Source organism: Abrus precatorius, unplaced genomic scaffold (genome assembly GCF_003935025.1).
Source record: "Abrus precatorius isolate BTA unplaced genomic scaffold, Abrus_2018 Scaffold8, whole genome shotgun sequence".
NCBI classification, from domain to species: domain Eukaryota; kingdom Viridiplantae; phylum Streptophyta; class Magnoliopsida; order Fabales; family Fabaceae; genus Abrus; species Abrus precatorius.
In genome coordinates this window covers 11,222,116-11,294,204 of record NW_020874428.1, presented here as the reverse complement: position 1 = coordinate 11,294,204, position 72,089 = coordinate 11,222,116, and the positions used below count along the sequence as shown (strand labels likewise).

At 34.1% G+C, this 72,089-nt stretch overlaps 3 protein-coding genes and 1 non-coding gene across 7 annotated transcripts; 2 read left to right on the top strand and 2 right to left on the bottom strand.

The window, feature by feature from the left end:
• Positions 1 to 5,805: 5,805 nt before the first annotated feature.
• On the bottom strand, positions 5,806 to 5,909 carry LOC113848637. Its single transcript, XR_003501902.1, has one exon. It is a non-coding gene; the product is annotated as a small nucleolar RNA R71 (small nucleolar RNA).
• A 16,494-nt stretch (positions 5,910 to 22,403) lies between these two features.
• On the top strand, positions 22,404 to 27,431 carry LOC113846456 (L-ascorbate oxidase homolog). Its single transcript, XM_027474756.1, has 8 exons — positions 22,404 to 22,744; positions 22,850 to 22,959; positions 24,488 to 24,758; positions 25,608 to 25,710; positions 25,935 to 26,280; positions 26,389 to 26,754; positions 26,836 to 26,914; positions 26,998 to 27,431. The coding sequence occupies exons 1-8, from the start codon at positions 22,613 to 22,615 to the stop codon at positions 27,208 to 27,210; spliced, it is 1,620 nt and encodes a 539-aa protein (XP_027330557.1). The 5' UTR covers positions 22,404 to 22,612; the 3' UTR covers positions 27,211 to 27,431.
• A 1,292-nt stretch (positions 27,432 to 28,723) lies between these two features.
• Positions 28,724 to 41,797, top strand: LOC113846457 (putative tRNA pseudouridine synthase Pus10). Of its 3 annotated transcripts, none has more exons than XM_027474757.1 (15): positions 28,724 to 28,976; positions 29,066 to 29,364; positions 29,476 to 29,596; positions 29,794 to 29,911; positions 30,676 to 30,761; positions 31,024 to 31,095; positions 32,299 to 32,367; positions 32,457 to 32,537; positions 32,617 to 32,736; positions 32,822 to 32,896; positions 33,012 to 33,092; positions 33,951 to 34,024; positions 34,126 to 34,186; positions 41,071 to 41,126; positions 41,213 to 41,797. In XM_027474757.1, exons 1-15 carry the CDS (start codon positions 28,872 to 28,874, stop codon positions 41,292 to 41,294), a joined length of 1,500 nt encoding a protein of 499 aa, XP_027330558.1. In that variant the 5' UTR covers positions 28,724 to 28,871; the 3' UTR covers positions 41,295 to 41,797. The 3 variants fall into 3 exon arrangements, with proteins under 3 accessions (XP_027330558.1, XP_027330559.1, XP_027330561.1); XM_027474758.1 differs by having other exon boundaries at positions 28,827 to 28,976; positions 41,237 to 41,582; XM_027474760.1 differs by lacking the exon at positions 34,126 to 34,186 and having other exon boundaries at positions 28,827 to 28,976; positions 41,213 to 41,582.
• Positions 41,798 to 65,494: 23,697 nt separating this feature from the next.
• LOC113846268 (prolyl endopeptidase-like) lies at positions 65,495 to 70,666 on the bottom strand. 2 transcript variants are annotated; one of them, XM_027474336.1, is made up of 11 exons: positions 70,290 to 70,666; positions 69,799 to 70,219; positions 69,648 to 69,718; positions 69,391 to 69,553; positions 68,056 to 68,649; positions 67,487 to 67,867; positions 67,274 to 67,349; positions 67,131 to 67,194; positions 66,297 to 66,432; positions 65,977 to 66,090; positions 65,495 to 65,887 (listed from the first exon to the last, which is right to left on the bottom strand). In XM_027474336.1, exons 1-11 carry the CDS (start codon positions 70,544 to 70,546, stop codon positions 65,822 to 65,824), a joined length of 2,343 nt encoding a protein of 780 aa, XP_027330137.1. In that variant the 5' UTR covers positions 70,547 to 70,666; the 3' UTR covers positions 65,495 to 65,821. The 2 variants fall into 2 exon arrangements, with proteins under 2 accessions (XP_027330137.1, XP_027330136.1); XM_027474335.1 differs by having other exon boundaries at positions 65,637 to 65,887; positions 65,977 to 66,081; positions 70,290 to 70,651.
• Positions 70,667 to 72,089: the final 1,423 nt, after the last annotated feature.

Sequence of the window (72,089 nt, the reverse complement as noted above, 5' to 3'; positions counted from 1 at the left end):
TAAGAGGTTTGTAAGGGACTTCTCCATAATAGCCGCCCCATTAAATGAATTGATTAAGAAAAATGTGGCCTTTATATGGGGAGAAAGGTAAGAAGAGGCTTTTCAAGCCTTAAAAGATAAGCTTATCCATGAACCCATTTTAGCTTTTCTTAACTTTGCTAAATCTTTTGAGCTAGAGTGTGATGCATCTAATGTAGGAATAGGAGGTGTATTATTGCAAGAGGGACACCTAATAGCTTATTTTAGTGAAAAGTTGAATGGTGCCTTCCTAAACAATCCTACATATGACAGAGCTCTACGCTCTTGTTAGGGCCTTACAAACTTGGTCCCATTATCTCCTACCTAAGAAATTTGTGACCCATAGTGATCATGAATATTTACAGTACTTAAGAGGCCAAGTGGAAGCTAAACAAAAGGCATACTAAGTGAATAGAATTTTTAGAGCAATTCCCTTACGTTATCAAACATAAACAAGGTAAAAACAAACAAGGTGGTCGATGCCCTTTCTAGGAGGCACACTCTACTTTCCACCTTAGGTTCAAAGTCTTGGGGTTTGATAATCATAGGGAATTGTACTATCTACATGAGACTTTTAGCCCGCTATATGCGTGAGGATAGGTCTCATAATGGGTACTTTAGTCATGATGGTTACCTTTATAAAAATAACAAGCTTTATATGCCTAAAGGATCCATTAGAGATCTAATACTTAGGCCATGAAGGGGGTTGATAGGGCACTTTGGTATACAAAAGACTTTAGATACTCTCCATGAACAATTCTATTGGCTACGCATAAAGCATAATGTTTATAAACTTTGAATCAGGTGCATAGTGTGTAGGCAAGTCAAATCTATAACAATTCCTCATCGATTGTACACACCATTGCCCATACAAAACTCACGTTGGGTTGACCTAAGTATGAAATTCATAGTAGGCTTGCCATGGACTCAAAGAGGATTTGATTCTATTTTTGTGGTAGTGGATCGTTTTTCAAAATGGCTCACTTTATTCCATGCCACAAAGTAGATGATGCTAGTAACATGGCAAGGCTATTCTTTAGAGAAGTGATGAGGTTACATGGTATGCCTAAGACCATAGTCTCAGATAGAGACACCAAATTCCTAAGCCACTATCAGAGAACACTTTTGAGTAGGCTAGGTACCAAAATCCTCTTCTCTACCACCTATCACTCACAAACTGATGGCCAAACTGAGGTTGTCAATAGGCCTTTCACAACTATGCTTAGGATAATCATAAAAAAGAACATTAAATCTTGGGATAAATGTATGCCTTATATGGACTTTGCTTACAACCATATTGTAGACTCTAGCACTAAATCCACACCTTTTGAAATTGGAAATGGGTTTAACCCCTTTAGACTTCTTGCCTTTACCAAATTCGTCTTCAGGAAAAAGCTAAATTTGTTAAAAAGTTGCATGAAAGGGTTAAGGTACAACTAGAAAAGAAAATGGAACATAATGCTAGAATGGCCAACAAAGGTAGGAAGGAAATAGTCTTTGAACCGGGTGATTGGGTTTGGGTTCATCTTAGGAAAGAAAGGTTTCCCTAGCTAAAAAATCTAAACTATAACCTAGGGGAGATTGATCATTTTAGGTAGTAGAAAGAATTAACAAAAATGCATACAAGTTAGACCTTCCAGGAGAATTTAATGGGAGTGCCACTTTTAATGTGACTGACTTGACTCCTTTGGATGTAAGTGATTATGATCAGGAGCGTAAGATCTTGGATAGTATAAATTCGTGGCCAAATTCTTTTCAAGAAGGAGGTGATGATGTGATCCAGTTTAAGCACCCAGCAAAGGCGAGGGAGTTAGAGGCTTTTCATGGGCCTAGACCAGGACTAGGGCCAAGAAAGCTCAGCAAGCCTTATCCACACTTGTAGCACATTTAGAGGCCCACCACATGGAGGTCATAGGATCACACATGTATACATTTTTTACTTTCATTGTTCATTTTTAGAATAGTTTATTTTGGGCCTTGTATTTTGGCCATGGGCCTGAAAAGCCCATTAGGCTTTAGGGTGGAGTCTCTTGTATTTTGTTTGGGCTTGTATTAGGTCATGTTTCAAGACATCTATTCAACCCAATCTCCATCCCCTTTCTTTTCCTTGTTTTGATGGCCCATTAAAGACCTTTTTAAGCCTTGAGTTAGCTTGCTTATATATAAGCTAATCTCCTTTGTAACTTTTCATATTAGAATCATTTGATGCATTTTTAGCATTTGTCTCTTCTTCAGCGAGTGAGTTTTTCTCTGAATTTTGTCATTGAAAATTTCATAACCACACTCTTATCATGGATTCTTCCATGTGGTGAGTTCATTGGTGATTATCTCCAATCCTTTCGAGTGGTGTGCTACATTATTCTTCTATTTTTCTTGCTTTTCGCTTACCTTTTCCTCTTCTTTGGTGCTGGATCCATGAATTGCCACACATACATGCTCAAACCTCGGCTGAAGTTCTCTTGGACGGTCCTATTTCTTAGTCATTCTTGAAGAAAGCTTGAAAGATCACATCACGTGTTATCTAAAGCCTCCTCCAAGAGGTATTGTTTCTACAAATTTTGTATTGATGTAGTTGTTATTTCCAAAATTTGATTGCATATTATACTTCTACACCTTCATTTTATTGGAAATCCTTTGGCTGAACATGTTTCAGTACTTTGTTCTTCATTTGGCACCAAATTCGGTTTGAATTTAAAACCTAGATCTATCTGTTTGGAATTTTGATGATCAGATTTAAGATCTAAAATCTCATTCCATGCGCATCAAAACCTTGTAAATTCATCCAAAATTTGAATACTTTCAAAATTATACATTCTTGGCGCGGATAAATCTAGATTTTACTATGTTTTTAGGTAGTTTTTTATGTTGTTTTGATAGAAAAATATAATTCGAAAGGTGAAAACTGCACAAAAATATATAAATATTCAATAAAGTTAATTTTTATCTTTAGTAACTCAAATTGTGTGAATTTAATATAGAATTATGATGTAATTTTGTTGATTGAACTAGTTTTGTAGGAGATTCCAAGCTAAGAAGAGTCTTGAGGATAAGGATTCAAGAAGAGAAAATAGAAAAAAAGTTGAAGAATTGGACTTAAAAAGTGAAGAATCAAATGATGAATTCTGAAAGTTATCACTCTGGACGCATATAGTGACAACTCTGGAGTGGATTCAGCAAAATAGAGTGGAAGTATTCACTTTAAATACTCAAAGTGAACACTTCAAAGCTTTAATCTAGAAGAAGAGGTGAAAGTGTACACTTTAAATATTCAAAGTGAACACTCCAGAGGTGTAAATTCAATAGAAGTCTGTGCATAATAACTTTAAGTATTCAAAGTGAACACCTCAGAGGTATAAATTAAAAGGAAACCTAAGCGGTAACACTTCAAGCATTCAAAATTAACAGGCGCAGGCTTGTTCTTCAGAAGAAGGTTGTGCGGTATCACTTCAAGCGTTCAAAGTTCACACGCGAATAAACAAGAGCTATGTGTTACCACTTTTTATACATAAAGTGTTCACTTTAGAGAAATTTTGGCTTGAAGAAGGTTGCGCGTGTACACTTCAAGTGTTTGAAGTGTAAACGTGCGTGACAAGACTTTGAAGAACCACATAAAGTGTTCACTCTAAGTGTTTAAAGCGATCACCTCAGACTGGGAATGTTTCAGAAGACCTTCTACGTGTTCACTTTAAGTGTTCAAAGTGAACACATCAAAAAGGCAAAAAAAATTTATAAAAAGCCAGAAACTCAAATCTTTTGGGATCTTTTCTCATTTTTTCATTTCTACACCCTAGGAGAGTTAGAGAGAGATTGGAGACGATTTTCAAGCTCTAGACCTTAAGGAATTAGGTTGGAGATTAGATTTTTGAAGAAATTCTATACCTCTTCTTTTTATACTCTTTCTTTATCTTTTTCTTTTAAGAACATGTTCTGATTTCTTTTTGTTAAGATAGATGGATCCGATTTTGATATTGTAAATTGATTATGGATCTAGATTTTAAGACTTTTATTGTATTGAACATTTAATTCTATCCTTAATGCAATTTTTGGATTAGCTATTCAATTGAATTAAACCTAGAGGATTTTCATCAATGGAAGTTGAGTTAATTTCTCATATCTGAATTGAATGTCAAGGTTATTGATATCTTAGCGATAAGCATTCATGATCTTGTGATCTCTTCATTTTAATGCTTAATGCAATGTTTGATTGATTTTCACCTAAGGAATTAGGGTAATTAATTGAAATTAGGATCAATGAATCAAGGAATTGAACTTTGATTAATTTAGTAAAATTGATCATCAATTAATTAAGGAACTTAAAGTTCATATCTCATTCAGTTTTGCAATTGATAAAGAAGTGAAATTCTTAAATTTATTCACATATCATTCCATTACCAAATTCGTTACTCTGTTTTGTTGTGATTTTCTTATTTCTGCACTTTATTGATTTTGTTCTCAAATGATTCAAAACATCTTTAATATTCGCTTGACTCAACCAGTTATTGATTTGTGAAATGGTAATTGAAAGAACTAATCCCTGAGGATGATACTTGGGACTCAAACAAATTCTAAATTTTATTACCTGCTATAACTACCTAGTACACTTGCTAGTTAGTGTTCTTTGAGCTTTGTGATAAGTTTTTGGCGCTGTTACCAGGGATTATTTACTTTCAATATCATTAGTAGCAGGGAGATAGCTAAATTGAGCATTTCTTTTTGTTGCTTTGCTTTCTAATTTTTTTTGCATAAATTTTTTATGCATTTTTGTAGTTTTCTGCATTATTTTCTGCTGCTTTCTTCATAATTTTGTTTCTTTTTCTTTTTTTTGCATAATTGTAGATTTCATTCTACATGAGTTGTTTTGTATTTTTCTGCATAGCTGTTTAATTTTTATTTTTTTTTGCATAATACATTTTTGTTTTTGCATTTTGTTGTTCTCTGCATAGATTCTGCATTATTTTCTATTATTTGTTGCATAATTTTTTTGTATTCTTCTGCATATTTTTGTTTTTCATTTTTCTGTATAATTGTAATTTTCATTCTACATAATTTCTGTATCATTTTCTATCAAATTCTATATGATTCTGTTTTGTATTTTTTTTGCATAACTGTCTAATTTCTTTGCATAATTCATTGTTGTTTTTGCATTTAGTTGTATTTTGCTGCAATGTTATGCAATAATTTTCTACATAATTCATTTTTACTTCTCTATAATTCTCTAATTTTATTTAAATTTTTTTTACTTTTATTTTGTATACAAGGAAAAACAAAAAATAAAGTTGTTTTATGGTTTGATCTGGATATAGAAAAGACTCTTAAGCAAAGGTAAAGAAGTTGCAAAAGAAAGTGTAGAAGATAACATCCACTTTTGAAGAACTAAGTGTGAACCAAACACTATCAAAAAGAATAATATGGCTTAAAACAACAAGACAAGGACTTTGGCAAATTATGTCATTCCATCTATGTGGGGTTACAATTCGAGTATTGTTAGACCAATAATTCAAGCCAACAATTTTGAGACTTGCATTGGTGAAATTGATACAGCAAGATCAGTCTTCTGGAAATGTTTTAGATGATCCCAATTTGCATCTTTATAATTTTCTATAGCTATGTGATACCATTCGTATCAATGGTGTAAGTGAAGATGCTATCCGCTTGAGATTATTTCCCTTCTCTCTTAGGGACAAGGCTAAATATTGGCTTCAAGCTCAACCACAAAGAAGTATCACTACTTGGACTCACTTAGTGAACAGATTTCTAACTAAGTATCTTTTACCATCAAAATCTACCAAGTTGCAAAGTGAAATCACCTCTTTTGTTCAATAAGATGGTGAATCTCTTTATAATGCATAGGAAAGATATAAGGATCTACTAAGATGTCCTCATCATTGCATTCCAAAGTGGATGCAACTGGAAACTTTATATAATAGGATGAATGTTGTTACAAGAACCATGGTAGATGCAACAGCAGAAAGTTCATTAAATACTAAAATTATACAGAAAGCTTAGCAATTAATTGACATGCTGGCAACCAGCATGTATCAGAATTTTAATAAGAGACATGTTACAAGTAAGGGAGCATTTGAAGCAAAGGCACTTGAGACTTTGATCACCCAAAATCAGATGTAAAATCAATTGCTTTCTGAACAACTTGCAGTCTTGACTCAACAAATCAATACTTTTCAAGTTGAAGCTATAAAAACAAACTATTTGATATGTGATTTTTGTGCAGAAAATCATATGAATGGAGGATGTAATATATTTACACCAAAACCTCAAGAGCAAATTAATTACATGGGTGATTTTCAAAGGTCTCAACCTCCATTTCTTCTAATTTTCAACATCAAGCCAATGAGTCAACCACATTATAAATAGAATCAACAAAGTCCTACATCAAAAAGTAATATCGCAGTAGCACCATTGTTCAATGCCAATTTTCAACCTCCACAATTATATTGTCAAACTTCTTCATCTCAACCTCCAAGAAGGCCACAATTTTCAAAACCTCTATCTGAGAAAATGAATGAAATAGAAGAAACACTGCTACAATTTATGAAAGTTACATAATTTAGCTTCAAAAATCAAGAGGAATCTATGAAGAAGTTGGAAACTCAAATAGGACAACTTTCAGAGTAGTTGGCACAAAGGGATAAGGATAGATTCTCTAGCAATACTATTGTGAATCCAATGGAGCAATACTATACTATCATAGTAAGAAGTGGAGTTGAGGTTCCTAATCCTAAAGATGAGGAGAAAAAGATAGTTACAAAGAATGTTGAAGAAAAAGAAGCACAAGACAACTTGTAAAGAGGTAAATTCACTCTTTTAAAAAAGGAAAATTTAGAGGATAACAATTGCACTAAACCAAAAGGAAGAACCAATAAGCAGGAAAAACAAAATGATGATTTTATCATAATAGAAGTCCTTGCTGCAGTGACATATCAAGATGATGAAGTGGAGGGAAAGAAGCTTAGTGAGTATATCAAGCAGCTAGAAGTCCCTCTATATTTATTTCTTTCAGGTTCTCAATTAAATGAAGAGTTGTAAATTGGTAAAAAAGAAGGAGAAATGTTTGAAGATAGAGCAAAAGCTGTTATCATCAAAATCATCTCCTAGAGCCAAAGATCAATAGGTGTCAAACTAGTGAGGTTAAAAGAGCGCTTTGTGAGAGGCAACTCACATTTCTTTCCTTTTCCTTCTTAACTAAACTAAGAAAACATAAAAATATGTATATGTTCATAATTATTTGTGTATTAGGTTCCTTTTTTCATTTTGTGATGAATAATTCAGAATCCTTCTTTCATTTCTGTATTTTTGAGTAAATGAATTGTTTGTGTACTTCTTCATATGAATATTTTTGATGATGGATTGAATCTGCCTTGGTGTGCTCTGGTTGAAGTGAGATGCTTTTGTACGTGCCTAAGAGCTTCATTTTGGCCCGTATTCTTACGAGAACCACCAAGCTACCTTTTTTAAGCTTTGCCAAGTGGGGTCGTTGTTCACTATCAAACTTCTTTTGAGTTGATTTCAAATTGCATCATTAGCGGTCCTCAAAAACTCTACTCAACTAATTTATTTTAAGGTTACGACATGATATTCAACGAGAATTAGCCATTTTGCTACCTCACTGTCTTTCTCAAGCATTGGGATTGGCTAAACTTATTAAAGCTAAAATATGTGACACCCACTCCTTGTCACATGATGGTAAGCAAGTGTAGCCGTCAAAAAGTAATAAATGGTTCTAAAACTAAGTTCTTGATATATCATCCCACAAAGATTATTTCCAATTACTAAGAATTTTTCAGTTTAATTAAAGGATATGAAATTAAATAAAACAAGAATTCAAATATGAAAGTGATTAAAATAGAACTAAAAATAGCACAACATCTCACAAAGATTATTTCCAATTACTAAGAATTTTTCAGTTTAATTAAAGGATATGAAATTAAATAGAACAAGAATTCAAATATAAAAGTGATTAAAATAGAACTAAAAATAGCACAACATCTGATAATAAACTAATTAAGAAGAACTTAGAGTGTATGGTTTCATCTTTACAAATCTTTATGTTCTTTTTTAGATTAAATCCAATTTCAGTTTCCCTGTGATTGTCAATCATTCATACTAAAGTTATTAAAACCCAATGGTCATGCAATGTTAACTGTCTTTTTCTTAAGCTATTACCCCTAATAATCATGTAAGGTAAAAGGAAGATAAAGCATAAAGAATCTATGAGCTGTTAATTTAATAATGATTAAAAGAAAAAGATTGATTTAGTCCACCTAATCCTTTATCTTGTTTTATCCTATAGATTCATTAACTATATGTGATATGATTACCTACAATATAATTAATTATGATATATTTAAAAGTTGTCAATTTCAAGCATACAAATATAATGCACTAGGGTAAACACCAATCAAGAAAAGAAATGTGAAATTATTATAAATAAAAAATATCCCATAAAGTCATTCAAAGAATTCACCATAACCCTAACTATGGATTTAGTCAGATATAATATAAAAGAAAATTAAAACAATACTAAACAAATCCATAGAACTCGAAAAGTAAATATAAATTAGAGAAGTCTCCAATGGAGAAGAGACGAGGAGAGCTCTTGATCTAATCTGCTCCTGAAACTCCAATAGTCACCAACGACTGGCCAATATCAAGGTTGGGGATGTGTGGAAGGGATGAGATGGAAACCAGATAGAAAAACATGATGTATAAAGTGTAAAAACAGGGTGCCCAATCACTGCCCCCAAGGTCTCTTTTAATAGGTTTGAAAACCCTAAAATTTCTTGATAGTTGAGCTTCTCGCAGGTGAGCATGACCGTGCAGGTATATAAGCATGGTCGTGCATGTTCTTGAAGCACCCTCATGTTGGATGTAAGGGAATAGGCGTACTTACTACTGCAAAACTCTATTTTCCAATCAATTTGGATTTAAAATGCACAAAAAAACTTAATTATGGCTTTCTTATATTAATCTGCATAATAATAATAGAAATTAGTGTAAAAACATGATAAAATAATGGGCACAAATAAATATATAAGTTATAAAAACATGTTAAATTACAAACTTATTATCGCATCACTTTTACCAACACTTCTTCATTGTTGTCATTACTACCTAACCTTCCTGCCCAAACACCTCTTTGATACGCTGATTAACCCCTACATAAATGCAAGATCAACATGCTAATGACTTGTACTTCAACTTTGATGATAAGTTTCACCCTAGTCACAAATTTGACACCAAACTATTTTCTCTTGTGACTCAATAATAAAGATGACATTAACCTTATGTCTGCTTCAGTTACCGTTAACGTGTTAGATGTTGACCCTTCCCCTATTCCAACCACCCTTTTTTATCACCAAATGAAGGCTTTAATTCAATTTTATTCCAATTATCTAGCGCTATTGTAATGGGAGTTTCCACACCACAAACCCTTCGCATTGTGGGTATCATTCATGGCCATTTGGTAATTTGTCTAATTAACATTGGTAGTTCCCACAATATTTTACAACCTACCATTATGTCTTTTTTGCGATTACTAATTTCTCTATCCCCTATTTCTTATGTCATAGTGGGGAATAGTGAGTATATTAAATGTACAGGCGTGCTATTATACCTTTAGTTCTTAAATATCATCAGTTTGACATTCCTCTTTATTTGCTACCTATACAAGGGGCAATGTTGTACTTGGAATGGCTTAGTGGGTCCTTGGGCCATTGACTGGACAATTCTCATCCCAATATTATTCCCTCACGTATCACCAACTTTCTCACACCCTCTCCACTCACTCCCTTGCTTTGTCTTATACCATTCTCTTTCTTCCTACTCACCATTTCAAGTCTTCCTATCTTGTTATCTTTACCTTCGCTAATTATGACCACCTATCATATTACCCTAATCCCAAGCTCCACCAGATACTCACCGAATTTGCCTCAGTCTTTGATGTTCCTCAAGGTCTTTCCCCTCCACGTGCCCATGACCATCACATACATATCCTCCCTAACTCTTCACCGCTACCCCCACTGCCTAAAAAAGACTATAAATAACATGATTTCCGAAATGTTGCAAGATGAAAATATCCAACCCAATACAAGCCCTTTCTTTTTCCTTTTTTTTTATCAAGAAGAAGAATGACACATAGCAATTTTGTGTAGATTATCAAACTCTCAATGCCATTACAGTTAAAGATCGTTATCCTATTCCTACAGTGGATGGACTTATGGATGAATTGTTCTAGGTATCACCAAATTCGAATCGCTGTAAGGGATGAGTTCAAGACAGTTATTTGCACCATTAATAAGAATTATGAATTTCTTGTCATGTCATTTGGCCTAACTAATGCCCTTTCATCATTTATGGCAGCCATGAATGACCTCTTTTACCTTTTTCTTTGCCAATTTGTAGTAATTTTCTTTGATGACATTCTTATTTATAGTCACACATGAGATGAACACTTAAGTCACTTATGCCAATCTAAATTTTTTGCTAAGTTATCCAAGTGCATTTTTGGGGTAGATTCCATTGATTATTTGGGTCACATTATCTTTGCTCAAGGTGTGGGTACTGGCCCCTCCAAAATTCAAACCATCTTGGATTAGCCAAAACCCTAGTAGAGCATTGCACTTTGAGGATTTGGGGCCTCACAGGATACTACTGACGATTTGTGCGCCATTATGCCACTATTACTAGCCTTCTTACTGACTTACTCAAACAATGTCCTTATTCATGGAACTCGGCAACATCAACAGCATTTCATCGATTAAAAATTGTAATGACAACCTTTCTAATTTTATAGTTGCCTAATTATAATTTTCCCTTTCATGTTGATAGTGATGCTTCAACCATTGTTATGGGTGTTGTTCTCTTCCAAAACTCACACCTTGTGGCATTCTTCAATGAAAGATGTCACCCTGACTTCAGTCTCCCTCGACCTATGTGCACAAGATATATGTCATCATTGAAGCTATTAAGAAATGGAGACAATACTTGTTATGCCACAAGTTTCATATATACACTTATCAAAAAAGTTTGTGCAACTTACTCCATCAAACTATACAAACGCCTGAACAACAAAAATGGTTGATAAGTTATTAAACTTTCATTACAAGATACACTACAAAGCAGGCTCGTCCAATAAAGTTGTTGATGCTCTCTCTCAATAATTTGACTCTTCAGGCCCTATGTTCTTTGCAATTTCTTCACTAGTTCTACAAGTGATAGACCAACTTCGCCACTTTTACACTAACCACACAAAAGGATGAACTCTCATCAACAATTAAAACACTAATTCACACATGCGTTTGCAATTCACATTTCGCGATAACTTGCTCTATTTTAAGATAGACTTTTCATTCCCACTTTACATATGTAGTTATTTTAGCAATTGTGAAATTTTTGCTTAGGAATTAAGTTTTTAATCTTGTTTTTGTAGGAATAAATTGAGCAAGGATCATATTCATGGAAGTTTGATGACAAGGAAGAGGAAAGAAGTAAGTCTGGACTCCAAAAACTCAAGAATAAGAAATTGCAGACTGGGCGTGATCACTATTGTCAGTGAAAGTGATCACTTCAGAGCTCAAAGAAGAAGTGAAGCCTGGGCGTAACCACTATTGTCATCAAAAGTGATCGTTCTAGAGAGTCTTCAACTTGGCGAGCTGCGCGTAGTCACTTTTATCAGAAAAAGTGATAACGCGCAACTACCTTGGCTCTGCGTTGTCACTTTTATCATCAAGAGTGATAGTTCCAGAGAGCTCTCAATATCAGGAAAATGCGCGTGGCCACTATTTCTGGGAAAAGTGTTAACGCGCAACCAAAAACTCTCTGCGTAACTACTATTTCTCATAAAAGTGATAACGTGAAGATCTGGGAAATTTTATAAATACCAGAAGCGATCCGGAAAAGAGGGATTCTGTTCATTTTCAGTTTTTTTTAGTTAGTTTCTGGTTAGAGGAAGTGAGAGAGAGGAGTGGGGATTCGGATCTTGGAGCTTCACGAAGAGGAATTGGAGTGGAGCAAGCTTCCATGGCGTTTCTGAGTTTCTTCTTCTCTTCTTCTCTTTCTTTTTCTTCTTCTGCTGCCATGGCTGTGTAATTCGTTCATAGTTAGGGATTGTAGATCTGAAATGAACATGTTGAATTGATTTGGATCTGGATTTCAAGCTTTGGAATAGATTGAGTGATTGATTCTGAACTTCACGTGTGAATTGAATGGAAATTTGATTAACTAAATTCAGAGGAACCTTTGTCAATGGAAATTGAATTTGTTCTTCAGATCTGAACCAATCACCGAGATTTTAGTTTTCTTAGGGATAAGGAACTTTGATCTTGCAATCTTTTGGTTTCTTACACTTAAAGCAACATTGAATTGAATTAGATCTAAGGAATTAGAATGGTTTAATTGAATGTTAGGTTCACTGAGTTAAGGAATTAACCTCTGAATAATATAAAGTGAAACTGATTGTCATTCTTTCCAATTGCTTGTTAATTCAGAACTTTATTGATTAAACATTGGAGTTTTGGTGAATCAATTCCCTAGCTATGGTTTCTCCCTCTGTTATCACATAATTGTGTGTTCATTGTTTTGTCTTCTGCAAGTTCATTTTACTTTTAATTGTTCCAGTTTGCTGTTATTAGATGTTACCACTCTCCTTACAATTTCGAAAAAGCTTAAATGGTTATAATTCTATGAAGTGATACTTGAATCTAAATTCTCTGTGGAGACGATATTTGGATCTTAATTTTACTCATCACTTGCTGCAATCCTAGTGCACTTGCTAGTGTAGATTGCTAACAACACCTACCTCCTTCCCATGGAAAAGCAGCAATTTGGGTCATTGTCAACTACCTTACTAAATATGCTTATTTTTTGTTCCTTCCTACTAGTTTCAGTTTCACATCTCATACCTTAGCAGTGTTGTTTACTATTGAGATTTATCGCCTTCATGGAGTTCCTAAGTCCATTGTTAGTGATCGTGACCCACTTTTTTTCAGTCAATTTTGGTTTGAAGGTTATAGAATGTGGTGCGGGTTCATCTCTCTCGACCAGTTCAGGTTCAAGGGAAGGGTGATCGAGGGACCCAGACTTTAGATCGCTTTCTTCTCTATTCTATGGCGAGAGGTTTATTTTGTATCAAGAGTGTGGTGGGGAGGCCAGGGAAAGACGGATTGGATTGAGAGGCGATGCCTACTCTACTCGTTACCACTAAACGACGAAGCCAAGAGTGGAAGGAGGGACTTGAACCCTCAACCCATTTTTTTCATCTTCAAGGAAATACTTTTTCCTATTCTAGCACTTATCACCCTCAAAGCAATTGTCAAACTGAAGTTCTCAATAGATCTCTCAAAGCTTATCTTCGATGCTTTGTAAGTAAGGAACTGCAAAAGTGGCCACAATTTTTACACCTCACTGAGTTATGGTACAATTCTTCCTTTCATTCTTCCATTGCTATGACTCCCTTTACAGCTCTCTATGGTCGATCGCTCCCAACAATACCATCCTACCTCAATGGCAACACAAACGTAGATACGTTAGATGAATTTTTTACTCAAGCAAATTGTTTTGTTGAAACTCAAGGAGCATCTCCGTTATTTGCGGCATCGCATGAAACAAATTGGAGACAAACATCAGAGAGAGGTCATCTTTAATGTTGGTGATTAGGAATTCCTTTAGCTACAGCCTTACTACCAATCTTTTGTTGCCTTACGTTGCTCTTAAGAACTTGCTCAATGATATTATGGCCCCTTTCAAATTTTACAACGCATTGGTCCTGTGGCATATGAACTTGATATGCCCTCTATAACAAAGATTCACTCTACTTTTTACGTTTTCATGTTGTGACAATGTTATGGACACCCTCATGTACAGACACTTCCCTTACCAACCCAAATTGATGGATTTTGGGACATAGGACCATCTCAAGCAGACAAGGCTTTGAAGATCATATATTGGTCCAATGAATTATTCAACTTGAGTATGAAGCCACATGGGAGGACTTCAACTCCTTTGCTTAGACTTATTCTAATTTAGACCTTGTGGACAAGGTCAATCTTCATGGGATCTTGATTCAGGATAAATTCATGAGGAAGTAGAATCTCTTTGGGATCTACTTCAGCGTTTAGATCCAAAAGAATTATGGTGAAATTAAATTGGATAAAAGATTATTATGTTTAATATATGTTTGCTTGTTATTGAATTAAAAAAAGTAGCTAGTAACTCATTGATTATTAGTAGACAAGTGAATGGTGATCTACTTTTCATGTAACGACCTACCTTTTTATATAAAGACGTGTGAATTGAAATATAAGAGGATAAATGATTATTTAGTTATAACTTTTTTTCTTGTTTTTCTCTCTTTTGAAGAGCTTTCCTATCTTGATCCAAAAAAACTTTAAAATTGTAACTTTTTGTCATCTAGAGTCTACATGTTTAAACAATTTACTTCTATTGATATAAAGTGGGTCAGGAAATATTCTTAGTTAGATATAATCTTGACTGAAAAAGAAATCATATCAATTAAGTTGAATCAAATATTGAAGCGTACTCCTCCATGATATGGATATACTTGAGTTTTTTGACGGCCTTTTCTCATTCTCCATATTTTGATTATTTACTCCTTTTTTTTATTATTATTAATAGGGTATGATTTTACTATTAAGATACAGAGTCGTTGGCAAAAGAAAATATAATAAATCTTATGGCAAATTATGATATGCTTTCACACGATTAAAAAAAAAATTCTTTTAACAAAACGAAAAAAATTCCAATTTGGAGAGAAAATAGGTTTAAAACAGATTATTGGCTAATAATAGATTCATGTTGTTTGGAGATAGCTGGATCTAGGATGGCGCACACCAATTAATGGGCGTGATTTGACAGAATTTGGATTAAGCAAAAGCTTGAGATGATTAATTAGTGGTAGATACATTATTTCCTTGACTTTTTTTCATGTGCATCAATTAAAAATGGAGCCAAGCCAGTACATTCGAGCTTAATATGCTCCCTGATTGCGTTGCCTTGGAAGGTTCTTTCCATTCAGTAAACCAAATGGTTGGGTCCCATTAGAAAAGCGCTTCGGCCACGACCTGTATTTTTTGGGTACAGCTTCAATCCACCAAAGGTTAGGAGTGCCACTTATAAAAAGTTTAAAAAACAAAAATAAGTTGAGAGTGCTATCTTTCTTATACTTTTTTTTTCACGTCCAATTTAGAGCAATGGCAGTTAAATTTTAAAATATAATCAAGTATCAAATATCTCTTATGTTAATGTTACGCAACTGAAGTAATAAATTTTATGATAAAAATTATTTTATTTTTTAATAAATATGTTCATCTTATTTGAGATAATAAAAAATGGTTAAAAAAATTATACAAATTTTAATTGATGAAATATTAATAAAAAATAAATTTACTGTCAAAGATAATAATTTCATATATAATTGTCAAAATAAGCTTTTACCTAAATTCATATTAGTTTGCTTATAGTTTTAAGCATCGTCCAGCAAATCAAAAGAGTTTCTTTTTTATTTAGGCTATTAATAAAAGTCTAAAGCTAGTCCGAATTTATATTTTATATTTAAATGGATGGATTTAAATTTAATCAAAGAAAAATTTGACTATATCAAGTAAAAAAATATAAAATTAATTCAACTTTATAACTCATACCTTATGTTTATGTTTAACAGACTTAATTAGCCAATTAAAATACACATCATATTTTTTTTAATAGCTTTGTTAACACCAATCTAGATATATTAGTTTATAAAAAAATTGTTATGATAATTGAAAAATTAAAATACACTTTGTTTCTTTAATTATAAGCTAACCCTCTTAAAGTTTTTATTTTTGATTTTTTCTTGTCACTAAATTTCATAGAAAAAGTTCTCACAACTCTTTTTTTTTCGAAACAAATATGCATATATTTTGCGTGTTATTCTCTCTCTCACGCGCTTGTTTGGCTCATTTGGCATGGTAACTAAAGGTAAAGTCCATGCAACCATATCTTATGTTATTTCCTGTTCCACATGTTTTTAATCTTAACTTATCTTAAAATCCAGAAATATCATTCCCTTGTACTCATCGTTAACATACTTCAAATTTAACATGTATGTGACAGATTAAGAGGGGGTCACTTACACTGATTCCTAATTGTTTCCACTTAAGAGATTTTATGAGAGCAAAAAGTTGATTATCAAAGAAATAGAAGGAAGATTTGTAATATATATATATATATATATATATATATATATATATATATATATAGTATATTAAATTTTTTATTTTATTATTTTATAATTTTTTATAAGATTTTAGTTTTGAATAGAATATGATTTTTATTTAAATAATTTCTATTTATTATAAATAAAAAAATTATAATATAATAAATTAATATAATATTATTATTTTATTTTAAAATTTTAGTTTATTTAGTTTTAATTGCATCTTGTTCTTATTTAAAGATTTAATCACTCTTTAACTTATTTAAATGTAATAAATATAACAATTTATTATTAAATAAATTTATTATTTAAATATGTGTCTAAATATTATTGGGTAAAAATTTTTAGTTCATTTAGTGATGATAGTGTCTTGTCCTTATTAAACTTAACTACTTTTCAGTTTGTTCAAATATAATAAATATAATAATTTATTATTAAATAAATTTATTATTTAAACACGTGTCTAAGTATTATTAGTTAAATTTTTTCATGTACGGTATCCTAGAATATTTTTAGGTTACTACATAATTTACTTTATTTTTATTAATATTTTAATAATATTACTTAATAAGTATTTGTATTTTATTAATAATTTATATAAATTTACATTTAATTTTTATGTTTTTAAAATATTTTTAGTTTTCAAAATTATTTTTTGAGAATTATTACGGTTCCTTAACAAATATGATATTTAAAATATGCGGTTATGTCTCTATTCAACATTATTATGTTTAAATATTTAAATTATAGTATAAATAGTATAACACCGATAACATATATTTTATATATAAAAAAGTAAGAGTAGTGTTTAGTATTTTAAATATAATTAAGTGAATAGTTTAATTATGTATTTATTTAATACAATTTATGCTTGATTCAATTACAAAATTTATAATAAATTTTCAATTACAAAATTTATTAAAAAATTTAAAACATATTTGATTAAATTATATTAAAAACTTTTAAAAATAAATTAAAAATTCATTTTACATGATTATAAATTAAAATATTTTATAATTTTTAATAGTTTGACATTATTATAACATTAATCAATTTATTTACTTGATTATAGACCTGCGTATTTTTTTTTATTATAATTTTTATCATTGTTTTAAAAATTCAAATGTTAAATTTAATTTACTTTTTTTTATTATTAAACTCTAAAATTATCTAATAAGTTATTTAAAATTAAATAAAATTTAAAAAAATGGCAAAAAATTTAACAAATTATTTTACTTAATTAAAAATATTTAAGAAAATGTGTATATTTTATTTTTAATAAATTTTATTATTTGTACGAGTTTAGAATCATAAATTAATTTAAACTCTTTTAATATTACTAACTTACTATATTTTTATTTTCATAAGATTATTAAATATTTAATTTTTTAATATATTTTTAAATATTGATTTTTTTTATTTTATGGATCCTTTTTTTAAAAAAAATTAAAATTAAAAATTAAAAATCTTTTAATTAGATTGTCTTATCAACGTCACTAAATAACATATTTTTACATTATCTCGACGTCCAATATCGTAACTATGATATGAACCATTAGCACTTTTTGATATCTTAGCAATCTTTTTATATATTTTTCTCATACTCGTACTTATTTAACATATCAAAGCTATAATAAGGAGGACTGTAGCAATCAGATCATAACTAAGAAGTTTTCTGATACACAGGATCTTCATTAAAAAGCAAGTATAGAGTATACTTACTTCTAGTCATAGACTAGAGGATAATCATTATTAATAAAGCTTTCAGAAAGAAACTTAGAAAAAACACATGATATTATATAAACAAAAAGATTTTATTGATCTGTTCTGCCTTCTATAAACTCTAAAGAACTCAAGATCAAATAATTATTAGACTCTGATACCATTATTAGCTGGAGCCTCCAATATGATAGTTATGATATTGGAGATTCTCGGCCAATAATAGTAACAATTATAAATAATAACTTTAAATTTTAATATTTATATAAGTTACTAATATTTTATAGTATGCAAGATTTATGATATGTATATAAAATTTTATATTATTTAAACATTTATAAATATGTTATTTAAATTTTAATATTTATTTATATTTTAAAATATATTATATGTTAAAATAAAATAATGTAATAATGTATTTATTAATTTTATTATTATATAAAATTTTATTAAATTAATACATCTTATAATAATATTTAAAGTTAATTTTATATTTTATAAAAAGTTGTTAAATAATAATATAAATATTAAAATTTGATACATGATATTAATAAATCTTAATATATATATATATATATAATTTAAAATATATTAAAAATAATCATTGTAATTTTTAGACTTTTTTATATAAGATATATTTTAGAACAGTTTTTTTAATTTGTTTTTATGTGTAACTATAAAATAATAATCCTATTACAACCTCGTGTATTTGGAAATTTATTAAGCTTTAACATTTTATATCTATAAATTTAGATTTAGAATGAAGATTTGGAAACTTTTAGAGTTTTAGGATCTTCCAGTTGATTAATTAATATTTTAAGGCTCAATCAAGAATCAAGGGTAACTAATGTATGAAACAATTCAATAAACTTAGCATAATGCAAATGATTTTCCTTAAGAATGATACGACTGTGACTGAGAAGATTATGCGGTTATAATGCAACGAATTATTAAAATATATCTTATGAGATAGGTTATTTATGTTTCTATTTGTCTTATAATATCGATAAAAAGTACTTTTAAAAGCATTTATTATATTAAAAAATATTTATTTTTTTAAGATAATCATTAATGACGCTTAAAAAAGTATGCCAATTAATATCTTCAAAAAATTAACTAAAATATTTTAATATACTTTATTAAATAGTTGAAATTTGTTAAAATACAAGTATTAAATTTTTTTTATTCTGTATATAATAAATAGCTTTTCCCAATAAGAGAAATGATACCAAATTGGCAATACCCTTTGTCCTGTTTTTTTTATTCACGTCTAATTAATAGATAAAATTCACGCGTTTCATTCTTTCCTTAATGGATTTTAACATCTATTTAGTGAACTTCATGCAGACTTAGTTTAATAATGAAAAATGTATTAGAATAGTATATAGCTAATCTTTTTGTTTTCATAATTTTTTATCTTCACAATTAATATTTTTAAAATATTATTAAGTACGTATTTTCCAAATAAAAATTGATTATGTTAATTAGTAGTTATTAATAAAATGATCATTTATTTAATGTTAATCAGTCTTTATTAGTATTTTTATAAAAAAATAAATTATTAACATAAATATTGCGAATATATACTAATAATATGATACATTATGTGCTAATTGATGGTTTTAGTAGTATAAAATATTAATGTACACGATTGATATAATAAATTTTAGATAGTATCTATAAGTGTAACAATTTACTTTTGTTAAATAAGAATGATAGTAATAAAAATTATTCGAACAATTGAGTATTTAATAATTTTTATTTTTATAATAACTTTTTTATACAATGCACGTAAAAAGGAAATTTTCAAAGAATACGGAAAAATAAGCAACGAAACCTAAAGAAAAAAATTATACACAAACACTAATATTATTTTTTAAATTATTTTATTTTTTAATCCCTTCATAATAAAATAATTAATTTCTTCCAATTGTGCTGAAATTTTTTGTACGATTTAACACTACTCGTACAACCAAACAACACATTCTTATTGAGGGTTTCTTCTGTGGTCTTAAAATGAACTGCACTTCCTATTCTTAGAAATTTAAGGGTGGAAAGTTATTTAAGTAAATTTAATATTGATAAATAATAATCAAAAACTGTTTTAAGAAGGCAAGAGTTTTTCTAATTTAAAAAACTATAGAAATCGTGTTTCCTTGTTACAGTGAACTTTCACATATTATTATGATACTAGTTATGGCAGTCCGTTCATTCCATCCCTGTTTCTCAACACATTAATGTCAACATTTATAAGAGAAGATGATAAAATTAATTACGAATATTTTAAAATTAATTTATGTAATTTAATATTTTAAAATCTAAATTATGATTATCAACTTCTGAAAGCAGTGGCATTTTTTATTTTCTTAACAACTAATTTGTTTTTCAAAAACAAGTTTGGGCATACTAAATTGTAAACAAAAAAAAAAAATTATAAACAAAATTAAAATTCCCTTTCTAGTGAATCACTTTTGCACTGCCATAGTGCCAAGTGAACTTTCACCGCACCATACAGTGAATATTCATTTCCCGATGCATTACCAACTCGCGAAAGGACAGATTTAGCTATAGATAATTCCTGATAACATGAGCCTCTTCTTGTATTATTTGGCTCACACAAACCAGACATGTGCATTCAAAACTTCAATCCACACACAACTGTACGGGAGAAAGGATAAAAAGTAACAATTTTTATAAATTATTACAATTTTCCCTCTTCCTCTTTCAACGCCCGTGAATAGTCACCGTTATTACCTACAACCCCATCCCAATCGGAAAGGGGAAGGAAAATGGCTGACCATTGGCTACTATTCAAGTTAGTGGAACATCTGGCAACACATTGTATTGCTAGATGAAGAAGCCAGGAATTATAATAGGAAAATGAGTATCTTTGACTTTAGAGGGTATACTTATTTAATTCATATATGCCAAGCGAAAATTAAATAAATATATCTTAAAAATAGGTTTGCCTAGCATTATACTACATTGTACAAACAAGGTTGGTTGATGAAAGAGTTATAGTTGTGCTTTGTCTTGTTTTTTCCCCCTCTAAGTAGCTAATGTGAAGAGTAGACACACGATTTCTTCTTTCTTTTCTCTCTTGTAATTGAGAATTTTATTTTATATTCATAAATCTCAGCATCCCCTTTGTAGCATGAGGATTTTGTTCCGTAATTACATATGTGTAGAGTTGATGGAGGAGCAAGATGGGATAATGGAAGGGCCGCAAATGAATGGGGAAAGTGTGTGTGTGAATGCATCCGAATAGAAAACGATTGAAAATCCAAGGCGCATAAATTCGTCACATGTGCTCTGCCTTAGACGTCAAAACAAAACCACCCACAGTTGTGAGCACAAACACGACATGTGAGCTGTGAGACAAAAACGCACAATTCAAATACTCGGCTCATCCGAGGACCCCGCCACCGACACTTATTTTATTTTTCCCCTTTTCTAACCAGGAATTTTTTTTACTGTAGATAAGCGCATTTTAAGAAATGTTGGATATTTTTAATCAATTGATTTTCACAATTATCTAAGTAAAAATAAATAAATTTCCCTTTTGAAATAAAAATCACATGTATTTAAATTTTGAATGAAAATTAACAACTTTTATATTTGTTTTGGTATAAAAAAAATTATGATACAGAGTTGTGACTTGATCTTAATGATGGTTTATCAATTATGATTGTTAAGTTTAATAAATGAAAAGATTACAGTCAAGACTAAGTTCAACAAACGAAAATTTTAATTTCAAATTTAAAAATATGATTTTGTTATTCATTGGATTCATTAACTTTAAATATTATACTATATATCATAATAATTTAAAATACTCCATATATGAATTTTAAAAGCTAAATGTATGGAAAAAATTAAAGCACTTGAAAATAACTTTCAAATAAAAAAAACTTTAATAGCACACACATAACTGAATTATTTTATAATTATTTATTATAAAATAAAAATATATTTTATTGGACATAAGTTGACTCATTTTGGTAGAAAGGTTAAATAATATAATTACACATGCATACTGTGTTCAAATGAATATCTTATTATTTTTAATGAAAAACTTCGTATACGAAATGTGTTTATAAATAATTTGATCATTAAAGTTTATAATATAGTTGATAATAAGAACATATTAAACTTCTTACTATTTGAACCAACATTGATGAAATTGTTTTCATTAACACTCAATTTAAGAATTTTCTATTTTTGTTAAAATTAACATATATCTTTACATTTTTAAAAATTTAGTAGTTTTCAAATTATTAAAAAAACACTCAAAATTAAATTGTTTGATAAAATAAATTATACGAAATAAAATGTAAAGTTGCTGGCTTATTTATTTTAAAGATAAATTTAAATTCGGTTACTCGACCTGAAAAGGGAACAATTATCGTTGCCTACCAACTTTCCCTCTGTTTTATTTTACCCTTTACGGCTGTATGGAATATGGATCCCCTCATGCGCTGCTCTCTCTGTACCGCACATAAATTTAAATCTGTATCCATCCCTACCCATTTCTCAAATCTTTCTCTTCTCCCTCTCTCTTCACTTCATTCCTTCATTCACCATTCACCAAAACTAATAGTGTTATAGTACTAGTGCACCACTGAACAGAGTGTGTGTCGAACGAAAATGACGCTCAGCTTATTAGCGGGTGTGGTGTGTATATCTCTGATTGCCATCGCTGTCGCTGAAGATCCCTACAGGTTCTTCAACTGGAATGTTACATACGGCGACATTTACCCACTTGGCGTTCGCCAACAGGTTCCTTTTTTCAGTTTCATCGTTACCGCTTACCGGATCTCATTCACACACCAAACATAACATTATTTGCTTTGCTCTCACTAATTTGTTCACCCACACACACAGGGAATACTTATCAATGGTCAGTTCCCAGGTCCAGACATTCATTCTGTTACCAACGACAACCTCATCATCAATGTCTTCAACAGCTTGGACCAGCCTTTTCTCCTTTCCTGGTACTCTCTCTCTCTCTCTAGCTTTCTCCACCTCCCTTCACCTCCCTTTCTCCACCGTTACTTTCTAACTTGTACGCATAACATAAGCAAAAAGATAGTGTGTACGGAAGCGTGTCACGAGAGTATCTTCTTCCCGAATGAATAATTAAAACTTTTCGTTTTCCTGAAGATTGCTTGAGATGAACATGTCACTATGTCTGATGTTCCGGTCTGTTGCACGCTTCGTAGTACATTTTGGATGTTTGTTGAGTCACATGTCTGGAAAGTGCAAACAAACTATCAAATATTCCTATCCTACCCCTTCTGCGGGGCCGTGGGTCAACCCGCCATTTCTGCGGACATGGATCCAGATCTGGTTCCCTCCTTTTAGAATTTATTATTTGATATTAAAGAATTTTTAATTTTAATTATTTACCTATAATTGTGCTGCTAAAAATTGTTATTTTCATTTTTACATTAGATGTATATATCTCCTGTGAATATGAACTTTTTTCAACCTTTATTCACACCGAAAGGGCAAACATAAGCGATTATGATTTATGAGACATGAAGTTTCGTGATTGTATTAGATCAGGAGTGATATACATGGAGATAAAAACCATTATGAAAAGTCATTTTTTCGTAAAAGTATTTAGCCAGGCCAGCGGTGCAGTTTGGCTTTCTATACTAACAAGGGCAAAATTACAAATTAAATAATGTCGTCGGATTGCTTGTGCAAATAAAAAGAAAAAAGTGTAAGAAGAGGAAATATTGTATGATTATCAGGTTTTTTTAGGTTTTGTTTAAGTATCTATAAATAGTAAAATTTTATTAAAAAATATTTATTATACTTTTATAACTTTAATACGATAAATTTACATTTTTTTCTATAATTTTTTATTTATAAAAATACTTAAAAAAATTTGGGTCCACGATTATCAATTTGATTTTCTGTTATTGCTTAGCCTCAACAATTTATGTTGGGGGCCCGTTTACTTTATTTACGCTTGGCTGTCCTCCGCTGGAGATCGAGATTGATTATCCCCTTGATTTTTAATGAAAATAACGTCCTTAACTTTTCAATTATTATTATTATTATTATAACAAGACATCTAACCTATCCATTATTCATTGAGAAGCCTTGAAACTTCACTTGCAAAGGTTTGGAATAAAATGGCAAGTGTTTTGATTTCTTTGATCTAGAAGAATTGAAAGAACTAAGTGCGGACGTGCACCTTAAAATTATTCGGAATTATACTTAAGTGAACTTTTTGACTCGGTTGATGCACAAGCTACGCCGATAATCAAACGGAGAATGTTTATCAACGATTATTTTTGCAAAATGATTTTGAAAAGTTTCGTTCTGTTTTTCGTGTAAAATAAATTTTGACTGCATGACAACAGGAAGTTACATAGCATCTCTCTCACTTTTCCATTTTCGTGTATTTAATATGATATATGGTTGAAGCGGTAGGGAATAAAAGTTTAGGGTAAAATACAATGAACATTTTGAGAGGAAATATGATATTGGTTTGCACGGAAAACACAGGAACGGGGTCCAGCAGAGAAGGAACTCATACGAAGATGGGGTTTTCGGGACAACATGCCCCATCCCACCAGGGAAGAACTTCACTTACATACTTCAAGTGAAGGATCAAATTGGAAGCTTCTACTACTTCCCATCCCTTGCATTCCACAAAGCCGCAGGTGGTTTTGGCGGCATTAGGATCCTGAGTAGACCAAGAATTCCAGTCCCCTTCGATGATCCTGCCGGTGATTACACCGTCCTCATTGGAGATTGGTACAAGTCCAATCACACGGTAATTAATCCCTTGTTATTCCATTCCCACCTTTATATTCTTATTTTCGCTTACTTTTCTTTGCTTATATGGGTATGAGGAACAACTAACATTTGACTTCCTGCGTGCCATGACTATAATGTGTTCGACAAGTAGCTCAAATCCCAACTAATTTTCCCCATACCCATCCACACATATGAAGACATTTTTTCCTTTTTAATCCCATCAGACCATGATTTTCAACAAAAGCGATGGACATTTCATAACTTGTTTCGCGGTTGCATTACTTTGAGCTTTTTAAAAATGCTATTTTCACTTTTTAGAGGGTTTTTTTGGAAATAATATTTTATTATAGTTAATTTAATAATATTTCATATATTGTACAAGTCTTTCTAGATTTAAGAAAAATATTATCTATTATAAAATAATATATGTCAAATAAGTTGAGTATAATTAAATTAGTATTCTGCATAGTGAAAATGAATGATTTTTTTTGGGTGACAATTGAATTGACTTAAGCATTTAACAATTAAAATGAAGCCACCACATGTAAATTTTGTTTTAAAATATTTTAAAAAGAAATTAGACTGATCCTTGCCAATTTTAGATGAATCAATTTTTTGTTTAAAATTTGTCTCTCTTAAACAAATCAATCTCTTATTTAAATTTTTACTGGAGATTTGTTTCTACACAGCCTTTAAATAATATATATATTTTTTTCCTGGTCATTAATTATTGGATTTCTTGTCTACAACGTTTCATAGCGTTTCATTTTTGTCATGTACTAAACACTGAAAAAATAGTAAAAGCAAAGGCCCGATAGGCCCAGAAGAAGCAAGACATCATAACGATTTGTTTGTACTGTTACAGGATTTGAAGGCCCAACTTGATAATGGTAAGATGCTGCCATTCCCCGATGGAATCCTGATCAATGGTCGTGGCCCTAACGGTGCATCTTTCAATGTGGAACAAGGTGTGCGGAAATCATTTACAGTCCAACTACTCTTATTAATAGCTACTTCCCTTTGTCCTTAATTAATTGATGAGTCAAAAACTAATAACCCAATCGAAAAATCTAGATAAATACAAGCTTTGTTATCACTATTGAAGGAAAATCAAAGTTGTATATATAACAACCAAGAGTAACTTCGACGCATACACTTTTTTGAATTTTCACCCTTACCATTTCCGCCACAGGAAAGACTTACCGGCTTAGAATATCAAATGTGGGGTTGCAACATTCTCTTAACTTTCGCATACAGAACCACAAGTTAAAGCTGGTGGAAGTGGAAGGAACACACACACTGCAAACTACTTACTCATCCCTAGACGTCCACGTGGGCCAATCTTACTCCGTTCTAGTAACTGCGGATCAACCTGCTCATGACTATTCCATTGTGGTCAATACTCGATTTACCTCCACGGTTCTCACCACCACTGGAGTTCTTCGATATAGCATCTCTGCAGGCCCAGCATCAGGCCCACTCCCTGGTGGACCCACCATCCAAGTTGACTGGTCCTTGAACCAGGCGCGCTCCATCAGGTTTTTTATTTTTTTTAAAATCGCTAAACAAGGTTTTTCAATCATTGCATTTGCATGCTTTTCTCGTTTAAAATTAGGAACATGTTTATAAATGATGCATAATTTCAGGACGAACCTGACAGCAAGTGGACCGAGACCCAACCCGCAAGGGTCGTACCATTATGGTATGATAAACACAACGAGGACTATCGTGCTGTCGAGTTCAGCTGGTCCAGTGAATGGGAAGCAAAGATACGCAATTAACAGCGTGTCTTATGTTGATCCAGACACTCCTCTTAAGGTCGCCGACTTCTTCAAAATCTCGGGTGTTTACCGTGTCGGAAGCATTTCTGACAGACCCACTGGCGGAGGCATATACCTTGACACATCTGTATTGCAAACTGACTACAGAACTTTTGTGGAGGTTGTCTTCCAAAACGACGAAGACATCATTCAGAGCTATCATTTTGATGGCTACTCTTTCTTTGTGGTTGGGTGAGCACTCACCACATATCACTTTTCAAACAATGCTTTCCATTTCACATACCAATATTAATTAGTTTTTATTATATATAGTATGGATGGAGGAGAGTGGACAGCAGCTAGCAGGAACCAATACAATCTTCGAGACGCAGTTTCGCGTTGCACCACTCAGGTGATAATCAATTGGCATTAATTGTCTCTTGGCCTAACATATAAGATTTTGGAACTGATGCAAATCTTTGATAATTCCTGCAGGTGTATCCCAAGTCATGGACTGCTATATATGTTGCTCTTGACAACGTGGGAATGTGGAACTTGAGGTCTGAATTTTGGGCACGGCAATACCTTGGTCAACAGTGTTATATTCGCGTTTTTACAACGTCAACCTCACTCAGAGATGAATATCCTATTCCTAAGAATGCACTACTTTGTGGTAGGGCAAGTGGGAGGCACACTCGACCCCTTTGAGCTCGCAAGCGCCTCAAGGATCTCACAGTTCGGTACATGGAAGCTATTCTAGCCTTATATATGAAAAGCAGTTAACTTATCTGCTTCTGATTTTGAATTTTATTTTATTGTTTCGGTAATTTGTGCTATGCTCCGATGATTTTATGGACATGTATGATTTAAATTATAAATGACCCCAGCTCGAGGTCACATTCTTTCCCAGAAAAACAAACAATATTCTATTCCAATTGTAATTTCCATAAATTATTATTAAAGATTAAGATCATGAGGAAGTTGGCATTGGGCACTTGGCAGAGGAGCGTGTCATTCATTTAGCGTTGATAGTCTCTTCTTTGCTTGGTCTGAAAACTAGTAGAATACAATGCTCAGTGCAATTTAGCTGTGGAAACGCAAAATTTTAATTTCAATGGCTAATTTTTCCTTTTGTATGACAATGGAAACCTGATGTTGGCAGCAGAGAATACATAAGGTCACAGTTCATATATTTATTACCATGAAATTGAAGCATTTTCTGCACAAGAGTAAGCCAAACTAGCATGAGTAAACAATAATCACAAAGCCAATATATTGATGCCTGAAGAAATTATTGGTAAAGTCCTTCACAATCCACCAAATTTCTTTCACCAAAATGGCACTTTAATATTTGAGAATCCACACTTGTTTTGTCTCCAATATTCTACCTGATGATTATTTTAACTCTTGTTATAAAATTCATAATTTACGTAATATATTGGTCTTTTTCTATTTTTTTCTTTTAAGGATTAAACATGCAATAAAAATTATCTTTAGATATAATCAACCTAAGGATAACTCTTCTTCTTGTGCTAATAGATGACTGAATGGGTAAACCCGTCTCGGGAGTTGTTTCGACCCACTCTAATTTTCAAACGGATTGAAAATATCAACACACTCCATTTTATCAGTTAGTTAACAGGCTGACGTACTTAAATATTAAAAAATAATAAATAAATAAATAAATATATATAATATAAAATTTTAACCTACATAAATAAATAATTTATTAATATTAATATTTTTCTTTCAATATTTATTAAATATATATAATAAAAATATATGTACAAAAAGATTTTTTTAATTTTGTTATTTTTAAATATTTAACCTTAAACCCTAAACTTTAAACAAGTTAACTAATTTCATCACGTCTATAAACTAAGCCAGTTGACTTATTTTAAATTTAACTTGTGAAAATTAACGAATTATGCAAATCAATCTGAAGTGTTGAATCTATATTATTAACCGTAATTTACATATTTATTTATTTATTTGGTGTTTTATCCCTTTAATCTTTAATTTGTGATTCTTTTCATTAAGTTTAACTCCTTTTATAAATTTGAAGATTTAGAAAATATTTTGAATTCGAATAAATCATAAGTATTTTTTCCCTCTAAATCATCGTCAATATTAATTTAAAACCAAAAATAAAATGTCAGAAAAAAATGAATTTAATCAAAATTGAAATAAAATAAATTAAAAATGTTAACAAATTAAATCGAAATTGCAGAAACCCGCTCCGCTCGGGGAACAACTCCTGTGCAGTTGCATCAATAGTGATAGCGCTGAAGCAGAGAAGAGAGAAGAGAGAAGAGAGAAGAGAAAGAAGGGTTATATACTTACAAGTGAGATTGAAAAGTGGAAAGGAGATGGAGAAACAGGAACAGAGCGAAGGCGATTTGGGTGATAAGGAGTTGGAAGAAGTGGTGAGGTCTTTGCCTTCAGACGCCGTGAAGGAGTTGTTGTCCCACGGGGTGCGTGGGTTCCTTTTAACTTTCCAATTTCTCATTCACTGCTTCTTTCTGTTCACTATTTTACTATTTTGTTCTTTTTTTATGTACAGATATGCGTTCGCTGCATCCTTCGCCTGTTTGGTGTCCAAGGCCGTGTCTATGCTACTCCTTCTCTCTCCGCTTCCATTCTTCAACCGCCACCAACACAAAACCATGAATCTCAACTTTGCACGCTTTGCTTGGGGATCTTGCAGTTCATGTTTTCCACTGACGACGAAACCCTGGTTCAAAACGACGATCTCCCTCGTCTCATTGCCGACACGGTTAAACGACAGGACTATCGCTTCGATAGCTTTTCCCTTGAAGTTTCCATCCCTCCTATCATCCTTCATAATGATAACTCTCTTCGGTAACAACTCAACATCTCGTCTCATCCATCATAATCATAGCTTGCCGCTGTTATTTGTTCAAGTTTCTGTGATATTAATAAGAACTCGTTCTAATTGTTTAATTTTTGTAGGTCATATATGAAAACGAAATATGGGTCTCAACCTTGGTTCCAAGAAAACTTGCATATTGGATGCATCTCTACCAAGGACGCCTTAAAATTTTCTCTAGTACATCCTCTTGAAAATCTACTCGTGAGTATTATTCTTTCTTTGTCAGGTGTGTTTCAATATCTTTATTTCTTCAGTAATGCTACTAGTCATGTCATCGCCCGTCAGAATACAAGTTTCTTGATGTTATATGCCCCTTCTCTTTCTATGAGTCAAGACGTTTGTTTGTCTTTTGTTTGATTTGTTTTCCAATAATCCTTTACAGAAATTATGTTTTGCAGGAATGTAAATCCGGTATGGGCTCTTTCCGCATTCGATTGACATTCAGTCACACTAAAGCGTCGATGGGGGATGATAAATGTTCAGATAGTGCTGAGAGTTGCAAGAGAAGAAAAATAGGCATGTATAAGTTTATTATTGTGCCTATGTGTTGTATTTTCATATGTCCTTTTACGAAGAAACTTTGATCATATGATTGACTTTCATTTTGCACTTCAAGTTGAGCAGTGATTTTTTATGATTTCATTTTGTGTTTTTCGTTTGAGCATGGTTGTTTTTGGACAAACGTATAATTCATTAGTCTTCCTATTATGTTGCTAATAGAATCAATTTCTCTTACATTTGTGCTTTTTAAGATGTCTCACATAAGTGGATAGGAATAGGAATAGAGATAGAATACTTCTTATAAGGCTTAAGCAGCCCTCCTCCTTCGAGCTAACTTTTAGGAGTGAATTAGGCCTAGGTTTCTTATATGTATCATAGCCTATCTAATTTGAATGTTGGGTTACTCACAATGTCTAGTCCTACAAAACTTCACACATCAAATGAGCGTTCTTATGTCCTTGACATGAGGGGGTTGTGTTAAGATATCCCACATAGATAGGAATAGAGTTATAATACTCTTTATAAAGCTTAGGTAGTCTAGTCCTCTTTTCAGCTGACTTTTTGAAGTGAGTTAAGATTAATTTTCTAATAGGGCTGATATTTCCTTTCATGATGAAGGGGCTTTTTAAACATTCTTCTTAATGATCTGCATATTATACTTATACTACTTTTTCAGTGGAAGCATGCTTTTCTAATAGTGTTTGTTGGTCTGACAAATGGTATAGGCACTGCCTATGATTTCCCAGTTTCTTGCATTGACTGTTTAGATTTGATTGTAGGTGAGTCCAATATAGTTGGAGAAAGGCCTTTTAGGAGTTCACTACCAAATGAATCCTCTGACTGCAGTAAATTCTTGCTAGAAATGGTAATTCTTGATTCCCTTTGTTTATAATTAAATGTATTGTGAATTTAAATTGCTTTGCTGTGATGATTCCATGTTTGTCAGAATGCTGCCATCAAATTTATCAGCATCATAATTAATAAATCCTTTCTAATTTGCATGATGGGTCTGCAATGGGATTATGTTTTGTTTTGCTTTGTAGTAAATTGCAGAGCCACTGACTTTATTTGTTTATTGTCTATTAAGATTATATATGTTTCTATTGTTAGTTTTGCTTACTTTTCAGGTAAATGAACCTTGCCATTTTACTTACTTCTGCTACAGGACACCGTTCTATTTTGGTGGAAGATACCTGAAGGTAACAAATTTGTTATCCTCCCACACCCTTCCTAATTGGAACATTCTGCAGCCATTACATGTAAACCATTTTCTTTAGCATGATCATATTTTTAAGGTTGTAAGAGAAAGCTGGAAAATGGCCAACAACCCCATCAGAGATCAAAATCTATTAATTGATATATCTTTGTATCTATTAGATTCTCTTGTATGCATTGATTTCATGATACAAAGAGCCACATAATTGCCTCTCATACAAAATGAGTGAAATTTAATTCTTTGATATGATATTTGGAAACACTAGTATAGAAAGTGAATGAAATAACATTTAGTCTAATGAAAAACCCAAAAGAACTTTAGAAAAAATTATTAAATAGATCTAATGATAAATAATATTTTAGAGAATTTAGTTTTTCATCAAGTTCAATGACATTGTATAATTTATGTAATTGACTTTACTTAGTGGAATAAAGTTAAATTTTTATTGTTGTAATATTTTAAGACATCATAAATGCCATGTGTTTATCCAAAAGCCACTCTCATAATTTTATATGTTCTTTTATAACATGATATGCACATTTGATATGGAAACTACATTGGAGATATTTATCTATGGTAATGCAAACTGCAAATTTGTTTTTTGCACTTTGAAATATATAGTTAAAATAAATTACAAATTGCAATTGACTAATTGTCCCAAAAAAGGGATTTTTCATGTTTGGAATATAGAGTCAAGGTTTGTTGACACTAGTTATTAAATTTGGACACTTACACCACTTCATGACTTTTTATAGAATGCAAAGTTAATCAATCCAACTGGGTTGAAGGTTCTTATAAAGTAAATCAACCTTATAAAATTTCACACAAAAATAAAATAAATAAGTACTTCATCATATTATTTTATTTTGACGTATAATATGTTTTTAAAATATAAAAGAAAATCAAATTTTTGATAATTACTAAAGTTCTAACTATTTGAAATTTATTATATGTAATCGTGAAAATAATATAAATTGATTCAATGGTTGAATTAGTCAATTTTGTATTCTCTAAAAAGTTAGCAGTGTTAGTATCCAAAGTTGACATCTAGTGTCAACAAATTCTAACTCATCATATATATATATATATATATATATATATATATATTTATATAGCAAAGTAATGTTTGACTAAGATTGAAGTTATCTTGTGCAAATTCAAATTTATGCTGTTACTTTCATGGCAGTTTTCACGGAATGTGAGTCAAACACGCTGGATCATTGATGATGAAAGAATGGGTGAAGCATCAGTTGAGGTACTGTCCATTCTGGCAAATAGCTTTTGCCCTTTATGTTTCCTTGTAATGTTGATTGTGTAAGGTGACAACATTTACAACTGTTGTAGGAAATAATTGGTGGAAACATCCTCCAAGCATGCCAAGGTGATAGTTTTAAGTTTCATGCTGCAGGGAGAGAAGATATCGATGTACTAAAAATTTGTGGTTTTTCTCTTTTTTTAAGTTTATTGGTGGGTGAACTTAACTAATATGGAACTGTTTTTCTAGGTCCGGATGTTGGGTTCTGGCAGGCCATTTCTCATTGAGGTGCAAAATGCATGTCGTGCCCCATCTGAACTCTTTGTAAAAGATATAGAGAAAATGATAAACAATGTGGATAATAATTTGGTAATGTTGAGCTGAATTGGTGATGTCTCTATGTCATTTATTCACTTCATGATGATTAAATTTATAATATCATATGTTCATGTAGGTCAGGGTGAAAAATCTGAAACTTGTTGGTAGTGATGGCTGGAACCTTATGCGTGAAGGTGAAGCAGAGAAGCAGGTCTTGCATTTTGATTCTTGACTGGTTACTATGTTATGTTGTTCATGGTTTGTAGCTTTGCTTCATCCATTGCTTATCTATACCCTCTAACTATTATAATCTTAAAATTATGTAGAAACAATATGCTGCTTTAGTGTGGATTTCTCGTCCTCTGAAGGATGAAGATTTCCAATGTGTGTCTTCACTCAAGGATTTGGTGAGTTATTATGTTGACTACTTGTTATCGAACTTGTATTTTGTAAGAAAGCTTTAATAAGCAAAAGAAGCACCTTTGTTGTTTTCAGTCTCTTCATCATTGATTTCTGAGTAGTGCTCAAGATGTGTCCGTCTCTTTTTGTAACACATCCTGATTGTAATTCTGCCGTTACACTTCAAAGCAGAGTAATTTAAAAGAAGTTTTAAAAGTAGGTCCTGTTGCTGTTACTTGTCAGTTTGATTAATGTGGTTGTTGTCCAATCAATCACTACTACATCAAAATTATGTTCATCCAAAAAGCTGATGGAAATAGTAGAACACGTGTTTCAACTTCCAACATTAGACTGAAATCCATTGTTAAGCAAAATGCAACGACTAACTAGCAAATGAGAAATGAAGCGTGATAATTAATTTCATATTCTTGACTCCTATGAAGGTTTGCTATAGCTTGAGCAAGGCTCTTTGATAGGAGTCAACACCCACTAAGAGTATAAGTACTGAAATATCTCAATTTATAGTAAAACTCCCCAAATACAGCACCACATAAATGTATAAGTGATCAACAGTCAAATCGAGAGATTAAAAAACAATCAAGGTCTTCAGCTAGCAGTCCCCCCTCCCCGTTCACGTCGTTGTAATTCCTTCACTGCCCTTTACCATTTTCCAGGTCCTCTTACTGTCCCAACTTCCTCTCTTTTTCCTAGTGTAGACTCGGGTTACCCATGGATTATATTACTCATCTCACCTTGGATAAACTCATAATCCCTGGGACACTTTTCAACTGGAATTTTTGCATATAATTAATGCCTTTTGTTTTAATTTGTACTTTGAGAACCTCATTTTTTTTTGTTTTGAGCAGAAAGTTTTGCAGAGGACCCCAATAAGGGTGCTACATCGGCGCAGTCCTTTAGAGCGGGAAAAAATTATTCATTGGTATGATTTTTCCATTTATTATTAGTTATATGCCATGTTTACACTCAAGGCTGCATTCAGATTAGTAACTGAAATTTTGCCTTCTGTTTCTCAAATCTTAGGATGAAAATAGAGACAATTGTTGGAAGTTCCCAATATTTTCTTTTGCATCTCTGTACACAGGTATTGTTTTATATTATCTCTTGTATAAATGACATCTCATAGGGATTGAATTACTTTTAAACAAGGCTAGTGTTACAGAGTTATACTCAATAAGAAGGAAAATGACAGCAAAAGAAAAATCAATACTGAAATAAAATGGATCATAACTCTGATAATGGAAGAATTATAGCAGCAATACACACTACTGTCCCAGAGCAGAAGAACATAATAACAGGCAGCCAGTTTGGCAGTAATCCTTGAAGCTATAGATTGTTGCCTGTGTGATCTTAATTTCAAAAAGGCCTAGTCACCTATCTCAAAATTCTGTACTATTCTTATCTGCTTGATTTTTCATCCTCAATTGAGCTCGCTGAAGGTGATTCTTAAGCTATCTCAAGGCTTCATCCCTATCAACCAAATCTCTGGGCACCACTTCAACTCTAGATTTACATGTAGGAAAACGAGTAATCACAAGGGGAGGTCTCCCATAGACTATCTCAAAGGGTGTTACCCCTATAGTCTCATGGAAGTTGGTGTTATACCAATATTTTGCCTAATGTAGCAACAGTGTCAATGAAAGATGTTGATCAGCAATAAAACAACAGAAGAAAGTCTCAAGGTACCTGTTCACAACATTTTTTTGGCCATCAAATTCAGGTGACACGCTGAACTCATCATCAACTGAGTGTCCTGTAATTTGAGAAGTTCTCTCCAAAAATTGCTAATGAATATGGGGTCCCTATTGCTAACAATTGCCTTTGGGATGCCATGTAGCCATACCACTTTTGCAAACACTTCCGCTAAAATACGAGCAGTGTCGGGACGCTTTGGAGGAATGAAATGTCCATATTTTGATAATCGATCTACCACCACAAAAATAGCTTCATACCCTCTTGATTTAGGCAAGCCCATGATAAAGTCCATTGAAGCTTCCTCCCAAATCATATCTGGAAATTCCCAAAGGAAGTTGCAAACCACCACGAGAAGTAGCCATATATTTCTATCTTTGACCGACATCAGAAGATTACACATAGTCTTGAATCATTTTCTTCATACCCACCCAATATAAATTGGCTGCCAATCTCCTGGATGTTTTGTAAAAAACTGAATGACCACCTTGAGGTGTTGTTTGAAACTCCATTAGAAGCTTAGGAATTAGAACTGATTTGTTAGATAGCACTAACCGAGTTCCATAGTGTTGGAATCCAGTGTGAATTGAGTCCTATATGGAATAGAATATGAGCAAGTTAGGTGTCTATGAGGAGATGGATACATGTACACATTGCCTTTAGGTTTTAGGGTTGCATTGTAGTGCCTTATTCATTTTGAGACTCCCTACCTAAAACTCTCCTACCTAACATTGATATGAGAGCTAAGTCAATCCAAGTGACTAGCTTAGACGAGTAAATAAGCCGTGATAGAGAGAGCCTCGACAGTGTGGCACCCATGGTCAGTGTGAGAATGCATTGTAGAAGAAACGGTGACACTAAATGAGTCCTAGCAGAGCTGGTGGCACCCAAAACAGAGGGTATGGAGCCCAAAAAGTGTCGTTGAGTGGATGACAACCCATGTGAAAGGCGAGCAAGAGTTGTTGTAGTGTAGACTATGGCTACTTGTGGATGAAATAAATTCCGGTGTGGAGGGAGCTAATATGAATTAGATAGGTTCACACTTGAGGGAGAGTGTCGGAATCAAGTGTGAATTGAGTCCCACATGGAGTTGAATATGGGCAAGTTAGGGGTCTATAAGGAGATGAACCCATGCATCTATTATTGTCTTAAAACTTTAGGATTGCATTGTGGTGTCCTACTCATTATGAGTATCCCTACTTAAAAACTCCCCTTCCCAATAGTGGTATCAAAGTTAGGTCAATCTATGTGACCAGCTCAGACGAGTAGATGAGCTGCGGCAAAGAGAGCCCCAACGGTGTGGCACTCATGGTTAGTGTGAGAGTGCACCCTAGAGGAAATGGTGACACTAGATGAGCCTTAGCAAAGCTGGTGGCACCTACATGCGGAGGGTGTGGAGTTCAAAAAGTGTCATTAAGTGGACAATAAGCCCCATGGACGGACTACATGAGCCCTAGCAGAGCTGGTGTCACCCCCGTGCGGAGGGTGTGAAGCCCAAAAAGTGTCGTTGAGTAGACAACAACCCACTTAGAAGGAGAGCAAGAGTTGCTCTAGTGTAAACCATAGCTACTCGTGAATGGAAGAAATTCTGGTGCGGAGGGAGTTGATATGAAATAGATAGGTTCACACTTGATGGGGAGAATAAATTGAGTCCTACATAGAATGGGATATGGGCAAGTTAGGGGTCTATAAAGAGATAGACCCATGCACCCATTGCATTGGGTTGCATTGTGGAGTCCTACTCATTGTGATACTTCCTATCTTCTTCCACCACCTTCTCTAACTCCATCCAAGATGGATATGATGCTATCAAAGTGAATTCACCCTCATCAATAAGTTGAGACAAAGCCTTCGCCCCCTTGTTCTCTGAACCCGCTTTATATAGAATCTCAAATTGGTAACCTTGCAATTGGCTATCCAATTTTGTTGATCCATGGTAGAAATTTGTTGTTCAAATAATTGCTTCAGACTTTTGTGATAAGTGCTAACAATGAATTTCCTCCTCAACAAATAGGGTTGCTAATTTTGTATAGCCAAAACTACTGCCATTAACTCCTTTTTGTAGGTTGATTCGGCTAAATTCCTTTCACTGAGAGCTTTACTAAAATAAGCTACAAGTCTGCCATGCTAAGTTAGAATAACACCTATGCGTTGACTAGAAGCGTCACACTTGATCACGAACTGTTGTGTAAAATTCGGTAGTGCAAGGACCGGAGCTGTTGTCAATTTCTCTTTAAGACTGTCGAAGGCTTTTGTTGTGCTGTATTCCATTTGAACCCTTCTTTCTTGGTTAAAGTTCTTAATGGTTTGGCAATGGCAGTTTCTCCTTAGTTACAAATGAACTTTTTGTAGTACTCCGTAAGGCCTAAGAATCCCCTCACACCTTTAATGTTTTTTGGAACAGGCTATTGCTGAACACTTTAAACCTTGCACAGATCCATGGCTATCCCTTGATAACATTTCTTATGATTTGCCACCATCTATTGTTGCTAGAGCACACCCTTAACACCTCCATTAAATGCTTTAAATGTGATTCCCAGTCACTACTATAAAGACAAGAATAATAGGAAAGAGAAAGATGATGATAACTCAAAGAGATATAATAAGGAGAATGATTACGGGTAGAACGTATACTTTTTTGAAGGGCAACGAGGATGTCAGGTTCATAAGGCAGGAATGGAAGATGAGGCGAAAGAGTTGGCTGCAAAGGCTATACTTAAATCTTCGGGTTGGATTATGGTGACACTCTCTCCCATGGCCAAATTGCCTTATGTGCAACTATTTCTGTCCATTGCCGCTATATGTCATTAGCCTCTCTATCAGTTGGATATCAGGAATGCTTTCTTATATGGTGATTTGCTTGAGGAAATCTACATGGAGCAATCTCCTTGCTTTGTTGTTCAGTAAGAGCCTTCTGGTCTTGTATGTCGACTGTGAAAATCTTTATATGGCCTCAAGCAGTCACCCAAAGCATGGTTCAACAGTTTGGTATGATTTAGAGCAAGGTTGACTATTTTGTCTTCTATCGTCACTTACCTACCAGTTGCATCTATCTAGTTGTTTATGTTGATAACATTGTTATCACGAGTAGTGATCATCTTGACATCGCACAGGTGAAACATCATCTCTTTGAACATTTTCAGACAAAGGATCTTGAAAAACTCAAATATTTCTTGAGAGTAGAAGTAGCACAGTCCAAAAATGGGATCATCATATCCCAAAGGAAGTATGCGATGGATATTCTGGAAGAAACAGGAATTTTAAATTCCAAGCCAGTCGATACTCCCATGGATCCCAATGTCAAGCTCCTGCCAAATCAAGGGAGCCTCTTCTAGATCCTGAAAGGTACAGACGATTAGTAGGGAAGTTGAACTACCTGTTACCCGTCCAGATATCGCGTTTGTAGTGAGGGTAGTAAGTTAATTCTTTAACTCTCCATGTAAGGAATATTGGGATGCAGAAAAGGGTCTTTTGTATGAAGATAAAGGGCACACTAGAGTTGTGGGGTATTTTGATGCAGATTGGGCAGGATCTCCCATAGATAGAAGGTCCACCTCTAGATTCTGTATATTTGTCAGAGATAACCTTGTCTCTTGGAAAAGTAAGAAGCAGAATGTTGTAGCCTGATCTAGTGTAAAAGCGGAGTATCGAGCTATGGCTATAGCGAGTCAGGAGCTTATATGGCCCAAATAGTTGCTTCAAGAGCTAAAGTTTGGAGAGGTTACACATATGTCACTTATATGTGACAACTAGGCCGCATGCACATTGCCTCAAATCCAGTATTCCATGAGGACAAAGCACATTGAAGTTGATTGCCACTTTGTTAGAGAGAAAGTCATCTCTAGGAAAATATCTACTAGTTTTGTCAATTCCCATGATTAATTATCAGATATATTTACTAAGTTACTAAGGGGTCCTCAGATTAATTACATACGTAACAAGCTTGTTGCATATGACTTATATGTTCCAGCTTGAGGAAGAGTGTTAGAATCTATTAAAATCTTGTAAATATAGTAACTGTATATTTTGTAATTATGTACTCTCTATAAAATTGAATAGCTCCAATGTGCCCAAGACACACGAATTCATTCTAATATCTTTCAATATTTCCTCTCTTAACTAGTATGTTATAAAAAAAACACCAAGACAAACTTCCTCAACACTTATCTAAAAATCTCGTTCTTTATAGATTGGAAGGTTGGTAGGGCATTCGTTAAACCAAGAGACATTATTAAGTACTCGTAATGTCTCTAGCGAGTTCAAAATGCAATTTTGTGTACGTCCTCTTCCTTAACCCTTCCTTGATGGTATTCTGACTTAAGATCCAATTTAGAAAAGTATCATGCTGCATGCAATTCATCTAGTAATTCATCAATGACTGGAATAGGAAATTTGTTTGATATGGTTACCTTATTGAAGGCACGATAGTACACACATATCTTCTATGACCCGATCTTTTGTTTTTTTACTAAAATAAATGGACTAGAAAAAGCACTTTGGCTTGGTCGAATAACCCTTGCCTGAAGCAACTCTTTGACCTACTTTTTAATTTCATTTTTGTGGTGGTGTGGATACTTCTAAAGCCTCACATTGATTGGACCTTGTTCTCCAAATAATGTAATTGCATGATCCTTTCCTCTTAGAAGTGTTAGACCTTTGAGCTCCTTAAAAACCTCTCTATGCTGACTCAACAACTGCTTGATCTCTTTTTGATTAATATGGGATCAAAGGGTCACATTTTGTCACTGTATATCTTTGATAACTCAGACTATTTTCAATTAGAAAGAACATCCCTGGTGTTCTGCTTTTGTCTCGGCCAACAACGCTATGTAACGTGTCGGCTTCTCCTTTGAACTCTTTCCAAGTACCTCCTTGCTGGAAACGCATGATTTGCTTCCCCCAGTCAACTTGCATTTCTCCTAGGGTGGGCTACTCACGAGATTCCTAGGACCATATCTATGCCTTCCACGAACAAAAATTACGGAAGAGAAGTAGGCAATAGTTAGACTAATGTAACTTAAAGCACGAAAAATATAAATAAAGAAATGAAATGTATGCAGAATATTAATAAAGTAAAATATTTAAAGCTTAATTTTGGAAAATATTCATCAAAGCTTTAGGGTTTAGGATATGCAATAGCGAGACTACTATTTTGAATAATTTTGGAAACTCTATTCATCAAAGCTTTATGGAGAAATCGGTGAGGGTGATGTGTTTACCCAGTTGCCAAGTTATAATTCCTTCTTTAGAAATTGGTAGAGGAAATAAAGCTTTAGAAATTGGATCATGCAATTACATTGTTTGGAGGACAAGGTCTAATCAATGTGAAGCCTTACAAGTATCCACACCACAAAAATGAGATTGAAAAGTAGGTCAAAGAGTTGCTTCAGACAGGAATTATTCGACCAAGCCAAAATGCTTTTTTTAGTCCATTTATTTTAGTAAAAAAAAAAAAGGATGGGTCATTGAAGATTGTCAAAATGCATCCAATGATTCCCCATTTAATTTCAATAGTTTGGGAGAGGCATAGCCGTAAGAGTCGGCCTTCAGTTGTAATCCCTTTGACAACATCTCCAGCAGTTTCTCTTAATTTGAATCCGCCTTTGTCTGCATGACGACAAGAGTGGAGCGAATATGGGCAACCTGGGCTTCCAACACAGCAACCTTAGACTCCATTGTACTTCCTTTAATGGTCTTTTTTTAGGTGGCATCCACAGATACGTCCTCCTTAGAAATGCAGGCTCCTAATGCGAGAGATAAACGCACCTCGATGTATCTGGCAGGTTGGACCAGTTTGTCACAGCGTTATACTTAATAAGAAGGTAAATGACAGCAAAAGAAATATGCATAACCGCCCCCCCCCCCCCCCCCAAAAGGTCCTCTCTCTCTTCCTTTTCTCTTTTTTTATCCTCCCATTAGTTCGTAACTAACTTTCACTATGCCCTTACTCTCTCTTTCTTCCAGCTCATCATTCCCTCGTCATTCCTTTCTTATTCTTTCTCCTATAAACTTTCCAAATCTTGGGCCTCTTAACCAATTGCTGGCCCATCTGTACTTTTGATCCATCTGGCCTATTTGGTAACAGCTAGACATGAATTATGATTTTTTAACACCACTAACTTGGCAGCTCCATGCTCCATAGGCATAAGAGATAAGGGAGATATTAGGAAATTGGTTGTAATTTTAATAAAACGAGAAGATTAACAAAAAATTAACGGAAACCGAGGAAGTAATTAGTTAAAGTTTGAAAGATCTAATATGATTGTACTTGCACAGGCTGGGACCTATATCAAGGAATTTGTTCATGGGGATCTTGGACGCACCCATCCTAGGTAATGACAAACTACATTCCCTGCATCCATACTGCCTTGAACACGCTACCAGATTGGCAAGTGCCTTATTACTTTTGGTTTTGCAGCATTGGATCAATTTTGGGTTGTAGAGCTGAAATTTTGCAACTTGATGTCACAGACATCAAAATGGAATGTTTCCTGACGTAATCAATCTGATAATTCAGTTTTAAACCTTTGTTGACTGACTTTGGAGTGGACGGTGCTACAGATGCGCGTACACCTTCAACGTGAGCTACTTTCTTCTTGTTGCTAAAAGATTTTCTAGATCTACATCTTTTCGTACTGATGAGCCTCTTAATTGGATCCCCTTAATGCCCATGAACGACGAGGAAAGAAATCCTAAAGTAATTATGGCTTTATGATTGAGGTTTAGGGTATATTTAGTTTAGATTTGAGTAGAATTAATTTGATGTTAAAACAATGTTAGGTTAGATAAATTGAGGTGCACTTACTTTTTAAAGTATAAATATAATTTTTTAACCTCGTTTCATAATGAGAGTGCTCTAGTAGCGGGAAAAAAAAAGGGAAGTTTCTACTTTCCTCTTAATTACTGTGTAATTTAACTTTTCTGATGGCTAACAGTCCGACAGTAAAGAAAGAGTTGGATGTTGCATGATATCAACAACACCGGATAGGATATATTCTTTTGCAATGATTTCGTATGGCTAAAGGTTATCATTTCTCTGCGTAAACTAGACGGTTATCCCCAGTGGAAAAAACTAGCTGGGGTAAATTATGGATCTCACTGCGAGGAGACAATTTCAGGACTGTTTTATGCCTAAAACAATTTATATTCACCGTGCACATGCTCTTAACATGAAATCTGTTAAGATTAATTTGGACTTGTATTTCTATTAGTTTAAAATTTTATTTATTTTTTATTTTAAAACAAAAGGGTATACTTGAACTAAAAATCCTGTTTGAGACTGGCTTTGTGAATCAAATGAACCTACATTTTAAACCCTTTTTACCGGCCATGTCATCTGTAAATCAATTCATTTTTCACCTATTAGCTGTCATCATTTAACAAAAATTAACAATTTTCATCCAACTGTGAATTCATAAGTTATTTTTCTCCTGTAATGCATTAAATAACTACTGGACTTCAATTATTGAAAATTTTATATTCAAAAGATATCATGAGTCACGACGAGAGCATATTAAAACATTTGAAGAGACCTCTTATATCTAGATTGTCGGTACTATAACTTCTGGTATAAAGAATAGAAGCAACGCTTTTGATGGACATGTCTGTAGACGGATCTAAATTCTCTACAGTGTTGGTAGAAACTGCAGGGAGTGTAGTGTGTTTTTGCTTAAATGAAATTGGTAACAAATTCGCTTAAGCTTGGAAAAAGGGCTTGACAGCATGTCCAAGCAAGTCACAAGAAAGCAGAATCATGTTTCACTTAAGCCTCTAATTTCGTTTAAGCGATTTTAATTTAGCTTAAGTCCTTTCAAGCGAAAACAATTAAACCTAAGTTAAAATGGACCAGAAAGGCATGTATTTCAAGCACTCTTTTCGCTTAAGTGGAACCTAAATCGCTTAAGTTATTATAAATTTGCTTAAGCTTTGACAAGCAATTTTAATTAATATTAAGCGAATTTCAGGCAGAGAGTAATGATTCATACATAGAAAATGGCTTAAGTGAATTTGAATTGGCTTAAGCAAATAGTTCCAGGGCTCGAGTCCAGATTTGAATTTTTCAGTGAATATAGATATGCTTAAGCGAATATGTGCGCTTAAACGAAAATATCATAATTTGAAAAAATTATGCAAACACAGACAACATGCAAGAGGAGTCAAGTAAAGTTGATTATATTACATAATACCATTTCAACTCACATCTTACATAGAAAAAGAGTTTATAAATACATATTTAGCCCAGACACAGAAGAAGTATTGGCAATTGCATAAAGTATTGAAGCATTGGTATCATCCAAAAGAGTTTATAATATAAGCACCATTTTAGATAACTATTAAAATCTAACAATGAAAACTATGGACATTGGAAAACTTAAACTAAAATTCATTACATAACAAAAAAATGTTTAATTACTAAAATTCATTAAAATATAATGTAATCCTAATTGTAATCATGGGTCTCCAACTCCTACATTATCCTCATCCTTATCTTCCATGGGTTGTAGCTCATCTCCCTCATCATGTCCCCCTTCTTCCTCTAAGTGTTGACTTTGTTCTATATCTCTCCTTTCAGTGTCATCATTGTTTTGAATGTCATCAAACGCTTCTTCGTGTGGTTGTGACACATGATCATGTGGAGTTTCTTCTTCAGGTGAAAAGGTAGGGTTGTTTCCAGGCCATAATACAGCTGCTGCAAAAAGATCTGGTGTGGGCCATGGGAAAGCTGACATCTCACCATGATGTTGATGTAGCGTGAACCTGTGAAATTCAGAAGATTAGGGTAATGTGTTGTGGGTATGATTAGATATTTTAAAATATTAAATGAAAGAAGAGTTGTGATATGAACCCCATTTGCACAAGGGCTGACTTAGGATCTTTAGGGTTAGAACCTTGTAGAAAAATTTGAAAATTTAGTGATGAATTTTTGGGCAAATTAGGTGTTGGTCCATGGTGTTAAAAATGAGTGAAAAAGGAAGCAAAAACGCTGGTTTGGTGGTGGCTGGACAGAATTTTAGAAATGACGGTATCTCGAGTTATAGAACTCCAATTGAGGTGATTCCAAAACGAGGTGAAAGTTCTCGTTCTGAAATGCAATTTAGGCTCAAGAATCACTCAATTTGGCTGAGTAGAACGAGAGTTATGATAACGAGATAATTTTGGGCAGATTTGAGTTTTTTTTGGAACTTTGGTGAAGAATTGAATGGGGGAAGGAAAGAATCACTCTTTCCAAGGAAGGCAACACACAAAGGGATGTGAAAGCCCTTTGATACAGCCAAGGTGTTCTTGAATCACTCAAGAACTTAGGAGAATCACTCTCACTAAGATAAAAGAGATAAACTCTAATATTTCTGAATCAAACTTAACTTGTCTTATTGATAAGAATGGTTCAGCTTATATAGAAGCTTTACCATCAGAATTACAAAGGTTCCGTAACGGAAAATGAAACTACTTGATGGCTGATTGTAACTGAAATTGTGGCAACCAAAAAGTCACCCAACAGCCACTATGCGTCTCTTGGTCTTCCAAAGGCTGATTGTAACTGAAATTGTGGCAACCAAAAAGTCACCCAACAGCCACTAGCTATGCACCTCTTGGTCTTCCAAAGGCTGATGCCTAAGTTGCCAATTGGGCCCTTATTACAACTTGAAATAAAACCAAACCAAAGCCCATTAGTTGATTAACCACAAAACATAATTTGGTCAGCCAACTTTACAAAGGATTGGGCCATTATTTAAAACAAACTAAAAGCTTAAAAACTGAAGCAAAGTGGCGCCCTAGTTCTCCTCCATTTGGGCCATGATGCAATTCACAACCTTGGTCTTTTCTCCTTGAAACTTGGGCTTGTATTCAATTAATATGGACAACACTTGTTGAAGAGCTTCTTTTGCTCTCCTTGCTCTAGCCCTTGTCATAGGTCCTCCAAGTCCTTCAAGAGGATCCTTGCCCTTGCTCATGGTCATGTCCTCATCATTCTCTCCCTCTTGAGAAGGATTTGTCCTCAAATCGGATTCTCCATCTACATCAAAAAGAGATAATTCAGACACATTGAAGGTGGAACTAACATTATACTCACCCGGCAGCTCAATTTTGTAAGCATTGTCATTGATTCTTTCAAGCACTTGGAATGGACCATCTCCCCTTGGTTGAAGCTTTGACTTCCTTTGTTCTGGAAACCTTTCCTTTCTCATGTGCACCCAAACCCAATCTCCGGGTTCGAAGATAACCTTCTTTCTCCCTTTGTTGGCTTGTTTAGCATAGCTTTCATTTCTCCTCTCAATTTGATTTTTGACTCTCTCATGAAGCTTCTTCACATAGTCCGCCTTTGCTTGACCTTCTTTATGCTTAAAAACTGAAACATTAGGCATAGGCAAAAGATCAAGAGGAGTTAGTGGGTTAAAACCATAAACAACCTCAAAAGGAGAACAATTAGTAGTGCTATGAACAGCCCTATTGTAAGCAAACTTAACGTGGGGTAAACAAACTTCCCAAGTCTTTAAGTTCTTTCTTAAAACTGTCCTAAGCAATGTTCCCAACGTCCTATTAACAACTTCCGTTTGCCCATCAGTTTGTGGGTGACAAGTGGTTGAAAATAACAATTTAGTGCCCAACTTGCCCCACAAGGTCCTCCAAAAATGGCTTAGGAACTTAGAGTCCCTATCACTGACAATGCTCCTTGGCAAACCATGGAGTTTCACAATCTCCTTGAAAAACAAATCAGCCACATGAGAAGCATCATTCACCTTTTTACATGGAATAAAATGAGCCATTTTAGAAAACCTATCAACAACCACAAAAATTGAATCTTTGCCACTACTTGTGTTTGGCAGCCCCAAAACAAAATCCATGGATAAATCAATCCAAGGATACTCCGGAATTGGCAATGGAGTATACAATCCATGAGGCTTTACCTTTGACTTTGCCTTTTTACAAACAATGCAATGTTCACAAAATTTCTGCACATCCTTTTTCAAATGAGGCCAATAAAAATGTTCTTGTAATGTTTTTAGAGTCTTTTGGACCCCAAAATGCCCCATTAAACCTCCTTCATGTGCTTCACTAACAAGCAAGTTTCTTGTAGAACATTTAGGCACACACAATTTGTTTTCTTTGAAAAGAAAGCCTTCATGTCTAAAGAAACCATTTTCTGAAAATTTTTCACAATTTTTAAAAATTTCACCAAAAGTTTCATCACTTTCATACATGTTTTTCAAACATTCAAGACCAATCAATTTTGTTTCAAGCATAGAAAGCAAAGCATGACGCCGAGAAAGAGCATCAGCTACAATGTTACCTTTTCCTCTTTTATGTTTGATAACATAAGGGAATTGCTCTAGAAATTCCACCCACTTGGCATGCCTTTTGTTAAGCTTGCCTTGTCCCTTGATATATTTGAGGGACTCATGGTCACTATGAATGACAAATTCCTTGGGATAAAGGTAGTGTTGCCATGTTTTCAAAGCTCTCACTAAGGCATACAACTCTTTATCATAAGTTGAATAGTTAAGGGTAGGACCACTTAGCTTTTCACTAAAATAAGCAATTGGATGGCCTTCTTGCAACAACACAGCCCCAATCCCAACATTTGAAGCATCACACTCAATTTCAAAAGATTTTTGAAAGTTTGGCAAAGCAAGTATGGGGGCATTAGTTAGCTTTTGCTTAAGAGCTTTGAAAGCTTCTTCTTGTTTCTCTCCCCATTTGAAACCAACATTTTTCTTAAGCACTTCATTTAGAGGTGCTGCCAATGTGCTAAAATCCTTCACAAATCTCCTATAGAAACTTGCTAAACCATGGAAACTTCTCACTTCGGTCACGGACTTAGGTGTAGGCCATTCTTGAATAGCCCTAACCTTTTCCTCATCCACTTGTACTCCTTTTGAACTTACAACAAAACCAAGAAACACAACATGGTTAGTACAAAAGATGCATTTTTCAAGATTGGCATACAATTGTTCTTCTCTAAGCACACACAAGACATATTTTAAATGATCAACATGCAATTCAAGTGAAGTGCTATAGATAAGAATATCATCAAAGTACACCACAACAAATTTTCCTATGAATTTTCTCAAAACATGGTTCATTAATCTCATGAAAGTGCTAGGAGCATTAGTTAAGCCAAAAGGCATAACCAACCATTCATACAAACCATATTTTGTTTTGAAAGCAGTTTTCCATTCATCCCCTTCTCTAACCCTAATTTGATTGTATCCACTTTTTAAATCAATTTTAGAGAAGTAACATGCACCATGCAATTCATCAAGCAAATCATCAAGTCTAGGTATAGGATGCCTATATTTAATGGTGATGTTATTAAGGGCTCTACAATCAGAACACATGCGCCATGTCCCATCCTTTTTAGGAACCAAAATTACCGGGACAGCACAAGGACTCATGCTATCTCTTACCCATCCCTTACCAATGAGTTCATCCACTTGTCTTTGGATCTCCTTGGTCTCTTGAGGGTTGCTTCTATAGGCTGGCCTATTAGGCAAAGAAGCTCCTGGAATGAGATCAATTTGATGCTCAATACCTCTTAATGGTGGCAACCCACTTGGTACACTTGTTGGAAACACATCTCCAAATTCCTGCAAAAGAGACTTCACTCTAGAAGGCAAATCAAGGTTATCAAAAGTGTTAGTGGTCAAAACATAGTTTTTGCAAATTAACAAAAATAGGGGCTGTTTAGATAGAAACAACCTCTTGACCTCACTTTTTGTAGCTAAAAAGCTCTCCTTCACCTCAAGTGTTTCACTCTTCTTTTTCCTCTCATGTGTTTCTCTCTTTTTGTCCTCACTTTTTGAGCTCTCAAGTGTTTGGCTTTCTTTTTCTTTCTTTTCTTGGACAATCTTTTCTCTCATTTTTCTTTGATCCTCACACACCTCTTGCGGACTCAAAGGTTTGAGCACTATCTTCTTGTCTTGGTGCATGAATGAGATTTTGTTGGTGAAACCATCATGATTGGCTTTTTTATCAAATTGCCATGGTCTCCCCAAGATTAAGTGGCTGGCCTCCATAGGAACAACATCACAAAGCACCTTATCATTGTATCTTCCAATGGAAATATCCAACTCTACTTGCTTCCTTACTTGCACCTCTCCATCCTCACTAAGCCATTGAAGCCTATATGGCCTAGGATGTGGCTTTGTAACTAAATTCAATTTAGACACAAGTCTTGCACTCGCCACATTGGTGCAACTCCCTCCATCAATGATCACCATGCAAAGTTTACCATTGATCAAACATCTAGTATGGAAGATGTTTTCTCTTTGGCTCTCCTCCAAAGGCTTCAATTGGCTACCAAGTAACCGCCTTATCATCAACAAGTCTCCCTCTGGTGTTTTCTCCACCTCCTCCTCCACGTCCTCATTCTCCTCTCCCTCTTCAATTTCGGACTCACTTATATACTCTCCATCTCTAAGAATCATGGTTTTTTTGTTAGGGCACTCATATGCATAGTGTCCTAAGCCTTGGCACTTAAAGCACTTCACATCCCGACTCCTTTTAGAGGGTTGCTCTTGAGTTTTTAGAGGAGTTTTTGTTGGTGTAGGCGCTGCACTAGAAGTGGCAGCCCCTTTTCCCTTATCCTTCCAACTAGAAAAACCAAAATTAGTGGAGCTCCTTTTGGCCACACCTTTCCTTTTCAATTGTTGCTCCACTTGGATTGCTTTGTGAAGCAAGTCCTCCATTTCAACAAATTCCTGCAGTTCAACAATATCACGAATATCATTATTCAAACCACTAAGAAATCTAGCCATAGTTACCTCCTCATCCTCTTCTATCTTGGCTTGAATCATGAGCACCTCCATTTCCTTGTAGTACTCCTCAACGCCTTTGCTACCTTGGGACAATTTTTGAAGTTTGAATTTTAAGTCCCTAGAATAGCTTGCCGGCACATATCTCTTCCTCATGATTCTTTTCATTTCAACCCATGTATCCACCAATGGCTCCTCATTCCTAGCTCTCTCTTTTTGCAATTTGTTCCACCACACAAGAGCATAATCGGAAAACTCCATAGCTGCAAGCTTTACCTTTTGGGCCTCTTCATAGGTATTACAAGTGAAAATATGCTCTATTTTGATCTCCCACTCCAAATAAGCTTCCGGGTCACTTCTTCCTTTGAATGGAGGAATAGAAATTTTGACTCCATCAATTCGGTTTTGTCTAGGAGCACCGTCATTACCTCTTCTCCTCTTTTCTTCTTCATCATGACCTCTATTCTCCAATTGGTCCAATCTTTCATGGAGCTCATCATTTTGTTGCCTCATCAATCTCTCCAAATGTTGTGTCATGGCTTGCATTTGGAAAGGAGAAAGTCCTCCTCCTTGATTAGGATTTCCTTCAGCCATCACAAACAAACAAATTCAAACGTAACAAGCAAATAGAAAGTAGAATTTGAAACCTCACCACACTCAAGTGTATCACACAATTATGGCTTTTTCTCTAATGAAAACACTCTTGCCTTTTACCACTCAAATTCTCCTTGGGTTCTTAGGCAATTCAAGATATTATGGCCACAACAAAGAACAATCCACCAATATGTGCAAGGTAAGGCTAGGTAGACAAAGAAAAGGCTAACAAATCACAAAAACAAAGGGGTAAAGGAAAATTGGTAAACAAGAGAATTAGCAACAATCCTTTAAGAACACCAATATATTACCTTATAACAAATTGTTGAAAAGCATGAATCATTCAGCCCAAAATTTTCTTCTTTTTTTTTTTTGTTTTTTTATACGATTTTTTTTTTGAATTTTCACAAGGGCTTAACTTTTGCAATGATTCAGTACAATCACAAATAATATGAACAATAAGGTAATCAATTGGGAAAAAAAAGAATGAAGGAAGGATGTTACCAATTTGACGTTCAAACCCTTAAACCGGAGCTCTGATACCAAATGATATGAACCCCATTTGCACAAGGGCTGACTTAGGATCTTTAGGGTTAGAACCTTGTAGAAAAATTTGAAAATTTAGTGATGAATTTTTGGGCAAATTAGGTGTTGGTCCATGGTGTTAAAAATGAGTGAAAAAGGAAGCAAAAACGCTGGTTTGGTGGTGGCTGGACAGAATTTTAGAAATGACGGTATCTCGAGTTATAGAACTCCAATTGAGGTGATTCCAAAACGAGGTGAAAGTTCTCGTTTTGAAATGCAATTTAGGCTCAAGAATCACTCAATTTGGCTGAGTAGAACGAGAGTTATGATAACGAGATAATTTTGGGCAGATTTGAGTTTTTTTTGGAACTTTGGTGAAGAATTGAATGGGGGAAGGAAAGAATCACTCTTTCCAAGGAAGGCAACACACAAAGGGATGTGAAAGCCCTTTGATACAGCCAAGGTGTTCTTGAATCACTCAAGAACTTAGGAGAATCACTCTCACTAAGATAAAAGAGATAAACTCTAATATTTCTGAATCAAACTTAACTTGTCTTATTGATAAGAATGGTTCAGCTTATATAGAAGCTTTACCATCAGAATTACAAAGGTTCCGTAACGGAAAATGAAACTACTTGATGGCTGATTGTAACTGAAATTGTGGCAACCAAAAAGTCACCCAACAGCCACTATGCGTCTCTTGGTCTTCCAAAGGCTGATTGTAACTGAAATTGTGGCAACCAAAAAGTCACCCAACAGCCACTAGCTATGCACCTCTTGGTCTTCCAAAGGCTGATGCCTAAGTTGCCAATTGGGCCCTTATTACAACTTGAAATAAAACCAAACCAAAGCCCATTAGTTGATTAACCACAAAACATAATTTGGTCAGCCAACTTTACAAAGGATTGGGCCATTATTTAAAACAAACTAAAAGCTTAAAAACTGAAGCAAAGTGGCGCCCTAGTTCTCCTCCATTTGGGCCATGATGCAATTCACAACCTTGGTCTTTTCTCCTTGAAACTTGGGCTTGTATTCAATTAATATGGACAACACTTGTTGAAGAGCTTCTTTTGCTCTCCTTGCTCTAGCCCTTGTCATAGGTCCTCCAAGTCCTTCAAGAGGATCCTTGCCCTTGCTCATGGTCATGTCCTCATCAAGTTGACCTGTAGAAGGACTCATTTAGCTTAGTGTAAGCGTGATTATTTGCTGCCAATTGTTGCTCTATGTGATTCAGATGGTGTAGAACGCTTGAATCCGTTTGTGGCATATTAGGCATGAATGGTTGTGTTCGTGGTTGTCTTGGCTGTGATGTAGGTGGCACAGATGATGAGGATTGAGATGAAGGTCTTGCAGGCTGTTCTAATGGATTGATGCAGTAATTTTTTATGAATTGAGAATTGATTGGTTTCTTCAAACTAATAGTTTGAGTGGAGCAATCTGGAATGATGACGCCTTGGGAAGCACATAAGGCAGTGATGAGTGCTGAAAATCCCAAAGGTTTTGTATTGGAGATCACAAATTGGTGCAGCTTATCTGAAATGATTGCTGCTATGTCAACGGATATCCTTTGCATGATGCTGTATATGAGATATGCTCGAGGGATCCGAATATTTAAGGTGTGTGTGGTTGGGGTTATGTTGGCAAAGAGGAAGGATGACCAAATTTGAGCCAAAGTATTCAAAGATTGTCTCTTGAATCTCAGTGGCTTCTCAGTTGCATTTGTTTCATAGGACTTTCCAGGGATGCATAGGACTTCAGCTACCCTATTATCTATAAAACTTGAGAATCGCTTCCGGCGTTGCTGGTATTGGCATAACTCTCCTTGTTCTAAGGTAAGAGGGTTGCCTAACAAAGCTGAAATTGCATCTCTGTCATACGTAACTACATGTTTTTGAACCCAAGACCTTCTTTCTAACTTATCTGGTATCAAAAGCCACGCATTTGCATAAAATTCCTTCACGATTACATCATGAATGTGGTTGGGGAGATTGGCCAAGAATTCCCACTTTCTTCTCCTAATCTCTTGCATAAAATCTTCATACTCTCATTCTACTAAAGACACTTTCTTCTCAGGTAGCAATTCCTTAGCCTGTAAATGAAGAAATCTTTGAGCCTTGGCTCTGGTTTTGAACCTATATCTATCCCATTATATGATTTCTGTTTGTGTTTGAGTTTCAACTGGTGATTGTTGTTGTTCATCAATAGGTTCAGCAGGCTGTTGTGAGGATTGGCCAACTTCTGCCCTTTGCCTCTTTCTTTGAGGAATAGATTTTTTTGGTGTCATTCTGCAACCAAAGCTAGAGAACATTTTTCAGCCAGAATCGCTTAAGCGAATACAGGTGCTTAAGCGAAAATTACAGTGCAGAAAATAAAGGGGCTTAGGTATTTAGTCCAACCAACAATAAAGTTTTCAATCAGTCCAACACAAATCAGGTTTAACAATATCTTTCTTTACAATATAAAATAAGTGTGAAGGGTCATAATCCATGGAAACAATACATCTCTATCAACAATCTAATACCATATATCGTAATGAATACAATATAAAGCAAACAAAGGTAAAGAAAATTTACAAGGGTTTAGGGTTTTGTATTGTCCCTGAAAGGAGGGATTTCTAAAGCCTTTCAAGCTTTGGAAGAGAGGACACAGATAGACAGCGCTGAAGTGAGTAGACAAATAAATGAAGATTGAAAATGAAAATGGAAGGAGAAGATTCAATCTTTTAAAAACCAACAATCGCAAAATTCGCTTAAGTGAATTTTCTGGCTTAAGCGAAAATTCACTTAAGCAAAGATATTCGCTTTAGCGAATTTTGAAGCAAAAAGGGGGCTTAAGCGAAAATAGGTGCTTAAGCGAGTTAAGCAGATAAATTGGCGTCAAATGCATTCATAGTGACGTATTTATGAAGAAAGACACTTTCCCTAATCTTCTGAATAAAGAAACACTGAAGAAACAAATCTTCTAAGAAGCTTTGATGAAGGAAGTTCATTGGGGAGGAAAAGTTTTGACAAGTTCATAGCGTTTGACACCATTCTATCCTACTTCTTTAGCAAATATCATCACCAAACAGAGAAAACATAAAGGTACACATATATTCCAACATTTTTTTAATTTTAGATTACTGGAATCATTATTTATCATGTTTATTGTAATGTTATAGGAGTATACAGATAGTCACAAAGATGGATGTCGCAAGAAAACCAAGTGTTGGGTTAGAGTTTGAGAGTCTTGAACAAGCATGGCAATTTTGGTGTGAATATGGAAGGCTAACAAGATTTGGAGTGAGAAAACAATACTTTAACAAGCGAAAGGGAGATAGTGTTATTACGGGTTGTAGATATGTTTGTTGCAAAGAGAGACATCGAAAAGAAGATAAAAGGGATCCACAAGTGAAAAAGCATCGACCAGAAACTAGAGCTGAATGTCTTGCAAGAATAGCATTATCTTTAGCAAACAATAATAAATGTTTTTCATCAATTTGTTGAAGAGCATAATCACCAATTACAATTGTTAGAAACAACACATGCTTGCTTCTCATCATAATATAAATAACGTCCAAGCTTATGAAATTGATTTGACTGAGGCATCTGGATTGCGACAAAAGGCATCATTTCAACTAATGAGCACACTTGTCAGACACCAAGCTAATGTTGGGTATACTCTCCTAGACGCAAAAAATTACTTGAAGGCAAAGAGACAAGGGGATGGTATATAGAGAAGTCAGTTGTCTAATGTAATATTTTCAGCGACAATTAGTAGACAACCCATCTTTTTTTCATGCGTACTAAATGGATACGGAGGAGCAAATCATAAATGTCTTTTGGGTAAATGCAAAAATGGTAATTGATTATGGATTTCTCATCACCAGGAATCTTCAATGGTGGAGGATTCTGGGCTATCTTTTTCAGATGATGAACAACTTCAGTCTGTTCATTGCTCCATGGTGGAGGATTTTTTCTCAATAACTTTGATAGAGGACTTGTGTATTTGGCTGCATTAGGAATAAAATCCCTAATATAATTCAGCACTCTGAGAAACTGTTGGATTTGTTTGACTGTGAAATTTTCATCAGGAAAATTCAGAAGTTCTTTTGCAATGTGAGGTTGTGGTTGATAATTTTCTTGGAAAAAATGTATTCCCAGAAAGTCTATCTGGGTTTGGGCTAACTGAATCTTTTTTTTCTGACAACATAATCCCATAAGCGTTGGCAAGGTTAAAAAACTTGTTTAAAAGGGCTTTATGAGATTCTATATCTTTTGAGAATAGTAATACATCATCTATATAGATGAGTATACTATCAAGAATGGGTTCAAAGATTCTGGTCAGGGCTTTCTAGAAAAGAGAAGGTGCTACTTTTAGACTGAATAGAAGGACTTTCCATTGATACTGAGCATTTGGAATACAGAAAGCAATTTTGTATCGATCAGAGGGATCAATACTAAGTTGCCAAAAACCTGATTTTAGATCAAACTTTGAAAAGATCATGGCATCTTTAATAAGTGTATGAAGAGAGGAGGTTTTTGGAATAAGAAACTTATCATCTTTGAGAAAATGATTAAGAGGCTTGTAATCAATTACTAACCTCTTCTTTTCTCTGATCCTTTCAGATCTTTTTTCAACATAGAATGTCTGGCATGCCCATTCAGATTTGGTTAGTTCAATTAATCCTTGACGGAGAAGCTCAGCGCATTCTTGTCTAGCCATCTGAAGGTCACTTGGACTCATGCTAGGATGTGTGGCTTTAGTAGGGTTGATATCTTCATTGAGCTTGAAGGGAAGCTTTATAAAGAATTCTAGATTATTCCAAATTAGATTGGGATGAGAGAAATTCTCATGTCCATCTGCACACAAGGTTTTCAGCTTCTCTTTAAGTTCAGAATATTCTGCTGGACTTTCTTCAAGAGAATAAAGTTTCAATACATCTGTGTAGGGTTTGAAATTTCTTTTGAATTTTATTTCTCTGGGAAGGATTTGAAGTTTGTCTGTTAGGCAGTAAGCATCCATTCTGAGCAGAATATCTTTGTTAGGAAGATGAGTTCCTATAGGCTTAATCCAAATTATGCAGTCTGGGAACAACTTAATTCCAATGAGCATTCTGAAAATTAAGTGCGTATTGAAGACCTTTCCATCAGCTGCTACAAAACTAGTTGTATACTAAGTCCAACATTCTTTTGGAAGAATATCTAGATTCATCATGATTCTTTGTGCTCCAGTGTCCATATAGGCTATGGCTCTGATTGGTGTAGGATATTTATTGATGAGAATTTGAACCTCCACACAAGGTTTTGATGGAGTCTGGAGGATACTATTTACTTCTTGAGTAAAATAAAGAGGAATGTATTCTTCTTCTTTGCTTGATGAATCTGAAGAATCATCAGACGATTCTTGAATAGCAAAGACAGTATCCTGGTCTGCTTCTTCTTGTTCAGAATATTCAGATTCAATAGCCCCTTCAATAGGTTCTAATGAATTTACCAGGTTTTGAGCTTTGACATCTTTGTTAAGACATTTCTTAGTAAAGTGTCCTTTTTTCCCGCAGATAAAATATCTGGTTCCTTTGTTTTTTCCTCTCTTGTTCTTCTTCTTGAAATATTTCATCTTTTTCTTCTTCTTTGAAAATTTCTTTATTTTGCCTTTTTTCTTAGATGAGCAAACACACTTCTTTTCTTTGCATCCAATTTCAAGATATTTTTTCTTGCAGGCTTTAGTAAACTTTGACCTTTCATTCATCACATCAGAGATGAATAAATGTGTCCTGCACAGTTTATCAAGAGATTCTAATGTCTTTTGGTGGATTTGGCCAAGGCTTAGATTGGTTAAATCTTGTCCTTGGGCTGCAATGAGTTTGTGAATATCTGGCTGTAGTTCTTGAGGAAGAGAAGTAACATAAGTATTTTTTAGACTAACATCATTGTACCCATTAAGAAGATAGAAAATCTCTATCATTCTTTTATGATGTCTTTCTAAATCATTTTTCTTCAATGAACAACATCTCATCTCAAAATAGTCTTGTCTGATTTTCTTATCATAGAGATCCATGTCATCCACAAATTCTTGGTGTATGGCTCCAAGAACTTGGCAAGTATTTCCCAGTTGATGAAACTGATCCTGTTTGACACTGCCAAGATTGATACCATTCTTTTAGGGTGCCAGTCATTCTGCAACAGAATTTTTCAATGACTTTGTATGGATCTGCATCTAACTTCATGAATTGAGTATCTAACCAAGCTTCAAAATCAAGTAATCTTTTTCTCCAATATTTTGGAGAAACATCATCAAGAGTGAAATAAGGACTTCCATTAATTTTTAATCTTTTTTTCTTTTGTCTACTGGTTTCTTCTTCTTCATCAGGTGAATCATAAAAGGATCCTCTTTGATTACTGGATTGTGCTGTATTAACCATCAGCATTTCAGTAATATTTGTAAATTCTTCATCAGAGGATTTGGTTTCTGGTAATTCTGATTCACTTTGGGGTTCTTCAGCTGTTGAAGATTCATAAGATTCTTCATGTGAATCCTTTCCAGTAGATAAGGATTCATGGGATTCTTCTTCAGTATCTGAATCATCAACTGGTTCATATTCTTCAAGTATTACACCTATAAAAGGTGTTTTTTCTTGACTTCCTTTTGATGATTTTTTGGGAGGAGATTTTTCTTCTTCAGAAGAGTCTAAGCTTTTTGTCTTGATAGTTACTGAAGAGGAAATACTCATCTTTCCTTTGCCCTTAGAATCACATGTGGAAGACCTAGGTTTAGGTCTATAAGCAGAGGGTAAGGAGTAAGATGGTGTTGTAAAAATTCCTTGGTAAAAAAGAGATGAACTGAAAGGAGAATAGTAACTTGATTGTACAGGAGATGCAACAAGAAAGGGATTAATTTCAGTTTTCCTATTCTGTTGTTTAGCAGCAATTAATTCATCCATTTCTTTTACTTGCTCTTTGAGTCTCCTGATTTCTCTATCTTTTTTGTGGTATTTTCCAGTGAAGACAGTTTTTTCTTCTGTCAATTTTGAGATATCTAATTCCAATTTAGCAATTTGCTTCTGAGATTCTTTATAACATCTTCTGAGTTTATCAGAAAGATATTGGAGCTTTTCTTCATTCTTATGGACAGATTCAACAATCTGATCCATCTTTCCGTCCATCTTTTTCAAGAGTTTGTTTTGAGCCAAAGAATTCTCAGTCTGCCAATTGAGAACTTCTTCAGCTTGAGATGGAGATTTAAGAGTTCCATCTGGTGTACTTCTGCAGGTATCACTAAAGGTCTGGTGTTGACCTTAGTGACTAGATCTACCTTCCTTTCCAATGAAAGAAAATTTTTATCATACTTTGTAAACATCATACAGGGAATAGGAGTTGCAACTTTTTCTAAAGATGTGCTGAAAGAATTGCACAGTCCTGGAGGAGGAGGCCATGTGATCAGATCTGGATCACAAGGAGGTTTGGACAACAGGCCTTCTTTTCTTAAGATCTCTAGGGCTTTATCATAGATGGGTAAAAGTTTTCTTTCATTCCTGATTCCCACCCATGGAGTAAATCCAAGGTCTCTTCTTCTGGGCTTAGGAGGTGGTTTGCAAGGTTTCTTTTTCTTCCTTCTCAAACTGTCTTCATCATCATCATTTGAGTCAGATGTATCACCAGTATGCATTTAGCAATCACAGTTAGGATCACACATGGAAGGATCAACATCCCACATGAAGTGTCCATCAAATTTGTCCGAGTAGATGAAAGATCCATCAGGTTTAAAGCTGTATACTGGGATTCTTTGTTCTTTTTCAACAGGAATTACCATAAGTGACTGGAAACAGTTGGAAGAAGGGATTGGTTCATTCTCAGGCTTTTTGAATATGGTTCTGACACCACCATCAACAGATCTTTTGAAGGTAGCTTCAAAAGACTGGATTGGTTTGTTGTTTTGCCTGATCTTCTCATAGTTAGTTGTCCACTGAAGCGGAATCAACTTGAGAAGTTCTTCTCTAGAAATTTGCCTGGGAACTTGGATGATAGATGGAACATCATCTTCACTTCTGTTGGCTATGACAAACAGATTATCATTTACCATTCCTGGAAGAGGAAGGTCATGGGCATGGTTTTGTAACCTGTAGATCATTTGATGATGAAGTGTTGCGGTGATGGCTTCTTTAATTTGTTCAGCTTCAGTGAGCTGGATCTGAACTTTCAATCTAGTTGGAAGAGTTTTATCTCTCAAAGAGACATTGTAATTTAGAAAAATAGTGAGGACCACACTTCCAGTATGAAGAGTGGTTAGTAGTGTTGCTATAACAGCATGTTCATAATGGATGTAAGTGGAATCAAGAAGAGTGATTCTAGCAGTGATTTTTCCTACCATGTAAAGATAGGACTAATCTAATTGCTCCAAAGTGCAGAGCAGTGTATCCTTCAGTCTTCCAATAATCTATGAAAGTTTTAGGGATTTCAAGGTTGATGTATCTCTCTTCTTTTGTAGCAGGTATCTCACACTGATCCATTCTGGTGGATTGGACATATTCTTTTATTGGAGATTGTTTCCTGAGGATCAACAAGTTCACTTTGTTGGTCTAAGATTTTTTTCTTCTGAAAACATTATAGGGGCTCAACAGAGGAGCTATGGATTCTTGAATCTGAGCATCTTCAGGAACATAGGTGTATTCTATCAAGTTCTCTATTTTATCAGAAGCAGTTCTGATACAGTCTTTTGGTAATAAGATAGGAGAGTTTAGAAGAATAGGAGAGATTTCAGTAGAAGAGGTGTTTATGGGTGTATTCATGATATTGTAGAAACTCTTACTTACTTTATTTATAATGATTATCACACTTTGAAGGCTCTGATACCATTACTGGTCGGGAGCCTCTTATATCATAACCTAGAAAGAAACTATCAACACTTTCTAATACTTTGAGCAAACCCTTATGCATTTTTCTTACACTTATGCTGATCATCCTTCTTGAATTATAATAAAGAGGACCGTAGCAACAGGATCTTTTACATAGAAATTTTCTGATGCACAGGATCCATTAAAATGGCAAGTGCAGAGCATACTTCTTTCTAGTCAGGGGCTAGAGGATAGTCATTATAAACAAAGCTTTCAGAGAGAGAAACTTAGAGACAACTCATATATGAAATACACAAGTTTTATTTCAGTTCGATCTGCCTTCAAATGGCAAGGACTCCTCCTTATATAGAGGATGGACAACAGACATAATAATTATAGTCCACAGGGTTGGATAAAATTTCAATTTTTTTACAAAGTAACTTTGTGCAAACATACAAAAGAAAAGCTTTAAGTACATCTGAGTTACACAAAAAACATAATACATAAAGACACTTTATTACATAAAGGTACTTTATCTGAGATTCTTCAGTTCTTGAAGATAGGCTCGTGACTTGGTGACAGGTTAGGATCAGTACTAGAGCTGTAGCTGAAGGAATCATTTGGATCTTGTGAGTTCATGAATGTATCAGTATGCGATGATCCTTCATCTCTAATTATGACATGGCTAGTTGTTTCCCAATTTCCAAAAGTAATATTGGAACAAATTACTGATGAATTTACCTGTTGAACTTTGTCCCACATGGTTGGATTATCATTATCAGGAGGGCAGATTATGTCCATTGCTTTTAATTTAAAACATGTAGATTTAACTTTATACATCTCTTCTTGAGCTCCATTTTTAACATGGAGATGAATATTTAAATCTGCCTAGTTATAAGGTGGTCTGTCTGGCTGAGATATTTCCTGAAGATTTGGATAAGTATTCCAAACCTTGACTTGATTCTGAGTATAAAGTAATTTGTAACAGGATGTTCAAAATAAGGTCTGTGAATGATTACCACCGTTCCATACTTTGGAGTCTCAGTTAGGGACAGATTAATTTCTTTCCATATGCTGAGTCTTTCCATTTCAATCTGAACATCTTTTTTCCAGTTATGAATAGGTTGATACCAAGATAGGAACTTCCATATCAATGTTAACTGATTTTGAAGATCACTGAGAAACTCAAACATACTGAATGTGGGAAAAAATTATGAGATAATGGAATAAAAGAGTGACACACTAGAGATACCATACATCTTCTTCAATTAAGGAAAAATTCATTAATAAAGTAAAAATGTTTAGGTATGGTGCATCAGGTTGAAACCAGGTAGGTTTTGGTTTAGCACCATGGTTATGAAGGGAAAGAGCCAAATAATGGAACATATGATTTTTGGCAAAATCTTTAATGTATTTCACTGTAATGACCCCATCATTTCTTATGTCAAGAGGAAACATTGAGAGAGGATTGTGTCTAGTACTAGTACTAGCTTCAGCAATATTGAGTGAGAAGATTAATGGATATGTGTTTAGAGAAGTAAAAATGGCAATAGACTTTTTTGGTCTGGATAAAAGATCAGGAACAACATTTTTTTTTTCCTTTGATGTGTTTTACAGTAAAATCATACCTAGAGAACCAATTTTTTAATCTGAGAACTTGAGGATCAGGTGGCATTTTGTTCTTAAAATTAAGCAATGCAGGAAAAGCAGAGTTATCCATTTGAATCTCAAAATTATGACTTCTGAGATAGAAGTCAAGAGATTCTAATGTCTTTTGGTGGATTCTAATGTGCCTAACGGACAAGGCTTACTAGAATCTCTTGATAAACTGTGCAGGACACATTTATTCATCTCTGATGTGATGAATGAAAGGTCAAAGTTTACTAAAGCTTGCAAGAAAAAATATCTTGAAATTGGATGCAAAGAAAAGAAGTGTGTTTGCTTATCTAAGAAAAAAGGCAAAATAAAGAAATTTTCAAAGAAGAAGAAGAGGATGAAATATTTCAAGAAGAAGAATAAGAAAGGAAAAAACAAAGGAACCAGATGTTTTATCTGCGGGAAAAAAGGATACTTTGCTAAGAAATGTCCTAACAAAGATGCCAAAGCTCAAAACTTGGTAAATTCATTAGAACCTATTGAAGGGGATATTGAATCTGAATATTCTGAACAAGAAGCAGACCAGGATACTGTCTTTGCTATTCATGAATCGTCTGATGATTCTTCAGATTCATCAAGCAAAGAAGAAGAATACATTCCTCTTTATTTTACTCGAGAAGTAAATAATGTCCTCCAAACTCCATCACAACCTTGTGTGGAGGTTCAAGTTCTCATCAATAAATATGCTACACCAATCAGAGTCATAACCTATATGGACACTAGAGCACAAAGAACCATGATGAATCCAGATATTCTTCCAAAAGAATGTTGGACTTAGTATACAACTAGTTTTGTAGCAGCTGATGGAAAGGTCTTCAATACGCACTTAATTTTCAGAATGCCCATTGGAATTAAGTTGTTCCCAGACTGCATAATTTGGATTAAGCCTATAGGAACTCATCTTCCTAACAAAGATATTCTGCTCAGAATGGATGCTTACTGCCTAACGGACAAACTTCAAATCCTTCCCAGAGGAATAAAATTCAAAAGAAATTTCAAACTCTACACAGATGTATTGAAACTTTATTCTCTTGAAGAAAGTCCAGCAGAATATTCTGAACTTAAGGAGAAGCTGAAAACCTTGTGTACAAATGGACATGAGAATTTCTCTCATCCCAATCCAATTTGGAATAATCCAAAATTCTTTATAAAGCTTCCCTTCAAACTCAATGAAGATATCAACCCTACTAAAGCCACACATCCTGGAATGAGTCCAAGTGACCTTTAGATGGCTAGACAAGAATGCGCTGAGCTTCCCCGTCAAGGATTAATTGAACCAACCAAATCTGAATGGGCATGCCAGACATTCTATGTTGAGAAAAGATCTGAAAGGATCAAAGGAAAGAAGAGGTTAGTAATTGATTACAAGCCTCTTAATCATTTTCTCAAAGATGATAAGTTTCTTATTCTAAAAACCTCCTCCCTTCATACACTTATTAAAGATGCCATGATCTTTTCAAAGTTTGATCTAAAATCAGGTTTTTGGCAACTCGGTGTTGATCTCTCTGATCGATACAAAACTACTTTCTGTATTCCAAATGCTCAGTATCAATGGAAAGTCCTTCCATTCGGTCTAAAAGTAGCACCTTCTCTTTTCCAGAAAGCCTTGTCCAGAATCTTTGAACCTATTCTTGATAGTATACTCATCTATATAGATGATGTATTACTATTCTCAAAAGATACAGAATCTCATAAAGCCCTTTTAAACAAGTTTTTTAACCTTGCCAACGCTTATGGGATTACGTTGTCAGAAAAAAAAGATTCAGTTAGCCCAAACCCAGATAGACTTTTTGGGAATGCATTTTTCCCAGGAAAATTATCTACCACAACCTCACATTGTAGAAGAACTTCTGAATTTTCCTGATGAAAATTTCACAGTCAAACAAATCCAACAATTTCTCAGAGTGCTGAATTATATTAGGGATTTTATTCCTAATGCAGCCAAATACACAAGTCCTCTGTCAAAGTTATTGAGAAAAAAATCCTCCACCATGGAGCGATGAACAGACTGAAGTTGTTCATCATCTGAAAAAGATAGCACAGAATCCTCCACCATTAAAGATTCCTGGTGATGGAAAAAGAATTTTGCAGACAGATGCTAGTGATCATTATTAGGGAGCTGTTCTACTTGAAGAAATTAATGGAAAAAAGGCTTATTGTGGACATGCCAGTGGACAATTCAAAGAAGCTGAAAAGCATTATCACACAACCTATAAAGAAGCTCTACCAGTCAAAAATGGTATCCAAAAATTTGACTTCTATCTCAGAGGTCATAATTTTGAGGTTCAAATGGACAACTCTGCTTTTCCTGCACTGCTTGATTTCAAGAACAAAATGCCACCTGATCATCAGGTTCTTAGACTAAAAAATTGGTTCTCCAAGTATGATTTTACTGTAAAACACATCAAAAGAGAAAAAAATGTTGTTCTTGATCTTTTATCCAGACCAAAAAAGCCTATTGTCATTGTTACTTCTCTAAACACATATCCATTAATCTTCCCACTCAATATTGCTGAAACTAGTACTAGTACTAGTACTAGACACAATCATCTCTCAATGTTTCCTCCTTACATGAGAAATGATGGAGTCATTACAGTGGAATACATTAAAGATTTTGCCAAAAATCATATGTTCTATTATTTGGTTCTTTCCCTTCATAACCATGGTGCTAAACCAAAACATACCTGGTTTCAACCTGATGCACCATACCTAAACATTTTTGCTTTATTAATGGATTTTCCCTTAACTGAAGAAGATGTATAGTATCTCTGGTGTGTCACTCTTTTATTTTATTATCCCATAGTTTTTCCCACATTCAGTATGTTTGAGTTTCTCAGTGATCTTCGAAATCAATCAACATTGATATGGAAGTTCCTATCTTGGTATCAACCTATTCATAACTGGAAAAAAAGATGTTCAGACTGAAATGGAAAGACTCAGCATATGGAAAGAAATTAATCTGTCCCTAACTGAGACTCCAAAGTATGTAACGGTGGTAATCATTCACAGACCTTATTTTGAACATCCCGTTACAAAATTACTTTATATTCAGAATCAAGTCAAGGTTTGGAATACTTATCCAAATCTTTAGGAAATATCTCAACCAGACAGATCACCTTATAACTAGGCAGATTTAAATATTCATCTCCATGTTGAAAATGGAGCTCAAGAAGAAATGTATAAAGTTAAATCTACATGTTCTAAGTTAAAAGCAATGGACATAATCTGCCCTCCTGATAATGATAATCCAACCATGTGAGACAAAATTCAACAGGTAAATTCATCAGTAATTTGTTCCAATATTACTTTTGGAAATTGAGAAACAACTAGTCATGTCATAATTAGAGATGAAGGATCATCGCATACTGATACATTCATGGACTCACAAGATCCAAATAATTCCTTCAGTTACAGCTCTAGTACTGATCCTAACCTGTCACGAGTCTATCTTCAAAGACTGAAGAATCTCAGATAAAGTACCTTTATGTAATAAAGTGTCTTTATGTATTATGTTTTTTGTGTGACTCAGATGTACTTAAAGCTTTTCTTTTGTATGTTCGCACAAAGTTACTTTGTAAAAAGATTGGAATCTTATCCAACTCTATCGACTATAATTATTATGTCTGCTGTTCATCCTCTATATAAGGAGGAGTCCTTGCCATTTGAAGGCAGATCGAACTGAAATAAAACTTGTGTGTTTCATATATCATGAGTTGTTTCTAAGTTTCACTCTCTGAAAACTTTGTTTATAATGACTATCTTCTAGCCCCTAACTAGAAAAAAGTATGCTCTGCACTTGCTATTTTAATGGATCCTGTGCATCAGAAAATTTTTAGGTAAAAGATCCTATTGTTATGGTCCTCTTTATTATAATTCAGGAAGGATGATCAGCATAAGTATAAGAAAAATGCATAAGGGTTTGCTCAAAGTATTAGAAAGTGCTGATAGTTTCTTTCTGGGTTATGATATAAGAGGCTCCCGGCCAGTAATGGTATCAGAGCTTTCAAATTATTTGATGCTCATATCCTCAGAGTTTATCGGCTGGACAGCTGACAGGCACCTACCGGAGAGACTGTATTCACAGTCGCCCCTGTCTGTAACAATGCCACAAACTCATGTATTTACTCAGAGCCTAAAGTCTCTGTTGAAAGAGGGGATAAGTGTGATAGTCATTATAAATAAAGTGAGTAAGAGTTTCCACAATATCATGAATACACCCACAAACACCTCTTCTACTGAAATCTCTCCTATTCTTCTAAACCCTGTCCATTAATGCATTTATTTTAACTTCTTTGTTGTAACCATATCATAAATTTCACTGTCCTTAAATGTTTAAGGAATATCAACCAATGCTCTGTGATTCATTTCAAGTACATTGTTCAGCACCTCCATATTATGATCCCCTCCAAACATTAGTCAATCAATTAAGTTTCAAAGATTTGTTGAAAGTAAGACTATTCAACTTCCATCCATTCTTGTTCATTATGTGTCTTCTTATATCTCTTTTAATTTTGTAGGAACAACTTGATGATACCAATACTTCAATCCTTGATCAAATTTGATGATGCAATTTGCAAAAGTTGTTTTGTTCCTAAGCTAAATTTGTATTTATAAATTATTTTTAGTGGAAGATGTAAATTCAAAAACTGATGTAATTCAATGTATTTGGCCCCATTTGCATGTTTGTTTCTGCAAAATGTTTGCATTTTCTTATTTATTCGCTTAAGCTCATGCAATCGCTTAAGCTAATCTTAATATGCTGGGGAATTCAATTTTGGGCTCAAGCCTTGCTACTATTCGCTTAAGCCACTTAATTTTCGCTTAAGCCATTTTGTTACATGTTGTCTATATCTGCATAATTTTTTCAAATTTTGATATATTCGCTTAAGCGCACATATTCGCTTAAGCGAATTTGTATTCGCTGAGAAATTCAAATTTAGGCCCAAGCCCTGCAACTATTCGCTTAAGCCAATTCAAATTCGCTTAAGCCATTTTCTATGTCTGAATCATTGCTCTCTGCCTGAAATTCACTTAATATTAATTAAAATCATTTGTCAAGGTTTAAGCGAATTTATAATAGTTTAAGCGATTTAGGTTCCGTTTAAGCGAAAAGAGTGCTTGAAATACATGTCTCTCTAATCTATTTTCGCTTAGGTTTAATTGTTTTCACTTGGAAGGGCTTAAGCTAAATTAAAATCGCTTAAGCAAAATTAAGGGCTTAAGCGAGACATGATTCTGCTTTCTGCCAACACTGTAGAGAATCCAGATCCATCTACAGACTCGGGGCATGTATAGGTTCAATTCGAGGGATTTTTCCAAATCGAACCACTGACGAACTCTTAGATGGCCCTGTTTTTCAATTGTAACTTTCAACCGAAGGAAGCTTTCTCCATTCGAATAACACAAAGGAGCATATACAGTAACATTTTTTGCAACATAATATAATGATAAAAAAGAGTGACAACAAAATTAATACGATTAAAACATCAACTCTTGCGTTCTAATTTTCTACGGCTCTATGACCCGTTATGTATGTTGGCCTCCCCAGACAAATAAATCTGTATGACCACCAAATGCAGTTCCTTTCTTGTGAAGGGTTGAAAGGAAGAAATGAAAAGCTCCTTACTCTCACAAAAAGCATTATGTTCTCCCGTTCCAATATCATGGGTTTGGGTAAAGCTCAAATCTATTCAATCCAATGGGCGTCTACCATCTTGGCCATGAAACTGTACCGGTCAGCGGCTTCATCAATCTGTGGCCAACAACTTATTTAATAACTATAACACAATACGGAGGGGAAGTTGGAGAAAAAAAAAAAAAAAGTAGATCCTGATCTGTTACCATTTTCTGAGTTGGACGCCCTGCTCCATGACCAGCCTTGCATTCAATCCGACCAATTATAGGGTTCCTCTGCGGACTTTCATCAAGGCTAGTAACCAGGACATACTGCATGGTCTGAAAATAATTTGAAGTACATGTTTGTTAAAGAGCATGGATGAGAGGGAAGCAGCAACCAAAATTTTCAGTATGCAAATAGTTCTTTGATAACTGCAGTAGTTAGTAAATTAACAACTTATTTTGTACTTTGCAAAATAATTCAATAATTCAAAGTTGAAAGTTTCTCCAATCAATATGTTTAGTTACAAAAGAAGTAGACTAACCGCCAATAGCTTTAATGAATGCAATGGCACAACACGATCATCGTGATCAGCCGTCAACAGCATTGTCGATGGGTACTGAACTGACTTATTAGGATGCTGTTCCCAAGGTCTCCGGACATTATGCAATGGTGAGTACCTAAAGCAGCATATTAGAGAACATTATATAACACACAAATAGTCCCCAAGTCAAATCAATACATTTATCTAGATAATCTTATATGCAAAACAGTTCCAAATCAAAGTGAGAATGAAAATTCTCAGCTACAACCCGACCAATGATAACAGAAGGTGCATGTGCAGAAATGACCAAATCACTGATTATAAAGGGCTAGTTGTCTTAATTTAGCCAAAAGACAAGGGGTGATAATTTTGATCTAATGGAACCAAACACTTCAGCCAGCAAAATTGTAAAACATAACAAACATTGATTCAAAATATTAACCAAGGATTAAAGATGGTGACGGGTGATAGCATCACATGGCAGTTCCAAAGTACTTGTCCGAAGCGTATCTAAGAAAGAATGAATGTGATTTTGGTTGAATACAAATATTTACCTATTCATAAGTCTATTATGTATCTAAAGAGATATCTATCCTCGATCCATATCCACACACTACGCTTTAACAAAAGCATCCTGCCAAACTATCAATTCATTTTAATCGTCCAAAACCTTTTCACTCGACCTTTATCAATATTCCTCACAGCACCATTACTTACTGGCACCTTTTAACAAATCACTAAAATAAATAACATAATTGCAGAAATTACATTGTATGCAATTATAAAACATACAGGCTCGTCCTTATATTTCAAGATATGTTTAACCATACTCACTTGATTAGCCAATGAAACTCTTCCTCCTTGTCTGAACAACCATAATCTGAGGTCCAAGCATGACCTGAATAACAAAACTAAATCAATATATGATACACTATGACAAAATAACAATTTAGTATAGCAAACAGACCGAGACAAACCTATGGTAAATTTGTGGAATCGTAGCATATCCATAACACCAACATGAGCCAGTGCACACCCAAAAAGATCAGGTCTCTGTTAAAAAATTAGGGCGGGGTGATCATAAACATGGCAAACTCGATAATGGGGCACATTACAAAGGATGAGACATGAAAAACACCACCCAAAGAATCCCAGGTGCAACTTGGAAATGAATGGCAAATGAATCATACCTGATTTATGCAAGCACCAACAAGAAGTCCACCATTGCTTCCACCTTCAATACATAACTTGCTGGGTTGGGTGTAACCAGCAGATACAAGGTATTCAGCAGCTGAAATGAAGTCATCAACGCAGTTTTGCTTATTTGCAAGGGAACCTGCTTTATGCCATTCCTCCCCATATTCTCCACCACCACGAATATTTGCTATGCAGAAAACAGCACCTAAATGTCTTGTGAGTACAATGCGACTGACACTAAAAACTGGTGTAAGACTGATGTTAAAACCACCATATCCATACAACAGACAAGGGTGCGAACCATCCAAAGCAATATCCTTTTTGGCAACAATGAACATTGGAATCTTTGTACCATCTTTACTAGGCACAAAAACCTGTAATGTACAAGTTACATTAAAGAATAAAACAAACAAAACAGCAACACAGATTCTAAGAGACAGCAATAGCCATACCCATAGAGATTAAGTAGTAACAAATTTGAAAGAGACAAACTAACCATGTGAAGTTTAAAAATAAGATGATAACTTATCAACATCAGTGAGGTTTTTTTTTTTTTTTTTACCTGATTGACATGAAACTCAGTGCGATCAAAGTCGGGTACTACAATCTCACGAAATATCTTCATATCAGGAATCTGTGTTCCTAGGTCGCACTGATATATGATACCAGGAGTCAAAAAGCTTGTAAAGCCGATGAAAACCATGGTATCTTCACGGCGTGCAGAAATCTCATTGACTGTGCCAATGTCAATTGGTAATTGATGTTGCAAAGAACCTGTTTCCAAGTCTCTTACTTGCAGAACATATTTCACATCGCTCAAGTAGCTGACGATTAATTGGTTACCATTTACAGCACATGCTGACTCAAGTACATCTTTACCGGATTCTTGAATAACATCAGTCCAAGCACTTGGTTCTTTCAAATCTACACGGACTAGTTTATATTTTGGAGCATCTTTATTAGTTAAGAATGTAAACACTGTGTCATCATTTGCAATGGCTTGATACTGTGCATCAAATTTATCAATAAGTTCGACAAATGGGAGGAGAGAATTTTCATTCCGAAAACCTTCTAGCCCATTTGGAAGTTCAGATAAGTTGAAGTAGTAAAGTTTGTTAACTGGATCACACCCTTCTTCAATATACAGAAGAACATACTGCACATCAACAAAAACAGTCGACCTTGTAGGGAAATTCAAATCGTTGACATCAAATTATTTGCATGCTTTGTCACAATAACCCCATTTGACAAAGGAAAATAAAATTATGTCTAGCCTACTACATGTCTGACTTGCAATGCTATGAATTTAACCATAGTTTCAACAAATATATGGAGTATGATTTCCTACAAATATTAGATCAAGTGTAAATTGCAAGAAAGAAAAAAAGAACTATAGTTTATTCTGAATCGTTCTGACGCTATTAATGAATATATTTTCTCCTGGAAATATTAGAAACTAGATATTAAAATAAACTGCGCAACAATGAATAGCTTAAGCCTTTTTCTGAAATAATTGGAATATTGAAAGTTTAAAGAGCCAGGTCTTTATGATAAGATATGACTAGTTTTACTTCGCAAAATATTTTTAACACAATAATGGGGTGGAAAATTAATTATAACCCTCAGCCACTTAAATCATGCAAAAATGGAAATAATGTTAAATAATACAATAGGGATCCAGGTTAACAAACAAAATCCATATTGAAATATTAAAAAATGGATGCCTTGTAAAAAATTAGTGAAGCGCCAATGATACTGATGTCACTAAAGCCTTGAAAATAACGACGACATTACATTGGTAGCACATGCTATCATCGTATATTCACAGGTTAAGAATATATAGATAATATTACATAGTTCTAAACTTCTCATTCTAAAGCAACGACAAAAAAGGTACCTTGCCGTCCTCAGTAACACTTCCTCCAAACAAATATTTCGGGTTCTCAGGATCTCTCCAGCACAGAATATCTTCAGATTGATGGGTACCCACAAAATGATAATAGAGCTTATGATGAAGGTTTGCATTTGTCTCAGTCCCAGCATCCGCTACTTCTCCATCCCTTAAAGTAAGCAAAGCAAAGTAATCAACTCAAAATTTCAAACAAGGAGACATCATTTGATTCAGCAAAAAGAACATGAGAACAGATGACATACTTGGGTGCTGGATAGCGGCTATAAAAGAAACCTTTGCTATCATGCGTCCAACTAATAGAGGAAAACTTCACCTGAACCACACCATTACCATTACTTTGATTTCAACGCAAAAATTCAACATTCAATCTCTGAATCTGATAGTGATACTGACCCAAGATAAGGTATCAGGCTGAACACGTTTATCCTGAATACGCAGCAACTTTATTGTAACCCAATCGCTACCGCTGGAGCTGAGTCCATAGGCCAAGAACTTAGCATCCTTGCTCACCGAAAGCGTGTTGAGTGAAACGGTGCCGTCTTCACTGAGAGCATTGGGATCAAGCAAAACCTGCGCTTCACCCTCCAAACTGTCCTGCACGTAAAGCACACTCTGTGGCTGAAGACCCGTGTTGTGGAAGTAAAAGTACTTATTCCCTCTTCTGAAAGGAGCGTTATAGCGAGGATGATCGAACAGCTTCGTTATTGTGTTTCCCAGTTTTCCCCTGCATTCGCATCTCTGCAACACCGAATCCGTCAACGCCACCTGTTTCTGCACAAACTCTTTCACTTCTTCTGCATCCGAATTTTCAAGCCTAACAAAACCAAACACTGCTTAATGTTAACTTTAACGGAAACGACAGATGTAAATGCCTTGGAGCGTACCATCGGTAAGGGTCGGAAATGTTGATGCCGTGGAAATCGTCAACGATGGAGTCATCTCTGCGAGCAGAAGGGTATTGGATAGGTTGGTTGAAGGCAGAGAGAGAACCCATTGTTTTAAGGATTGAAGAACAATGAGAACGAGATTTGAAGAATGGCGTTGTTGGAGTCAAATAAATGGAATGGAAGGGACTCCAACTTGAGAAAGCGAGATTTCGGTAGCCACAAGGATTTAGAATGTGACGACCATATGACAACATAGTTACACTCTATTCCCACTCTTATGGGTGCTTCCCATTCAATGTCTTTCGCTGCTGCTCCTCGTTACGGGGATAATGTCTCACTCCATGTCGCCATTTTTTACCTTACACTTTCTCCGTCACCAAGGAAAGATTTTTTTTTTCCATATAGTATTTTGGTGTTAAAGTTAACAAACTAATTGCCATTTTTTTTTTTTGTATAAGTAATTGCCAATTTTAGTAATTGAGTCAATCATTATATTAATACTCTTCATAAAATAAATTAAATACATCAATTTTACACAATTTTAAAGCTAATTATATTTAACTATTATTTGTTTTAAATAATCAAAATTCAATTTAAAAAATACTACTAAATTTTATAATTTTTAATAAAAATTAATTTCTTATTCAATATTTTACATAATTTATCTTTTTGTCTAGATTATATATCTAATTCTTTGTCAGAAACAATAATGTTTAAATCGAATGTGATAACTTTCTGTGGGAAACAAAATAGAAATCAAACTTAAAACAAGTAAGATAAAATAATTTTTTATTAATTTTTTATTTAATTTAATATATAATATGTTTTTTATAATATAATTTTTTTTATCATTAACCTATATAATCATGGACATTTAAATTATCTAAATTTAATACAATAACTATTAATTGATATATATATATACACACACTAATAATATAAAGATTTTTTATACAACTACTTATTTTCTAATTGTTATATCAACAAAAAAAATTATTTCCTGTAATAATCAATATAAAAATTATATCTACAATGTATATTTTTATTAATTGACGATATAAAAGATTGATAAAAGACAAAAATTTAACTCTTAAAAAACATATCTATAAATTGATTACGATTTAATGTATAAAAAATTTGTTTAAAATATCAATTTTTTAAAATTGATGAATTAGTCACTGATCCTATTTTTAAAAAAAATAAATGCTAATAAATGATTTTAAGAGTTATTAAAAAATAACAATAAATATTCTTAAGGTGCTGGTTAAAAAATTTATAAAAAAAATTGTTTTATAAAATAATATTACCAATATGCTCCATCATAATTTATAATAAAATATTTGTTTTTATTAATTTTTTGACTAATACTTAATAAGATTCTTAAAATAAGTAAATGACAAAATTTGTGACTAATTTTAAATTTAGTAAGATTTTCATGCCATTTTAAATTAAATGAATAGCTATACGAAATTACGACCTTACTTCAATTGCAACTTATTCACAATCATGCCAATCGGAATTAGATACCAGATGTGGTCATTTTGAGTATACTGACATGGGATTGATTACCTAAGTCCTATTCACATAACTATTGAATTTAATTTTAATGTTTTCTTATCCTAAATAAAATTAGGGTCACGCTACCAAAATTCGTATAACACATTTTGGTGTCACCTGCACATAACTTGAACACTGCTCTTACAAATAACACCTTGAGTAGGAAATTGTCAGGTCTGAAATTGTCCATTCAAAGCAAAGGAATTAAAAGCATGAGGTCATTCAGAACAAAAGCAAGAC

Coding starts and splice junctions, on each gene's coding strand:
- LOC113846456 (XM_027474756.1), top strand. CDS start 22,613: ATGACGCTCAGCTTATTAGCGGGTGTGGTGTGTATATCTCTGATTGCC. Junction 24,759..25,607: donor GGTACAAGTCCAATCACACG/GTAATTAATCCC, acceptor GTACTGTTACAG/GATTTGAAGGCCCAACTTGA. Junction 26,915..26,997: donor TTTCGCGTTGCACCACTCAG/GTGATAATCAAT, acceptor TAATTCCTGCAG/GTGTATCCCAAGTCATGGAC.
- LOC113846457 (XM_027474757.1), top strand. CDS start 28,872: ATGGAGAAACAGGAACAGAGCGAAGGCGATTTGGGTGATAAGGAGTTG. Junction 29,597..29,793: donor ATCCTCTTGAAAATCTACTC/GTGAGTATTATT, acceptor TATGTTTTGCAG/GAATGTAAATCCGGTATGGG. Junction 31,096..32,298: donor TTGGTGGAAGATACCTGAAG/GTAACAAATTTG, acceptor CTTTCATGGCAG/TTTTCACGGAATGTGAGTCA.
- LOC113846268 (XM_027474336.1), bottom strand. CDS start 70,546: ATGTTGTCATATGGTCGTCACATTCTAAATCCTTGTGGCTACCGAAAT. Junction 69,719..69,798: donor AGCCTGATACCTTATCTTGG/GTCAGTATCACT, acceptor GGTGTGGTTCAG/GTGAAGTTTTCCTCTATTAG. Junction 66,433..67,130: donor GAGTTTCATTGGCTAATCAA/GTGAGTATGGTT, acceptor ATGCTGCTTTAG/GTACTCACCATTGCATAATG.